Source organism: Cryptomeria japonica, chromosome 2, assembly GCF_030272615.1.
Source record: "Cryptomeria japonica chromosome 2, Sugi_1.0, whole genome shotgun sequence".
Classification (NCBI taxonomy): Eukaryota; Viridiplantae; Streptophyta; class Pinopsida; order Cupressales; family Cupressaceae; genus Cryptomeria; species Cryptomeria japonica.
This window is the reverse complement of record NC_081406.1, coordinates 241,146,544-241,218,632: the sequence shown is the minus strand read 5'-3', so window position 1 is coordinate 241,218,632 and position 72,089 is coordinate 241,146,544. Positions and strand designations below refer to the sequence as shown.

At 34.9% G+C, this 72,089-nt stretch overlaps 1 protein-coding gene across 1 annotated transcript; it reads right to left on the bottom strand.

The window, feature by feature from the left end:
• Positions 1 to 32,151: 32,151 nt before the first annotated feature.
• LOC131063271 (uncharacterized) lies at positions 32,152 to 61,979 on the bottom strand. Its single transcript, XM_059214102.1, has 4 exons — positions 59,228 to 61,979; positions 59,014 to 59,081; positions 38,657 to 39,255; positions 32,152 to 35,011 (listed from the first exon to the last, which is right to left on the bottom strand). The coding sequence occupies exons 1-4, from the start codon at positions 61,543 to 61,545 to the stop codon at positions 32,282 to 32,284; spliced, it is 5,715 nt and encodes a 1,904-aa protein (XP_059070085.1). The 5' UTR covers positions 61,546 to 61,979; the 3' UTR covers positions 32,152 to 32,281.
• Positions 61,980 to 72,089: the final 10,110 nt, after the last annotated feature.

Genomic DNA, 72,089 nt, shown 5'->3' with positions numbered 1-72,089 from the left:
ATCCAACAATTTCAAAACAACATTGGTCCTAAAATCACTTTGACTGACTTAATGCATTGTAAACAAGGTGTTAAAGAAAAAGTGACTGATTTCATTGGTAGATATAAGCATTTGTGTGCTCAAATTTCTTTTCATGTACTTGATAATGATATTCAAAGAATTTTCATTTCTAATTTACAAAAATATATCAGGGAAAAACTTCTTTTGTTTGAGTTTACTAGTTGTGATTCAAATGGAGCAATCCACTCCTATGGCTCCGAGTGATAAGGGGGAGAGTGTTCAACAACCGTTTGCGAAGTTCAAACCAACAAAAAGCTTCATCAAGTTCAATGATCCAATCAACAACAACCATGTGAATGCTACAATAGGTGTGCCATCTGTTTCTAATTTTTTCAAAAGAGAAAGATAGTTTACTTCCTTGAATGAATCTTTACATAGTATTATGTCTCAGTTGTTGCAAATAAATGTTATCAAACTTCCTCCTATAAAACCAATTGATCCTTCCAAATGTGCATCTCCTTATTTTGATAACAAATACTTTTTCCAATTTCATTGTCACCCTGGTCATGATACTGAAAATCTTTTACATTGAAGAATAAGATTCAAGACTTGATTGATAATAATACTATATCTTTGGTAGGTGTGAATGATAAAGAGAATAAATCAATAGCTCGTCCTAATTAAAATCTTAAGATTTTCACTGGTCTCTTGCCATCTTATACCTCTAATGTTATTGAGATCATGCCTAATCCCATCTCTTTTGAAGAATTCACCTCTATGGCTCCAAACTTGGTTAATATGGTAGAAACACAAGATAAGCATAAGGATCCTTGTATTATATTTGACCCTAGTGAGACCATTAGAGCACCTGACGACCCTTTATACATAGTTGCAAAGGTTAAGGACATCCCTTGTCATGGTGCTCTGATTGATCCCTCTTGCATAGTTAATGTCATAACTGAAGAGTATCTTTTCACTTTACGATTGTATAAACCAGTCTATGATGCTTGTAATGTGGTTGTGAAGTTATTTGATGTCTTCTCTTGTCCTACCATTGGTTCTATCACCCTTCCTATTGAACTTCATACTAAATTCATGGATGTTGACTTTGTGATCATACCATCTTCTAAGCAATTGCATGTGAAGTTGGGCTATCCTTGTGTAATGCCCGCCAAAATACCCTAAAGAAACTAAACAAGAATATGCAAATGGAGATTAAAAAAATTCCTAATTAACATCTAATAACAAGTAATGCAACACATAACATCTCCATCTATTTACATTCATTAAGTCAATTAACCAATGTGAACATACATCATTGCTCATTTCATCAAATAACACAAGCATAAATAACACAACATCACTAATATTTCCCTAGGGTACTTCAACATCATTACTTAATTCATTACCACAATAACATACTACACACATGATAGGTATATTTCACCTTCATTAATGCATCACATTCTAATTCTCTAACCATGAGATATGCAACCTACAACATTACTTATTCCTCATGATATGTATAATTTCCTTTCTACTAATGCATCTATATGAATCATTCATCTTTACTAGATCCAATTCACATCTTCTAACATATTCACTTACTAATCTATGAATATTCCTCTTTCAAGATTATTTAGCATTCTAACTAGCGTCTAAACATTCCATGAAATAATACAATTGATCCATAATGCAAATCCATTCGATTCCAACTATAATCCACTTATTTCCATGATTCATAAGATCACATCTCCATAATAGTACAATTACAAATATGCCTTAATTCCAATATTCCAGCTATAATTCATCTTATAAATATAAGTACATCAAATACATCATGAGCATAGCTCTTTCTACTACAAGAATCCATCTACTATATACAAGAATATTACATTACATACATTCTATCTTATTCATTACATAAATCTACTACAAGGTACATCCATAGTACATCATGAAGAAGAATCCATATCCATGCAAGAAGAATCCAAGAGAACATCCCAATGGCTAAAAAGCACCAACCTCCTGACCATGTGAAACCAAAGGAACCACCCCCATGCTAGGAGATGACACAAGGTCCCAACGCATACTCTAAACCTAAGCTGATACCTATAACCAAGGAGACTAACCACACAAGGACTCTAAAGCAAGAACTCACACAATACAACAAGAATGAACCCCTAGAGGCATAAAACTCATCAAGACATAAATGCATCCAATAAGCATAATCATAGATCATAAAGGGGAAACTCATGTTGGAGTGGAGTGTCATCACATGCCATCCTCAAAACATAATAACATAATAGCACAAGGCACTAGCCTGATGGACATGTGGAGCCATCTCAACCTATGAGAGACTAAGGGAGATTAGCTTACAGTAGATTCACGTCCTTCTCATGCTTATCCTAAAACATCCTCCCTATGACTAAGTCATGAGGCACAAATCAATTTATCATCTTATTAATTAATCTAACTACCCAACCCATCAATTATTAGGTTATCACTTATTTACAATAATGGAAAAATCCAATGTGCCCTGGTGGTCTAGAATTCTTGCATCCTTACAAGGAACCTCATGCACGCCTATCTCTCATGACCCCAGTCATCACAAGGAAGCTAATGTATTGAGAGGGGAGGGGTGAATCAGTACTCCAAAACTTTTCTTGAATAATAACCTTACTGTTATGCATAACTAGAATAGTGCAGTAACATAAAATAAAGTTAAAACAAATAGATAACAATCATACATGATTCACTCCATAACACATATATTTTGGTTACGCAGAAACTCTTGGTTAGAGAGAAAAACTGCGGTGGGGATGGCACCCACAACTTCACTACTGCAATAATAAAGAATGCTCGGTTAGAGCTACATTTAGCTATTTCTGATAGCATACCCTATTAGGAGTAACAAGATCTGTTAGATGTACCTTGCTAAAAGATTTTACAACATTTATTTTGAATGCTACACCTGGTTAGAGGCTTTACAATTTATAGACTTGATTAGAGTCTTTTACCTTGTTAAAGGTTTCTCTTTCAATCTTCACAATATTACAATAAAATCATTACAAATATCTGCAACTTTACATCTGAAATGTTATAGCTGATTCTATGTGCTCAGAATAAGATTACCTTGCTTATAGCATACCTTGGTAACCCATATAGTAACTCGATAAACCCTTCTGTTTACTCTGTTCTTTGACTATTCTCTGAAAACCTTCTCGGTGACCTTTGTGTCTCTGTAACAGTCTTCTTACATTCATGCATGCACACACCTTGCTCTTAACTCATGCTGTATAAATAGATCTCTTAAAATGGTGATCCAATTCATTGCTTCGATCTTACAAACAAGATTTATCAAATGAATATCTATACAAAATATTTCATTGGTTAGATTGTCCTTGTAATCATACAAAACCTTCTGGTGCAATTTCCAATGTAATAACGGTTAGATGTGCCTCAATCTTGTAACACATTTTCATATGCATGTCCAGGTTCAATGTATCTGGTAACATGTTTCACTCGATGTATGTCAACTTGGTGTGTCATCTTTACTGCTCGGTAGTCTCAAAATGATATTCGGTAGACAACTCAGTGTATACTGCGTTCTGTGACTGCTTTCCTCTGTAACCGACTAGACTATGCATACCGACTTCTCTGTGTATATACCGACTGCATGATTCGGTAGTGCTAACCAACTAGAATATATAGTATGACTTTGAATATAAAAACTAATGGCAATTTGATAAGTAGTAACAATCTCCCCTTTTGACATTAGTTGAGATGTTTGACAAAAATTACTTTCAAAGTCATAACAAAAATCTATATACTTTGTAAAATGACTATACTTGACAATATATACAATAGTCAATGAAATAGTATATTTAGATATACTCCCCTTATCATTATTCTATACATAACTTCAATTTTGCATGCTCGGTTCTGTGCTTGTGTGCGTTCTATGCTTGCTGTCCTTGGATACTCTGCATACTCTGCTCAGTATATTCCCCTTATATACAATACTCAAGACTGTATTATCAAAACTGTATCACTCCCTAAATATAGTATATTACTCCCCTTGTGTAGTATTATTCCCCTTTTTTGACAAACATAAAAACTTAATTTCCATCCGGGGGCGGTAACTGATCAAAAATAGATTTATACTTTTTCCGGGCATCGGTGAGTGCAACTGAGAGTGCATCCTTTACACTTTCCATTAAAGAATTTTGTACTTGAATATCAGCCAATAGTGATATTAAGCCATCAAGAGTGCTTCCCTCTTGTGTAGTAGATAGGCGTGTAGCTCGGTTAATCTGTTCCTGAACTGATGAAAGATGAGGAAGGAATAATGTCTGGAGGGTCATTATATCCATCCTGATCTTATGCTCTTGATTTCTCAGTTCTAATTGTTGAGCCATGAGCTGTTGAAGCTTGGTGTAAAAATTCTGAACTGAATTTGGCTTTGTGGTCAACTTAGTGGAGAGATCGGTGATCTCTTTCTCAATTGCATCAGTTTTATTCTTGACATCTTTAGTGAATAAGGAAAATGTACAAAGTTTCTAAAATAAATAAAGAATATGCTTGAGTTGAGGGGACAACTCAGCAATGAATTTGACAAGCTTGACTTTTCCAATAGCTAGAGCTTTTTGTACCTCTTCAATCATTTTTGTAGTAAGCTCTTTATCTTTTAGCTTGCTCAGGTACTCAGATGCATCAACTCTTGATGTTTCTATTTGAGTAAGAAGTTCATCTAGTTGAATGTGGATGGCTGCATCGGTTGACACTGTAGCTGATGGTAGCATTTTTGTTAGTAGTGTCTTCACCTTCTATAGTACTTTATTCTTCTTTTGAATGGCCATTTGTTTTTCCTGTTCGGCCTTTGCTTTGCATAGTTCACCGAAATCAATAAGTTCTTGCCCCTTTAATTTTGAGATATCCACATTGGGAAACACTCTCGGTTTACTCAAATCAACTTTAAAACTATGATTTTTCACCTTCTTCTCTTTACCTTTGGTCGGTTGTACCAAGACCAGTGCTTGTGAGGCTTGCTGACCCTCGATAGGTTGCTTGGTAGAGGCAATACTTTGGTCGGTTCCTGTAGCCATTGTGGTGTCCTTGGGTGTCTCGGTACTGGGGGTCTCAGCTGTAACATTTTTAGTGCTTGACAGTGCTTGAGAGGTCTGATCTTTAGTTGTACCTTCTGCTGCTTCAAACTTGTGACCTTCGGTGCCTTGTACTATATCCTTAGGTGCTTCAGTAGAGACAGGTGGCTTGACAGGTGGATAAGGCTGAACTTGTACTATCACAGATTCACTAGATACAAGTTTTGCATAGGTAGTGGCTTCTATCATTTCCTACTCCGGTGCTTCTGCATCCATGACATCTTCATCAATTTGAATAGTGTTAGCCAGGTCTTGCTTGGTAGCATCAGGACCGCGCTCGATGACATCAGGATCTTGTTCGGTGACATCAACAATTTCAACATGAGATTGTTTACTGACATCGTTTAGTTTGAAGATTTCCTACCATTTGGATTTTGTCTCATTTTCTACATCAATATATAGCCCATTCATCAATTTTAAGGCTCTTTGTTTGACAAGAAATTTAGAATTGTAGGTTGTCAAATGCTCCTTAATTTCTGCTACAGACATATCAGGAAATAGATGGACTAGACTTCTTTCTCTAATTTGTTTCTCTGAGTCCATTGCATATTTCCACCTGTTATCAATATGTAAGTACAATTCACTCGAAAGTGACTTTACTAGTTCTAATGGAGCTAGCCGAAACTTTAGAAGTGTGCAAATGACAGTTTCTTCAATTTGTCGCTTCTCATCATTATTCCTAGTCTCATACTTGACATATCTAAATCCTGCAAATCCACCATATTCTTTAATATTGGCACAAAAGTTTTCAACACTGAATATTTACCTTCTTGTTTTTTACAATCTGAAATTTGTTTGCATCATCGGATTCTGTATCACTAAACTCTTTTGCCAAAATGAGTCTTCGAGTAGATTTCTTGTAGGTCTTGGTTACCTTGGGAACAATAACACTCTTTTGTTTCTTACTCGGTGATGTAGCTGATGCTCTAGTGTTAGGTCTCTTTGTTGGTGGAATCGGTAGGGGCTTTGTAGTGTCTAGTTTCTTTCTTTTCAAAACTTTACCCTTAGGCAACTCGGTACTCAATGTTAAAACTATAAAATAAAGGCAACTCGGTACTCAATGTTAAAACTATAAAATAACTTAATGCTTCAACCCCAACCCAAAACCAAAAAGAAAAGTGAAAGAACTGCAACCTGCAACCTAAAGTAATGGAAATGAAGCTGAAGAAGAGCTCCCACAAAGCCAAACCAAAATCCAACCAAGCTCCAACCAAGATCAAGAGTGAAGAAAATCCAAGGAAGAAAGCTTGCTGGAAAAATTTCGAGAGAAAAGCCAACCCCAAAAACCTCACGGGAATGAAAATAAAAAGCAATAATAATCCAAAAACCCTAGCCTCAATCTCGGCCAATCAAAATATTCCATTTTAGAATATATTTTACCAACCCACTATATAATATAATTTATTCACCCATTTTGAATTTAACCAATGAGAGTAAAGGGTAGGTAAAGTAAATATAAAATATGCTTATCCAACTAAGTGGGAATGTTTTATTTTTATTTAATTTAATATGTTCATACACCCCTCCTAAAAATAAAAGTCAAACTATTAAATAAACATAAGTTGTAAAATAAATAATCCAAATGAGGATTAAAAATTAAATAAACCAAAAGATAATAAAATAATTTAAAGAACCAAATAAATATAAGATATCAAATAAATATCAAACCATAGAAAGTCAAATAAATAATTAAATAATAAAAAACCATTAAAGATTAAATCACAAATATAAAATAAATATTAAACAACAATAAAGCTTATCAAATATTAAATAATCATAAAATCAATAAACGTGAATTATCACATAAATATAAATACCAAATAATTAAATATTTAAAATATATAAATTAAATACATTAAAATAAACATTACTAAATATAAAACCACACATCAAGAGCCACATTACTACTCTAAAAAAATCAAGCGAATCAACCGACATAAACGAAACTCACAATACCAAAAGACCAAGCTTACTAACTGACATGGTGAATTATGCCAAGACCCTAACTACTCACGGTGAACAACTTAGACCTAGATTATGTGAGGGGAACTCATGCCATCTCCAAACCACATAAGCCATTGGAACTAAAGACACGCTCAGACCTGTGAAGCCACGTGGAACCGATGTCTAGTACTTGCAAAGTCCTGCAACCACAAAATGACAATACCACACATACATATACATATATAGAACAAGCAAGTGATAGAGAATCGCGACCACACATCCTGCTCGCAATGAGTGATGTGGAATCATCTCTATCATGAAGACAGTCAAACAAAAGTCAAACACATCTCATCAACATCTCATCACATGTAATCATGAAGTAGGGTTAGCGTAATTGTAATCATCATCATAACCTTGATAAATCTAATCTATCAATAATCCATCACATATTGAGCATATAGAATCCATCAAGTACATATATCATCAAATCACACGATCAAACATGATAGTACCAACATCCTTATAGATAATCAAAATAGCAAATGTCCAATAGTGTCTAACATCAATAATAAGTCACTGAAGCACACGAGTAATCATAATCCAAATCATCAAATATAGTCTAGATAAGTCTATCAAGCATAATATAAAAGTCATTTCTAGTCAAAATAAGTCAAATCAAGGGTGGACACTACACTTTGGCTATCTTCCATGAAAGCTATTGCTTCTCCAATCCACAAGTGTCTTAAATTTCCTCACAATGGAGAAATCATAACCACGAACCGGGTTAGTGCAGGATCATGGGGGGCCAAAAAGTGACTATGTGAAAAAATAGCCTTTTCCACTCGCCTAAAAACGCAAAAATCCGTGTTGACTTTTTTCTTGGCTTGGGTGTCAATACACCTTGGCATGGTAAACAACTAGGCAAATTAGATATCTGATAAAATCGGGTATCCGATTTTAATAAGTAATTTTAAATTAAAAAATAAATTCTATATTATCTAATATATTATATAGTATATAATAATATATTATATAATATATAATAAAGTACATTATATATTATATAATATATAATATAATATATTATATAATACGTATTATATAATATATTATTATATTATATTATATTATATATTATATTATATAATATACTAATATATTGTAATATAATATTATATTATATAATATATTATTATATTATATAATATATTATTATATTATATAATATATTATTATATTATATAATATATTATTATATTATATAATATATTGTTATTTTAAAATAATTTAACTATAAAAATCGGATATCCGATTTTATGACCCAAATTTGCAAAAAAATCGAATAAAAGGTAGGATTTTTATTGTTTTTCATCATTTTCATTCAAATTTTTGCATTTTTTTTAATGTTTATTTGTTTTTTCATTCAAAATATGTTTTTTTCATGAAAACTAGGTTTTTTTAAATCAAATACAAAATTGTTCAAATTTGTTAACTAAATTCAATTGTTTACATTCAATTAGGTTAAAAATGGGGGATAACAGTGAAAACATTGATCAACCACAACCGCAACAACCAAACCCTCCTTTACCAAACCCCCCCTTAATTCAAGATTTAAAACCACCAAATTTGAACCAATTGAGGGGGATTGCAGATGTCTATCGTAGCATTCCTCGCCTGAACCAATGTTTGATACCCTCACATCCATCATAAAGAGTATAGAAACTATCACTGAGGAGCACAATGTCGCTCTTTTGTGGCGAGATTCTATGAGGGAACAATATGCGGATGGCTTGTCCTATAAGGAGATCAAGGATCTTGAGATATCCAAAGTCGCTATCGTTGCATTGTTTGTGAATCCCCGCATTGGTCAACCCGTAGACCCACAAAAAACAAAACTTTATATTAAATGGTGCACAAATGATGATACTGTGAATTGTTTTTGGGATCATTGGTGGATGGTTTTCGATAAACCACCCAACAACAATCTTGATGTCCCCTTCTACTTCATAAAAAAATTGTATGCTGAGTTTGTTTTAGGAAAACATGTGAACTAATTTGACATCCAACCTTTCCAGGGTGTGGGTTTAGGTATGTCCCAAAATAGACCTAGGGCAGTCAGATTAGTCCAAGCCCATATGTCCCCCCTCCTCCTGTTGATCCCCCACCTCCAGTGCAACATCTAGATATCATCTGTGAGGCGATGTCACAGACCATATAGGCTATTCACTCTTTGAGTAGCCTTTTAGTTTCTCGGGTTGGGGCAGTAGCTCAACCTTCTTTTGATGGTAGCAGTGCATCTGGTGGCACTAGCACGACCTCCTCGGCTCCACACATTTGTGTGCCCCATGTTGTGTCATGTGTGGGCACCTATGCTTGGATCCAGTTGGATAGCCTATTGATCGTCTTGTGCACACTATAGATTATGAGGTGCATGAGATGCACGATGCACCAGATGTTATGACAGGGACTAAAGGATACCCTGGAGAGTCCTCGCATGCTAGAGGCGAAGAGGCACCTTCATCATACATTGATGATGTAGTGGTAAGATTTGTATTTTCACAATTCATTCTATATTTTAAATGAATATTTATAATCTGGATAATATTAAGTACTAATTTTTATTTACATGGTGTTTTTAACAGTTGATGACAGAGGAGGAGTTGACACAGATCCAGGAGGGCACCTTGACGACCATTTCATTTGGCCTTGATAGATTTATGGTATATATATTATTATACCTATTAGTTTTTTTTTATTGTACATACATGCTCATCATTTATATTTGTATTAATTAGATTATGTAGTAACTTGCATGTATATCTTATTTTACTCTTGTAGGGCACAAGTAGCGTGAGTGTGGGGCTATGCGATTCGGGATCTAGTAGTGCAGCTGGAGATAAGGGAAAGGTAATTGAATGCAAATATGATTGAATGAATAGTTTAAATAACTTATAATGATTATACACGTCTAGACATATATTGATATTTTCATATACTTGTTGTGTATGTGTACAGAAAATTCTTGGCTTCACATCCTCGTTGACTACACCCACTATACCTGAAGATGAAGAAGAAGAAGAAGAAGAGATGCCTCGAGTACATGTGTGTTGTCCTTAGGGGTCATATGGTATCCCATGACCCCTTAGGACACCATATGAACCCTAACGACACCATATGGTGTCATAATGGGTCATAGTGTGTCATCAGGTGGCAAGATGAACCATTATTACAATATAAAAAGCAGTGCCAATATTGTTAACAAAAATTTGACACCTAAGGGGTCATATGGTGTCCTAAGGGGTCATAGGACACAATATAACCCCTTAGGACACAATATGACCCCTTCCCCCTCCCTCTCTCTCTCTCTCTCTCTCTCTCTCTCTCTCTCTCTCTCTCCCCTAATCTTTCTATATTCCCCCCCCTCTCTCTCTCTCTCCCTCTCCCCTAATCTTTTTATCTCTCTCTCCCTTTCCTCTCTCTCTCTCTCTCTCTCTCTCTCTCTCTCTCTCTCTCTCTCTCTCTCTCTCTCCCTCCCTCTCTCTCTCTCTCTCTCTCTCTCCCTAATATCATATACTAATATATTTATAAATTAATATATTTTATATTAATATATTATATATTAATATATTAATAAATAATAGATTAATTATGTGCAGATTTAGTTATTGAATTTACTTGTTAAAATCGGATATCCGATTTTTGTTGTACAAATTTCAAATTTCAAATTTTGGCTCGAGTTTGCTTTGGGATTTGGCTTGGAAGTGACAAGCCTAGAAAGTCAACTGAAAAAACATGTTTTTCAGTATTCCTTGATTTTCCGGACTTTACATTTGTGGCTGATGACTTTTTTAATAGCCAAAAATGATAAAACAAAAAGGGTTTTTTAAGGACGTTCTCAGCTTTCCAACAATATAAGGCCTGTCTTATTTCAAATTTAATAAATAATTAATATTTAATTTCTAATTGAATTTTGACAAAAGTCCTGGTTGGTAGACTGATTGAAAAACACTCATAACTTTCAAATGGTATAACATTTTTTGAATCCGAAACATGCGTCACATTCTATGCTTCATCTACTATAGGGAAAAATTTTTAAAAATAAATTTCATAAGGTTTTGATCAAGTTCTGATTAATTAGAAAAGAAGGTTTTCAGGACCCGAAACCTTTAACATAGGTATTAAGAAATGTAATCATAGAGTTCCAGAACATAAAAACCAGATACAAAACAACTAGCAACAAGCCAGTAAACATAAAAGACAACAAAAGATAGGAACAACAAAACAACAGAAACCAAGAAAACATTGCACAATTAAAGAGTCTTCAAAAGGTCCTCCGCCTTAATCAACAGCTGGTCATAGGAAGCCACAACAACTTTGAGTTCATCTAGGTCCTTATTAGGCTTCTTCTCTTTCTTTTTTCCTCTGGTTCTGGTTCTGGGTCCTTGAACATCTCTTGTGCCTTCAGTGTCAGGGTCAATGTCCAGGGTATCCTTCTCCTCATCCAATTTGTTGATGAGAGTTTTAGTATTGCCAGCAGAGACCTTTAGAATGTTCAAGCTTTTCTCTGCGATACTTTTGAGACATTCCACAATTTTGTTGACTTTACTAACAATTCCCGACATAGTTTGATCCATAGCATTAGCTTTTGCTTTCCTCTCCAGTAGGTCTTTCTCGATTTTCTCAAATCTTGGGTTGAAGAAGTCTCTTATATTTTCAGCTTTAGCAACAGTTTTTGTCAAATCCTCTATATAATCAGCCATAGTCATCCCTTCCCTAGTGTTAATAGTTTCCAGAATCTGGATTCTGTGGCTGAGCTTTTTGTTGTCATCCACAACTTTCTTGCAACTGGTGATTAACCATTCCATTGTGTCCATAAAACCTTTCATACCTTGAGGAGGTGGGTTTGAGGAGAGATCAATCTTGCCGGAGTTGTCCTATTCCTTATTTGGGGTGTCACCAACAGTAGCTTTGTCATCAGCCCTAAGAATTTCTCTAGTGGTCACCTCTTCCAAGTTCTGGTCAGCTTCCAGAATCTTTTTCTGCTTATGATCCTCCAGCTCCTTCACATTCTCATCCTTTCTCTTTTGTTTGTTTCTGGTCTGTGTATGGACTTTAGTTTTCTTTTTCTGGGAACCCTGGGGTTTCTCCTTCTCTAAATCTTCTGGGACCTCCTACTCCTCCGAGGAGCTAATCTGGAGAATTTTGCCTTTGGGTTTCTTTCCCTTTGAGGAGGAAGGCCTGGTTTTCAGATATTTCCTCTTCTTACCTACTTTGACTTCCGAGTCATCCATACTCCCCTCAGACTCACTCGTTGGATCACTATCAAAACCCTCGTCCAAGGAAAAATAGAGTCTGGCCCATCTTCCTCAGACTCTGCAATAGAGGGCTATAGGCAGGCTATTTGGTTAGCTGTGAGATGGTCATAAATAAGAACCATTAAACTATGATGCATGACACTGTCCCCCATAGGGTTCTCTTTATAGGTTTTTATGGTGGCATTCATAGAACATAACATAAAATATGGAATATTAACCTTCTCATCATGCCTTAAATGATTTAGCAAAACAAAATGGTAGCCGTATACTTTAGTGAATCTACCATCTAAAGTAATATAGTGCATTATAACAAAAAGGACCTCCCTCCATGGTTTGAAAAAAGCCCTAGGGGGATAGTAAGTTTTACTTAGCTTTACCAAGCATTTTTTTCCTTTTCAGTTTCCAGATATCTTTCAATGGCCTCCTTGCTCACTTTTCTATCCCTATAGTAGTTGCTTCCTTCCCTTCGGAGCCCTGTGGCCTGGTGGTTAGACGTAGGAGTTTTTGAATTTTTGAAAAGTTGTAGTAAAAAATTCATAAATAATTATTTACTCTGATTTTTTGAAATTTCATTATCACTTAAGGGCCTATTTTGGCACACCATGATCCTACACATACCCAACCATAGCTTATTTCATCCATCCCAAAGAAGCCTTGGTGTTCCTATTGATCTCTTTTGACCTAAACAATTTCAATCTCTTCCATCAAGGAGCGATGCTCTTTTTCAACCTTATCAAAAATGGAAGAACGATATGATTTTATATTTAAGTCAACCTAGATCGCCAGTTTCACTTGACATTCCTATTATTCTTCAAGATGAGGTTCTTAACCTCTTGGATAGAACTAATCTCCCTCCTATGGAAGATTGTCCACCTACTCCTATGGATGTGACTTTACCTTCTCTTAAGGAGAACAACAATATTCTTCCTAGAGTTAGACCTATACCTCCTCCTCATGATGGACTTGCTCTCCTTCTTACACCTAATATTCCTCCTTTCTACGGCGCAGTTCCACCTCCTTCCTCTTATTGAGAGAGGAGACATGTTTCTCCTATTGTTCAACCAAAAAGACCTCAACCTAAATCTTCAACTATGAAGTAGAGAAACATTCCTACTCTTTCAAATGTTCCTCCTCCTTCTCAGCCTTCCACTAAGACTCAACAGAATCATTGTGCGAGAGAACACACATGAAGACGCTGCGTTCAAACTCATGAAGTTATCCCTAAAAATATTCAATCTCCTCAAACTCTGATAGTTGACATGATTCCCTTTTCTCCTAAGCAAGATGTTCAACCAACATCTCCAAATCATAAGTTGCATAAAACATGTGATGGTTTTACTCCTATTCATGTTCTTGCCCCTCTTTTAGTAAACTCTAATGAAGAAATGGGTAAAAATGCTATTCATAATGTTAATACAACTCCTAATGCTTCTGAGAGTGAGTATGAATATGTTGATGTGGACAAGCATTTATCAGATAAGTTTTCACAAACCCTAATCCTAGCTCCTCAAATCGAACAAAGTGACTTACAACATGAGCATAGTCCTTTTTTGGATCTTGTGATGGATCCATTTGTTGTGCTCAATATCGCTCCTCTAGCATGTTGCTCGCCTTCCCGAAATAGTGATCAACAAGATTGGGAGGCAGATGTCATGCTAGATTAGAAATATTAGCACTGTCGATCATCTCTCTCTCTCTCTCTCTCTCCTTTCTTTCTCTTTGTGACCATTCTTCTATGTGTATCTCTGTTCTTCTATTATTCCCTTAATGTCTACTTGGGGATGATGCAAAGCATTGTGATATTTTCTTGGTCTCTTTCATGTTGACTCAAAAGACATCCTCTCTTCCCTTTCTTCTAAGGCAGTTTCCTTCTTCAGGGAATGAAGATTATTATATGCATATACATACATGATATACATGAGCTATCATACAACATATTGACCCCAAAGAAAGCGACACTACCTCATGTGTTGTGTTCACTATCCTTGCGTTTATACCTTGATTGGGGGCTAAATCCTTGTGATAACCTGCTCCTTTCCTCTATCTTGTGTGTATCCCACCTTAAAGCCATCACTCCTGATAAGGCATGTGCGATCGCTTTAACGTGGGGGCATACACTTCACTCATACTTTCCTTCTTGTGATACTTAGAATTACTTAGTGAACTTTTTTTTTCTTTGTAATATTTTTTATCCTTTCTTTCATGACTCATGGTGAATGAAACTTTGCTACTTGTAGTCATGGTTCTCCCCTTCTTGATCTTCCCTTTTACTTTGTCAATCGAAGTCATAAGATCCTAAGTCCATTGGTGTCTTGGCGCATCTTGCCTCCTTCACTTGGTAGAAGTCTTTCAATCTTATTTACTTATACTTTACCAACAGTATTGGTGTATGCTCATACTCCTACTAAAGTGGGGGATAAATGTAGTGTCATAAAATTGTGACCCTAGCAATTTTTGGCTGCATTAAGGTCCTCATGCATGAGAATTGGAATCCTCTAGCCTGATCGAAGACTGGAGATTTCTCATCTTATGGAAATAGCTTCTTCCTTGGCCTTTACATCATCCCGTCTGCACTCTTCCCTAGAGAAAGGAATAGGACAGGGGCGTGGTGCCACTATCCCCCCTTGGATAGGGGTCTGACGCCCTTGTCCCTCGAGGACAAGAACATGGCACCCCTATCCCTGCCCTATTTTAGGGTAGGACCCTTCCTAGGGTTGCATTGTTGATTGTGCCTCGGGTGGGAAACTCCCCCAATGTCAGCCCGTGATGAAATTCAAATCCACTAACATGTATTCAAGGGGAATTCATCCTCTCGTTTGCATAAGTTCAATAAGTTTGATGAGTGGGAAATTCACAAGTGATCAAGCATTCAAGAGAATTGAAGCATTCTTTTCTAGCATTGAGCATTCTCAAGTCTCCCTTCAAGGCTAGGTGTTGCATTCAAGTCAAGGATTCAACCATTGAAGAGGAGATTGATTTCAACATTCAATTCCACACAAGCACTTCCATCAACATTGCTACTACAACATCCCTTGAGGTGATTTACAATTCAGTATTTCATTTACATCTACTTGCAAGTACTTTCTTTCATTACCTAGTTAATTCCAAAACTGGGGTTTGACCTGAAGGCAAACCCCCAATCCCAACCCATCTTTCTCTCTTTTTTGTGTGTAGGTTTCAGGTGCACAACTGTACTTTTGGATTTGGGCTACATTTGCAAAGGTGGAAAAACCCTTTTCGTTTCGTGGATTTTTTGGAGGACCGTGTACATTCCCACCACGGTCCAAACAAACTTTCCTCAAATTCGCAAGGCGATTTCGTCTCGACATTTTACTGCTAGATCCAGGTGCACAACTTCATCCCATATTCCGATCTCAAATTATAATCAATTCTTTGTCACTTTTGAACTACATAATTCAGTCAATTCCTTTCCATTTCAAACAAGGAAGAGGGGATCAGCTTAGCATTCCCAATTCATTCAGAATTCAATCTACCATCTTCATGTGGAGAGATTGAATCTAGTGAATTATCCTCTCCTCTTCCTAATGTAACATGGTGAAAAGTGCTTGAATGGTAATCGATAGAAAGACTCTCATTTCTCTTTGAGGGAAAGGGTGGTTTCCTTCTTGATTTATCATTCACCATTTTCCCACCATTACAGATATTTTTCAGATTTTTTTTGAATTAGTTTACTATTTTTCCCAATGCGTTGGACAAAGAAGTTCATCTTTGGTGAAAACCCTATATTTAGTAATTTTTTTTTAAAAAGATCATAATAAACTCACAATGTAATAAAATTATAGTTGTTGGAAAGTTTTCTTCGAGCACTACCATCCTATATTTTTGGGTTGTCAAAATTATTTCATTTGAGCCTTGAACCAGAGGTTTCAAGGCTAAAATTGTGCAGAAAGTTCAAGAGTTTGGGGTGGAGAAGCATAGAAAGGGGCTTCAAATGAACACCCCTTCAAATGAAAGAGGGTTGAATGAACCCCCCTACATTCATTTTGTAATGATTAAAAAAATAGTTAAAAAGGGGGTTCGCTCGCAGGGGGGGTTCAAGCGAACCCCATTAAATATTAATAAAAGGGGATTCGAGTAAACCCCAGTGATGTCACATGTATGATTGAACTAGGGGGTTTGCTCAAACCCCAAAGGGTAGTTCACTCGAACATCCCCAGTTCATTCGAACCGCCTCCCCAATTTTTTTTTCCCACCTAGGAATTTCATTCATGGGCAAAAATGGTCCAACCATTATTATGAGTTCACCCCTAAGCAATCCCAAGTCTTCACATTCAAGCAATCAAGCATTCAAGTGCTCATCATCAAGCATTTACAAAGGTCTTCAAGGCTGCATATCCTTCATTCAATCATTGTGGAGCAAACTACAACATTCATATGCAAGCATGTGTGTGTGATTAGGGTTTTGTCATGTTAATGCCATTTCATACAACATATACATCCAAGAAGAAAAATATCATTATCAGTCATTGCAGATCTAAGGTATATCCTTCCATTTTTTATTTCAGTATTTGCAACATTTCATTCAAGGTTAAATCCTAAACTAGGGTTTGACTTAGGCAAACCCCTTATTTCCAACCTATTTCACCTTCTTTTTGTGCTTAGGAAGCCGATACAAAGTTGTGATCCTCAAGATAAAATTTATTTGCAGAGACAAATTATTCCCCCATTGGAGTATGGAAAGTTTCGAGGACCATAGAGACTGTCACACTGGTCTCGACAAATCAGGAGCTCCTCCTGGAAATAGGCCTGAATCCTCTTACAATGCTTAGATCTAGGTTTATACTTTGATCAGACGCCTGGGTAAGTGCACAAAGATGGTGGTTAGGAAAGTGGACACACCCAAAAAAAACGTGAAAAACAACAAAACGTGCACGGGGTATTTTAAATTTAAAGAACCCCGTACGTGTTTAGGCTCGTTTTTCTGAGCCTAACCAAATCTAAACCGCATACGAGGTTTAAAGTATACTAACCACGTACGTGGTTTAGAAACTAAGAACCCCATACGCGGTTTAAAAACTAAAACCGCGTACGCGGTTTAGAAACTAAAAACCTCATACTCGATTTTAGTTTTTAAATCGCGTATGTGTTTGTTTGTCAATAAAACACAATTCATTTAGCATTCCATTAGGTTTTTTGGTAGGATATATACATAAAATATAACATTTAAGTATAAGTGCATTTCTCTTTTTCTTTTATCTTTCTTATACTTTAAGTTATATTTAATGTATATATTGTCAAGATGTTTGAGAGTGGTTCCCAATCTCTAAGAGTTATAATGCAGATTCTATTTTTTTGAGTATTCTTATAAATTTCAGACTTAGTCAAATTTGAGTAATCAACATGCTTATATCAGCATTATCTCTCTCCTCTCTTCCCTACATTCTCCCTCTCTCTTCCTTAACCCCTACTTTTTTGTCTCTTACGCATCTCCCTCTCTACTTTCTTCCCTCTCTCAGGAATCTCTCCCTCTCTACTTTCTTCCCTCTCTTGGCTATCTCTCCCTCTCTTTCTCATCTCCCTCGCCCTCTTTCTCTCTTTCATCTATCCCTCTCTTTCTCTCCCACTCTCAAATATCTCTATCTCTCACTCTCTCCCCCTCTCTTCAGTCTCTCTCTCTCTCTCTCTCTCTCACACACACACACACACATTCTATCCCTCTCCCTCCCCCTCCCTTTCTCTTCCTTTGTCAAGTATTTCTTTCCCTCTAACTCTCTTTCTCTCTCCCCTCTCATTCCATTTCTATTTCTCTCAAGTCTCTCTCCTTCTCTCTATCAACCTTTATCTCTCTCTCTCTCTCTCCTCTTCTATCAAGTCTCTCTCTCTCTCTCTCTCTCAAGTCTCTCTCCCTCTCTGCCTCTATCTCTCTATCACACTCTCCTCCTTTGTCAAGTGTATCTCTTCCCCAATCTCTCCCTACCTCCCCCGCTCCATTAATTTTTTTCACTTAAGTCTCTCTCTCTCTCTCTGAAGTCTCTCCCTCTCATCCTCTTTCTCTGTATCTCACTCTCTCCTTCTCTCAGGTGTATCTCTCTCTCATTCTATCCCTCTCTCCTCCCCCTCCCTCTCTCTCTTTCTCATTACCTCTCTTTCTCACTCTCTCCCTCTCTTCACACCTCTCTCTCTCTAGTCTCTTGTACTCTCCTTCCATCCCTTCCTCTCTCTAGCTCAAAATCTTTCTATCTCTCACCCTCTCTTTCTCTCTCTCTCACCTACCCTCCCTCCACCTCTTAGGTCTCTCTTTCTCTCCCAATCCCTCTATCGATCTCTTATATCTCTCTATATCTCCCCCCCCTCTCTCTCTCTCCATCTCGCTCTCCCCCTCCCTTTCCCTTTCTCCATCTTTGTCTCCCCCCCTCTCTCCCTCTCTCCCTCTTAGGGGTCATATGGTATCCTAGGGATCCATGCATGTGTCCTAAGGGGTTAAAGGACACCATATGACCCATAACGACACATAAGAGGTCATATGGAGTCCTAAGGGGTCATAGGATACCATATGACCCCTTAGCACACCATACAACCCATAATGACACCAAATGGTGTCCTAAGGGGTTATAGAACACTCTATGACCTCTTAGGACACCATACGACCCATAATGACACTATATGGAGTCTTAAGGGGTCAAATGGTTTCCTAAGGGGTCGTAGGAGAACCTAAACTTGGAGGACACCATTTTGTGTTTTTTCATGTCATATGGTATTCTTAGGGGTCATATGGTATTCTTCGAGGTCATATGGTATCCTTTTTCTATTTTTTCATGTCATATGGTATTCTTAGGGGTCATATGGTATCCTAGGGATCCATGCATGTGTCCTAAGGGGTTAAAGGACACCATATGACCCATAACGACACATAAGAGGTCATATGGAGTCCTAAGGGGTCATAGGATACCATATGACCCCTTAGCACACCATACAACCCATAATGACACCAAATGGTGTCCTAAGGGGTTATAGAACACTCTATGACCTCTTAGGACACCATACAACCCATAATGACACTATATGGAGTCTTAAGGGGTCAAATGGTTTCCTAAGGGGTCGTAGGAGAACCTAAACTTGGAGGACACCATTTTGTGTTTTTTCATGTCATATGGTATTCTTAGGGGTCATATGGTATTCTTCGAGGTCATATGGTATCCTTTTTCTATTTTTTTATGTCATATGGTAATCTTAGGGGTCATATGGTATCCTAGGGATCCATGCATGTGTCCTAAGGGGTTAAAGGACACCATATGACCCATAACGACACATAAGAGGTCATATGGAGTCCTAAGGGGTCATAGGATACCATATGACCCCTTAGCACACCATACAACCCTTAATGACACCAAATGGTGTCCTAAGGGGTTATAGAACACTCTATGACCTCTTAGGACACCATACAACCCATAATGACACTATATGGAGTCTTAAGGGGTCAAATGGTTTCCTAAGGGGTCGTAGGAGAACCTAAACTTGGAGGACACCATTTTGTGTTTTTTCATGTCATATGGTATTCTTAGGGGTCATATGGTATTCTTTGAGGTCATATGGTATCCTTTTTGTGTTTTTTCATGTCATATGGTATTCTTAGGGGTCATATGGTATCCTAGGGATCCATGCATGTGTCCTAACAGGTCATAGGACACCATATGACTCCTTAGGACACCATATGACCCATAACGACACATAAGAGGTCATATGGAGTCCTAAGGGGTAATAGGACACCATACGACCCCTTAACACACCATACAACCCACAATGACACCAAATGGTGTCCTAAGGGGTCATAGAACACTATATGACCTCTTAGGACACCATACAACCCATAGTGACACCATATGGAGTCCTAAGGGGTCAAATGGTGTCCTAAGGGGTCGTAGGAGACCATATGACCCCTAACGACACCATATGGTGTCCTCAAGGGTCATAAGATGTCCTAGGGGTCATAGGATACCATAAGGCACATAACTACACCATATGGTGTCCTAAGGGGTCATAGGACACCATATGACCCTTAGATCATGATATAACCCCTAACAACATCTAAGAGGTCATAGGACACTATATGATCCCTTAGCACACCATAGGACCTATAATGACACCAAATAGTGTCCTAAGGGGTCATAGAACACCATATGACACTTTAGGACACCATATGGTGTCGTTATGGGTCGTATGGTGTCTTGAGGGGTCATATGGCATCCTATGACCCCTTAGTACACCATATGGTGTCATTATGGGTCGTATGGTGTCTTAAGGGGTCATATGGTGTCCTAAGGGGTCATAGGACACCATATGACCTTTTAGGAAACAATATGACCTCTAATGACACCTAAGCAATCATATGGTGTCCTAAGGGGTCATAAAACACCATATGACCCTTTAGGACACCATACAACCCATAACGACACCATATGGAGTCCTAAGGGGTCATATGGTGTCCTAAGGGATCATTGAATACCATATGACCCATAACAACACCTAAGGGGTCATATAGAGTCCTAAGGGGTCATAAGACACCATATGACCCCTTAGTACACCATACAACCCATAAAGATTATCCAACCAATACATCCACGTTATCCAAAGAAACCAATACGTTCATCTTCTTTAAATGTTCTACTTTATATCTGATCTTCTTTTAAAAAAAAACAAAACTAACCACCTTGTCAATCTTCTTATCACCTCATCTATATGCAAACAAAAAGAAGATATATTGGAGAGAGAGAGAGAGAGAGAGAGAGAGAGAGAGAGAGAGAGAGAGAGAGAGAGAGAGAGGGTATGGAGGAAGGGGAGAGAGGGTGAGGGAGTGAGAGAGAGAGGGGGAGAGAGAGGGGGAGAGGGGGAGAGAGGGAGATAATATACATACATACACACATATGTGTGTATATATATACTTAATTTATTATATATACATAAATATTATATATTATATATTTTCATATTATATATAAATTATATATTATATGTATATACACATATTATATATACAATATCATACTATACACACTCCCAAAATTTAAACATAAAAAGCGCGTATGCCCTATTTATAGTAAAAATAGCGCGTACGCACTCTTTATAGTTAAGATAGAGTGTACGCGCTTCTTACACCATAACTACCCCGTACACACTTTTTATACTATAGGTACCTCGTACGCGCTTTTGACTATTTAGGCTTGGAAATAGGCCTGGATGACAAAGCTACGGTTTGGAAGTTTGATTTCACTCCATTTCCCTCCTTTTTGACGTGTTTTATTTTATCAACTTGGTTTCTCGACTTTGTCATCATCAGGTTTACACTCCATCAAGTGGGTATTTCTAAAATTGCCACCATATTTTCACCCATCTTCTGAGCTTTCTAACCATATAATTTTTTTAAAATTTGAACAACAATAACATATTATTATTGAATTTCTTTTACCAGTGTCTCCATAGTTCTCATAGACACGCATGCACCATTTTTTCAATCTTATCAAATTTTGAAAACGTTTAGTATTTTGGAAACTAGATTTAGAGTACTACAATATTTGTTCTTTGATTATCTTCATATCTTTAGTTGATGACTTTAAAATTTTGCCTCCAAGTTTAGGTTCACCTGATTTCAAAAAAAAAGTGTCCACTTATACCCCCCTTTTTGACCACCATCTTTGTGCACTTACCCGACTGTAGCTCACTATTTGCACATAATTACTCAACATTAAGCCTGTTTACCCTACTTCCAACATCTTCAACAAATCAATTCAAATCAAGGGAAAGAAGAGGGCACATTCAACACCCCTTAGAATTAGATCAGAATCTAGATGTACTGGATTTAGATCTATCTAATTCCTATCTTTCCCTAATGTAATGGTCCCCAAGTAAAAATCAGAGTTTTTCATCCTTCTTGTGGTGGAAACCCTAATTTTTCACCAACACAATACAACATGTATACATATCTATATATGCATATATATATGTACTTATCTCTCAATGTCTTGAGTACATAAATATAATCACTTATATATATATGTATACATATAACACACACACACACACACACACACACACACACACACACATGCATTAATTGACTTTTTTTATTTTTTTAATAATTAATAAACAATTAACACCAAGGAGTTCCATAACTATAGGAACATAAAGAGTAAAGATTAGAATCTCAAAATGGTTTGATCAAAAGAAAAGTATACCAACTCGAAGACTAGGATGGTAAAACCCTAATCATCTACACTGACCAAAATAGGATTACATGACACATATTGGTTAATGGTAACAATATTAATGCAAATCAACATGACTAAACTTATGGATATGATTACAGATGGCATTGATTTCTTCTTTTGTTATCTCTAGACTGATGATACTTCCACTCCGTTCTCAGAGGATGATGATCTCTTGCACACACTAAGCCAAATTCAATTAGTTAGTCTAAAATCCCGAGATATCTCTCTCATTGCATTTATTAATAACAAAAGAGAAAATATCATATTTCACCATGATTTAAACTAAATCATCAACATATGTTTTGTAAAACATCATTCCATAGTACTGAACAAGTATCAATGCATAAAATAACATCTTAATATCTAGGGCACAAGTGGGCTGTAACAATATTGTATTCTCATCTATTTACTGATAATACATATTTAGCCTTTCTTCTTGGTGTATTTCCCCCCCACAAGGGTTTCGCCACATAAATCCTATGTTATATGATTCTCTTATGTTGTTGATTTGTGTCTCTTTGTTTCTAACTTATGATGATGTTATACATGATTTATTATTGTTATAATTTCACATAAGGTAGTGTTGATAAGTATTATATGTAGGTTGATTTTAGCATCATAAAGAAAATAGTTCTAATCATAGTAACTCTATAATAAGTGCAACTTAGTTTTTGGATTTGCATATGAGTTTTAAATGTTCATATTGTAGCAACTATCTAAGCCTTGTATCTCACACGTTAAAGTCATGAATTGATTATTTGGATAGAGATTAAAATTTTCTAACCTTTGGTATTAGATCTTACATATATTTCTCAACATTTGGTATCAAAGATGAAGATTAACTTGATTATATGTATTCCTCTACTTTATATTCTTATCTTGACAAGCTTATGAAAAATTGATAGAAGGAATTAAAGGATGTTAGAGGCTTATGGAGCTACAATGAACATTTATGGGTCAACTTTATTTTTCACTTCTGTGAGATTGAAAGTCATGGTTATTATAAATGTGATCTAGTTAGGGCATTAGAAGCTCATGATTATGGATCTTCATGGAGTTGGTTATATTTTGGTTACTTGGAGCTCTTGTTTGGTGGTTTTGTTCCATTACCTTGTGGTCATGTGCAGTGAGAAGATGTTCATGTTAGATGGGTACTTGTGACATCAAAGTAACATGGATAAACACCCTCTATTTGGACTATGAAAAGGAGTGCTTATGTTGGCTTCATGAATTTATCTATTGGTTACATGAAGACACTAACTATCTTCCCCACTAAGAAATGGCAATATCTCGATATCTTATTAAACAAACAAACACAACTAAAGCATATAAAAGAGTATGATATCAAATGTGAAAAATAATGTTGAGAAATGTCCTCAATATTCTACCCTATGTCACTATCCATAGAATATTGGTCCCACTAGATCTTATACTACACAATTTCCCTATTACACAAGATGATTGTGCACCTATCAATAACTTGAGTGGGCTCCACTAGCAACACTCCTAGATCCTACACTTGTAAAGCATGTTAATGAAGTGTGTGAGAAGAATTGGGGTGAGATGGATTAAGAAAATAAACATGAAATACATTGTGGATAAGAGAGAGAGAAAGCAGTAGAGAAAACCTATAGGCAATTGGGTTGATCACTTCCAATACATCAAATGGCACCACATATCTAGGTGCAAGCTTAGAAGACTTGCCAAAGGAGATCAAACTCTTATGAGGCTTAATCCTAAAGAATAGCTCGTCTTTGAGTGAAAATTGTCTGAATGACTTATTCTTGTCTATGGATGATTGGTTGTGTTAAATTTCAACCTCATTCCTAAGGTAGAATTGATTGTAACTTAAGGCCAGAAAATCATCCTTGTGTCTCTACCTGAAATGTTCATTTTGAGCATGCCATGAAACCTAAAAATCTCTTAGACAAGTTTTCTCACTAGGGGCAAGAAACCATGCTATTTTTTTTTGGAATTAAACTGTGCTACATTTGTGATCTTATTCATAACCATCGAGATAATTTTGTATCCATTCTTACGCATAGGTAACCACTGAATGAAGTCCATATTTATAACATGCCACTTGTAGTCTAGTACATTGTGTGATTACACTAGCTCTGAAGGATGAGTATAACTCAGCCTTGAATCTTTGGCATTCATAACATTGTGCCAAATATGCTATTAAGTCCTTCTTGATCCCTAGCAAAAAAAATAGTGGCCTTATATCTGCTACCATTTTTCTCATTGCAAGTGCCCTAAGTATGGTGTATTATGCATTTACTCCATGATCAATTTCCTAAACCCCCCATGGTTAAGAATGAACATCCTTCCCTAATACCATAGGGTTCCATCATTGATCTAAAGTGTATTAATTAAAATGGAAATCAGATGGATCCTCCTCCAGAGTTGTCTTGACCAATGAATAATGGTCATTCCCCTATAGATTCTATAATATTTGTTGCCACAAATAAATTATCTCAATTGGGAATAGATCTCAATATTAATTTAGGATAGGGTAGTCATCAAAATAGGGTTTCTCATTATTAAGATCATTGACTTAGTTGATGTAGATTGAAGTACCCTTCCTTGTGGCCTTCTTAAGTTGGATGGGCAAAATCTGCCTAAGCTCAAGGGGTTTCTAGGATCCATGAATCTCCACATGATTCCCATTATCATCTAAACTTTGGATAACCTTATCCTCACAATTTATAATGGATTTATGGTTTGTTCAACCAATTAATTCTTGAAATTACATCATAAGAACCTTGAGGGCCACATATAAATTGACTAAAGTTTGGAAACTTAGAAGTTCCATGTCACTACACACCGAACCCTGGTCTACCCTTCTCTCTACCTTTAATATAGCCCATTAATTCAAACATATAACTAGTTGCAATAGATAGCTTAGTTACTACTCTGTGACAATGAAAAAATTAGTAGCTCCTATATCAATTAAAATAGAAACTTGCTAGCCATAAAGCTTACCAAAACCCTAGATTGGTGAAGCGTGGAATTCTACTTGATTGTTGTCAATTGTGACATGAATGTAATGTTAAGCTTGATTTTGTTGGTTCTTCCTATTCTTCCTAGATGAGTGAGGAGACCACAAGAAGGTTGTACATAATAGTATCATTATTTCAATCATCTAATGAACATAATTTAGTTTAGATCTCTTTCTGATTCCAGTGTAACTCTTATGCAATATAGTTATAATACTCAATTAAGATCCATACAAGAATCATACAAGTCAAATTATATAGACATCTCAATCATCCAAACAGGAATCGCAATCACATGAATACATATGGGACCACTCAAAATCTGGTAGCATACATGTACTAACCAAGGTTCAAACATTGAGGAGACCTCCTTCCTAGAGGTACTTTCTAACCAATCCTTTACAAATAATAACCTCTCAAGTGTATCATGCTATACCCATAAGGCAAAGAACAAGGAGAAGAATGCATCTTCTTTTGAAAGGAAGTAGAGAGTGACTTTTCGTACACACACTAGCAAAAATGTAAAATTTTGTAGCATGATATTTATAAGATGGTATCTTTTAATACATAGAACAAGAAATTATCACAAATACTATTATTAATTCTTTCTAGACTATGAGCACACATCTTCATGAAATTCGTAGGAAGTATTCATTTGTTAAAGAATATGAACTATATTTAATTTTTGTTGTAGATAAATTTGGAAAGGTGTGTTTTCTTATACTATCTTGAAATAGTACATGCAACTAATTTTTGGTACTTTTTAATTGTTCTTCTTATTATATGTCATATGTTTATTTAAAAACTTTAGGAAATAATTAGGCTACATTAAAAGGGAAAATACATATAGGGCTAAATAGATTAATATAATTGTATCTATAAAAAAAATTCAAGCTAAATGGTTAATATAACCTTTGTGTACCTCGTAATGGTCTATAATAGGATGCATCTTAAAAAAAATTGTGTGTGTGTTGTGGTTGGTTGGGGAAAGGAGATAGAGTTTCTTACCTCTTAGTAATATTGATGTTGTGATGAGAAAATCGTAAGGATACAAGAAAATATGGAATAATTAAAAAAAATAAATAGAAAAACACGATACACACACACTCGTAGGTGTGTGTGGGTGTAAAAGAGGTTGAATTATTTCAAGTAAGTAAAAAGAAAGACAATATTAATATGATATTCAAAATAAACGTTATATTGGGAATAAGGTTGGTTTTACTTATTGAAGAAAAAACTTGATTTGACACTAAAACAATTAGGTATGGTTCATTTGAAATTCATGAATAAATTGGTGTAAGTAATAAGTTAAGCTTCGATGTTCATTTATATATAAAGTTATTTTTATAATATATTCATGTTGAAAGGATGTGTCTTAAGTGATAAAAAAATTATTTTTCTAAATTTTATTTGGAAATCTTGCACTTAATTTTATAGAGAAGATACATTGGATATCTTTTTAAGAGAAGGACAATTTAGAAGTGGAATTTGAAATAAAGTAGTTTAATTTAAATAAAAATAAAAATCCAAGAGTTATTCTATAGATAAAATGGGGCACCTACCCTTCAAAAACATGTGTCCTTAAAATTTTAGAAAACAAAATCCTTCTGATTATGATGTTCAATCAGTAAAATTGATTTCAAATCTATCTATTAGTAATTATTTTAATAATTATATATTCAAATTTTGTTTTCAAATGTTAAGACACATTTTATTTTTAATAATATACCATAAATTGGATATAGATATAATTTTTTTTAACAATTTGTCCAAAATCATATTTTTATATAATACATTTATCTTAGAGTTTTTCACTATATTATATGAATATTTAAATACAATCATATGACTATTAAATTTAAACCTTAATAATAGAACAATATAATATAAGAGACAGTGTAATAACATTACATCTAATAAACCACAGAATATGGTAAGCAATGGAACAAAACCTTTAGTGCTGTCCCCATGTGGTCCGAACTCCTTATCATGACGATGTTGCCTTGGGGCGAGAGAGAATATTCCCTAGAATTGAGGAAAGCCTTTAGTTTCCACTTTCCACAACATCAGCACTTATACTCTCCCCACGCCCATGCTTATCATTTTCTTCTTCCGCCGCAGGCTTCGAATATTCTCTGCGAGCTCTCAACCGTGGTACTATTTTGTTTTAAATAATTTAAACTTAAATTTTAAAATGCGGGCAAGAAACTTTAAAGACACTTAAGAGGTTTAAAATGTGTCTCTTACTTTGGAAGTTTGTCTTGAGAAAATAGACTTTCAAAACATTCTTGTCAATGATCAAGTTTCTTTGAAGAAACACATGCAAAATGTTTAGTGATTAAGTTTTAGTATTTTATGAGTGTGCGAGGGTAATTTGTGGAGGTATGATAATACAATTACATAGGTGTCTTAATGCATTTTTATGGCTTTTTGTGTATACGCATATGAATATTTTCAAACATTAGGGATGTTGGCATTCATATATAAGGTGATCATATAAATAGAGTTAGAATGGAATTGCAAAGTTTTGGTGTTTAAAGGTTGAAAATGAAGTAGATTATACGAATAGAAACTTATCATGTGTCACATTATTATAATAGATTATTACAATTGTTTCTTAGGCTAAGGCATTTAAGGTGGGTTTAAACAAGAGGGGAAAGTCCTAAGTAGGTGTTTGGCCTCTTACATTAGGAATGTAAGAGTATCTATGACACATAAGAAGAATTATAAGTGTGAATCCGCGTGACATATTGGTGTCTTTCTCTAATCTTGCAGATGCATATTAGTGGTTTATGGCATGTTATTTTGTTTTGTGGTTGTTGGTTACCACTTGTGGATACAACTGAATTGATTTTTGATACTTGATATGTATATTTGGATATATACAAATACATGTGTATCATTCTTCACTAATTTTTACAATAATATACTAGATGATTTAATTTTGTATTATGGATCATTGTTTTAATAAAAAAGGAATCAAATTAAAAAAATCATCAAAATATGATCTATTTTATATTTGGTTGATTTTACCATTCACTTTGGCAATTATTACATATTGAGTATATGTGTGTAATGTATGATTAAGGTGTGCAAGCATAAGAGAAATCTCAATTGTGGTTAATTTGAGATGCTCACATGGTTTGTTTTTTATGTTTACTTATCTAATCCCTACCAAGATGTAAAACATGTGATGTGTGAAACTAGTCAACTCTAATTGAAGATAGGATAATTGATTCAAAACATGTCCAAAATATTGCATAGCCTTTATCCACAACCATTCCATCTACACCCACTAAGCCTAAGTGGAAAATAATATAGTTCACATTCCTATCAAAATCTATTAACATTTTTATTTTCAACTAGTCAAAGCTAATGTATTATTATTTCAACTTATACACCCTTTGATGAGAGTCAACCATCATCATACAAGGAGGATAAATGTTGCAATCAACATTGAATCAAAGATCATGCTATAGGAAATTGTATGAAATCAAAACAACACATCTAAGAACTTGTAGATAGACGTGAAATTGAAATTGAAGGGCCATCAAACACATCACCCAATTATGAATTCAACATATATTAAACAATATCCCTTGAGATATTTAATAGTACACTCAAGAAAATGAAACCCATAAAAAATTAATCTATCATTATGAAATTACTTATACCTATGACTCTATCATTGACAAATTAAGAAATATGAGGAATGAGTTCATATTTAACAAAAATATAAATAATTGATTGTGCTATTAGAACCCAACATTGAAAATTTAAAATCAAGGTCCTTCTCCATTAAATCCAAACACCAAAAAATAATATGACCTCCTAAATCACCTTCAACAAACTCTAGTCAACATTCCATCCTTAAGCTCCCATGAACATACTCCACTCATAATGATATCTTAAATGAAATCTTACAAGAATTCAAAGTGACTATCAATATGGATTCTTCATGCTTCCAATCCTTTGTTGGCAATCTTTCCATAGACTATTATATCACATTCACTACAATTTATTTTCCTCCCCTTCATCCATCGTATAATCAACCCTTTCATATTGAGGGCGCCATTTACAAACACAATAAAATGTGTAATAAACAATCACCATTATCTATCTTTTAACATAATCCTCAAGTCTTCAATCATGCAAAATCCAAACCATACATTGACCCTAGTGATTTACCTTCTACATCTTTCACTACATCCAGCAGAGGACAACCCTTATAATACACATTCAAGATCCTCAATGAAGGATGTGGAGAATCCAAATCCATGACTTTATTTATATTACTAAGTTAACCATATCATCTTGATACTTCAATAACCTACACCCAAAAGTGCAATACCCCCTTTTCCCACTATAATGGGGGCCCTCTAACTTCCTTTTCAGTGGTCATCTTGCTAATAAGGACATAGAGGATTTTTATCATACATGTCTTCACAAAGATGATCAGTACTTTGCATGCTTTAAAGAACACTATAAATATCATATTCCTGATGTATTTGTAGAAAAATAAACTATGAAGTCAACTTTTGTAAGGACCTCCATATTATTAAATTAACATAGTCCACAAAATACACATATTCAAGCAAAATTTAACGTACCACATGCTCAAATACATAAATATAGAGACACGATATTATATTTTGACATATGTTTGAGTACATAAATCAAAGATTAAGTATAACATTAGGAAATTATTTTTTTACAAGAGACCATAAGATCAAATATAATGAGTACATGATCTACATGGTTGGTGAAAATCCTATCAAGGAACTCCTCGTTCATGATCTCCACTTGAGCATGCCACAAGTGAGAACATCATCAAGGTGCGTTGGTGTCCAATTGTAAAGCACCATGCTTCCCCATAATTATTCTTAACATGAAGAATGCTTGACCATGCATGATATAGCCTATAATCTTGAAATTAGTAGGGCGACAAGATTTTTTACAACACGACATATCTACATTCTAGATACATGTTAATGAATTAATATCATGACATAACAGAGAGTGTGGGACATAATGATCAAACAACAAGCATATACTAAGTGATCAAATTTTATTTTTCCAAAGAGCCTTTTTGGGCTAACTATCAACATATATGTTAATGTAGAGATTTATTTTTCCCTAGAAACTTACCCTTCTTTTTGCTCCATAAATGAAACTCATCCAAAATACAAATAATACATATCGAAACATGATAGTGCATATTAAAACTTGCAAAAGCATACAAAGGCATACAAGGGCACATATGTGCATACAAGTGCATTGTTCTGCATCTCTATATGTCTACTTATTAGGATTTGAAAATAAAGAGGTAAATGTTTTATTCAAAGTAGAAAGATAAGTACAACAAAAGAAGGCAAATCACCCAGGAAAGAGAAAAATACTAAGACTTATCCCGATCCACTAGATGATCCAAGATGTGAGACAACTCTGGAGAAAGTTAACCCCTATCCTCAATAGACCAACCCTCCATAAAGATAGAAGCCCATTTAGCAAGACAATCAACCACCCCATTCCATTCTTTGGGACTGTGACTAAAAGTAACTGACTCAAAAGTGTTACAAAACAAAAGAGTCCACTGAATAATCAACTGTAACTGCCAACTAACACCATCCAAGTTTTGCTGATTAAGAAAAGTCACCACAAACTGGGATTCAGATTTCCTTATTGATTACATTCAAAACTTAAGCTATGAAAGATCATTTTAATCTATCATTAGTTAACATCCACATGTTAAAAAAATGAAAATGAAAATAAGAGGATTATCCTTAATTGTACATGCTCATAAGCGATATTTAAAGAAATAATAATCTCTAAGTAAAATATTTGATAATTTCATGTTCTATCATGTCATTCTCCTTGTATGTTTATCAAAAAAAAAAAAGATTATCTGACCTATAAACTTTAGCTTTTGCTCAAGACAGAATACTTATAGATAACTAATGACTAAGATACCCCTCTATAAGGCATGCATTTCTAAGATAGGTTAGAAGAATATTTAACTACATAAATCAATCCAATACTTTGCATTTCCTTAATGACTCTAAAGACAATCTTCCTATATACTCACCTTGTTCCAATGTTTATCAAATAGAGACTTCCTATTTCTTAACAATATAAGAAATCTACATCATTTAATCTTTATTAAGCAACCAGAAAAATAAGAAAATTAAGAAGTCTTTAATAGAATTTTATATGATGTTGAACTTATTACAAAGTGGTAGTTCTACTAGATCCAACTAGAAATTATGCAATACTTCAACTTACATGGCCAAATCAATGATTATTCTACAAACAATAACTATAGATATATGAATGCCTTACAAAGATTATTAACAATATCCAATTCGAAATGATACCCCAAACTTAATGAATGGGTCAATTCTCTATATCTTAATCACTTCCCAGTCATGAAAATAATTAAATTTACAAAATAAAAAATACCCACGCGTTTCAAACATTATAGTAATCCCTGCACAACACGATGGTATAATCACAATATCCAGCTTCCAGCTTTTTGCAGCATAAAGTCCTTAATTACATTATTGCACACAAGCAATACTTTGCAAAATAAACAACTTATAATTCGTACAAGCAATTACTTACTGGAAAATTTTGGGTTAAACATGATAATTTTCATGGACTTCTACGATTTCCGCGTACTTAGTATGAAGATGAATCTTCATCTCTTCATTTTTCCAGCTAATTTCATTCCACCATTCCTTCTCTGCTTTGATCTGTATCAGAGACTTGATATTATGAAGACCCAATGGCAGTACTTTAACTTTCATACAACGGAATAAAGTTAAAGTCTGCAACATGGGAAGAGCCCCTTGTTCGACGGAACTACACAGACTCTCCAGAGAAGGTAACATCCACAGTTTGAGCTTGCGCAGCTTTGGAAAGCAACCTTCCCTCCCGAATTCATCTCCCAACTGTTTGAGCTGAAGGCATTTCTCAATCTCTATTTCCTTCAAATTGGATAGTATGCCTAACCCTAATCCGGAAAGATTGAGTAGTATTTGAGAAGAGTTCAGCTTTAAGTACTTGAGATTTTTTAATCCTGAGAATAAATCAGGTGTTCCCTCATTGTGGCAATCATACAGGTGGAGTCTCTCTAGGTTGTGCATGGCCCGCATGTCAGTGGGTAGATTTGTTTGATGGACTTGGGGCATCCAAACTAGCCAAAGTTCTTGAAGCTCTACCAGGTTCCCCACTGTTTTCTCCTCAATTGGGGATTTTAGGGATAGACGCAGACGCTTGAGATTATGGAGTTTGCAGATGTCTTGCAAGGAAGCCTCCCTTAATTCCCCTCCTATTCTCACCTCCCGTGAATATGCAAACATTGTTGACTTCCACAAGTCAAGGTCTTCCAAACTAGTGAGCTGTGATATGTCGGGTGAAACTAACTCCAAATCATAACAGTGGGCTAACTTAAGAATTCGGAGAAATTTGAGCTTGTTTATCACGGATGGAATATTCTTAAGATGGGAGAAAGAAAGATCTAAAAACTGCAGTCTACTCAGCTCAAATGTTTGATGAGGGATTACCTTAATCTGGGTATTTGAAAGCTGCAGATAGAGGAGATTCTGCAGTTGCTTGATGGACTTTGGCAAGGATTTGATGGGCGTGTTGCTGAGATCAAGCACCTTCAACATATTCAGCTTCTCCAGAAATCCCTCTGGAATTTCTTCAACTGTGTTCCAGCTCAACAACAGTGTCACCAACTCCGTGCATTGAAAATTTTGAGGCAGATATCTGATATGGTTATGCATCAGTGATATCCTCACCGATGTTGCTCTTGCAGAGTCTGGAATGCCGGTTAGACTCTGTCCCGCACGGAACAGGATATTCCGGTCGACCTCAGCGATTTGTACCGCCATATCTCTTAGCACATCGTGAATTTTCACTTTCCAAATATCAAGGCCGTTTTCCTCTTTAACCTCAATCTCAACCAAACATCGGTCGGCCAAGATCTTGAGAAAAGAATGGCGACCCTGCTCTCTGCTTTTCACTAGGCCTTCGGCCAACCACAATTGTATCAATTGATCTGCGTCGATTTCCTCATCTTCTCTGTAAGCGGCCACATACAGGAAACAAAGCTTCAGCTCATCTGTTTCCAGAGCATCGTAGCTGCGCTTCAGCGGGCTGAATAATTCCCTCAGAATCTCCTCATGAATGCGATAAAACTGGGGGTCAATCGCCTTTAGCTCGTCCAGAATGTATTTCCATTGAGATGGCGTACTCTTGTCAAGCTTCGGCATTGTCCGGGCAAGTGTCTTAATGGCGAGGGGATGCCCTTTACACTCCTTTGCAATCCCTTTTGCGAAGGGCTCAATCTCGCTATCTATATTCTGATCCGCGCTAGCTCGGAAGGCTCCTCTGCAGAAAAGTACCCAACCATCTTCCTCCGAGAGTTTCTTCATTAGAATCATTTTGTCTACATCCATGCTGTTGCACACCTCTCTATCCCTGGAAGTCAGCACAACTTTTGATTTGTTCTCCAAAAGTGAAATCCCCAATTTGGAAACATCGATTCTTCTCCACACATCGTCCAAAATGAGCAGCAGTGGCTTCTCCTTGAAAACTGAATGCAACTTCCCTGCAGCCTCGTCAATGCTATAATTGCATTGCCAAGGCAATTCAATTCTCTCAAAAATGCGCCTCTGGAGATCAGATTCATTGGAGTCTCTGGACACAGTAAGCCAGATCACAAGCTTAAAGAAATCCACTACCTTTTCATTGTTGTTGATGTGTTTGAGCAAGGCCGTCTTTCCCACGCCGGGCATTCCATAGATACCAACAACACGAACAGATTGATCGTCCAGTAGCCACGTCTTCAACTCCAACAGCTTCTCCTGAGCATATGTGCCCACCAGCTCGTTCTCCATGGGCTGCGCCAGCGTCTTCAGAGGCTCTCCCAGATCTCCATTCTTGGGAAAATCTGACTCCTTTGTCTTCAGAAGCCCATCTATCTCCTTAATAGACTTCAGGATTTTTCCACTGGATCTTCGGAGAAAGCAACAGTTAGGGCAGCAGCAACACAAGCGATGGTGCTTGTTTTCTTCGTACTGGCGAAACACCTCTTCAGCGGATTTAACGATTGGCTCTTGTGTGTTGAGCCAATTCTTCACGACTGACAAAGGCTGTCGACCTTGCGTCCTTAGCTGATTGTTGATATCATCTACTATGCTCTTCACACGATCAAGCTTTTCGCGGAGGTATTTGGCATCGTTGGGCAAATTGATTAGGTGCTTAATCTCTTTCACAAATGTTTTGATGAAACTGGGTATAGCCTCGCTAACTAGTTGAATAATGGCGGCTTCCATCTGCCAAACGCAAACAGTCTCCTAACGAAAAGGAAATTATTGAGTACCAACTCTCGATCAATTGTGTCAAAATAATGATCTCACAAAAGCACTCGATAGGTGCACGGTTTTTTAAATGTGCTTATAGCATCTCTCCCATTCTCTTTCTATTGGTGAAGATATCTTGAGCATGCCGTGCTGTGCGGGTCTACACATGGCCCAGATCTTTCTTCTTTAACATCATTTTCCACAGATGCCTGACGTTCTTATCTTTCTGGCACTGTGGCATCTATACTATGCCCAATTTCCCATTTCTCGTAAAATTGTATGCGTAGAGAGATAATCTAAGCATGTTCCACAAGTTGGGCCCATTGAAAAAGGCCATTTAATGCCACTGAGATTTCTTTACGAGTGGGATTTTCGTCGAAGCTAATTTGCTTCTTGCTGCTTTGACAAGTTTTCGCATTCTATTTTGGCATGCGACATTTCTAGCCGTTGCAGCTCCATGGGTTCGAGCCTGGCCGCGACGTAGAGAAGGAAATTTACTCGTTGTTTTATTTGAAATATTATATTTTTAATTAGAGTAACTTTATTTCTTACTTATAATAAAATAAATAAATTTTAACTGGTTAAGTTTTTTTAATATTAAATTAGATATATTAAAGAATAATAATCTAAAAACTGACTTAATGTTCATAATCTGACAAGGGAGAGGGTCCCATGGTGGTGCAGGGCCTTTTACTTGGGATATTAATTAGGCAAAATTATTTTACTAGTGGGTTACAATTAGTCTATTAGTGGGGCACAAAAAAGTGTCATGTGAGTACTTATCCCTTAAAAGATTGCAACAAATTTTAAAAAGCAATGAATCATGTGACACCACATCAACACACCAATAAACATGACTTAGTATACAACTATGAGTCTTATTTCCTTTTGGGACCATTTTGGACACCTTGGCAAAAGAGGCATGTGATGTGGCATCATATTTGACCATGTGAACTTAAAACCCATTTTTAAAAGTAAGGTAATTGACAAACAAGATATACAAAATTCAAACTTTTTTAAATATTTGAGATAGATTTCGGGAGGTGTGAACATAGCCCTCACCACCATAGGGCTCTCTCCCTTAGTAAACTTTTAAACATATAATAACATTGATACAGGAGCATTCCTGGTCAATGAGCAATCTTGCATCAACAAAAAAAAATGTTTCCTTTTAGTTTTGTTCTTGTTCAATTCAATGTTGTAGTTTTTGTGTTCTTTTAGTGTTTTCTGGTAGCAATTTCTTTTTCATTGTGGATCGAATATCTAGCTTCCACCCTTGTTCTTGTTCATCATTCCAGATTTCCATTTCATTTGAATTCTTTTCTAGCAAGTTATTCCTTCCAGAGCGTTTGTTTCTTGGTTCTGGAGTAGTTTTGAGCTTATCGTTTATGTTGGAAATTTCTTCTTGTGCGGAGCGATTTATTGGCTTGTGGATCTATTTGGGACAACACACGATGTTCTTAGGCCCTTGGTCGACCTTCCTATGTGGTCCACAATTCTTGATTGTTCTTGGCGGATGAGATCTTCATGTCTTGGGGCTAACCTATTTTACACGTTTCATTTTCCTTCCTTGGTTAATGTAATCTTTTGTCGCCGACTTGGATGTGTTATGGATGGTATATATATTATTGTATGTGATCCTTTGGGGGGATATCGAAGAAATATGATGATCTAGATTCATAGCTTGTAATTTGGATACCTCTTGGATTTCTAGATAGATTGTATTCTGTAATGTCTGATGTAACTAGGCATGTTAGCCTGCATGTAGCGCGGATGTTATTGGATGTTTTGTGATGAATATATGATGATGCAGATATATGATTTTGTATTTGTTAGGATGAAGAAACGAATTTAAACAACAAATATTACAGAATTATAAACACACAACACATATAAATGAGACACACAGATTTATCATGGTTCGGCAATTGCCTACATCCACACTTGAAGCAGGGGAATCAATAGATTAATAACTAATCTGGTTTACACACATACACAACTGCAAGCAGCTCAAGAAAACCACTCTACAAATGAAATACAATCAACTCTTAAAGAGCTTGCAAGAAGAAGATGAAGAGCCAAGAGTTTTGGCGGCAAGATGAAGGAGTCCGTTGGACTTCACTTCCAACAATCTCCCATTGAAGGCCAACGACTGCTGCAACAAGTAGATTCCCATACTCAATCTTGCTATCAGTTATTGGAAAGGCCGAGAGAAGCTCGGCAGAAATTGAACTTCTCCCACTTAACTACATTAGTGAGCACATCAGCCGAATTCTTGTCGGTATGAATTTTATCTACATGAAACTTGCCTTCTTTGACCATATGGCAAACATAATGACTGTGAACATCAACATGTTTTGACCGAGGCTGAGATGTCTGATGTTTAGTCATAAAGATGGCACTTCTATTATCACAAAACAAAGCAAAATCTGATTGCTTCAAACACAACTCGTTGAATAAGAGTTGCAACCATACCATCTCTTTTGCTCCCTCTGAAAGAGCTATGTATTCAGCCTCTGCAGTTGATTGAGCTACTGTATGTTGCAATTTTGAAGCCCAACTAATCACTTCCCTAGCGAATGTGAAAGAATAACTTGAAGTAGACTTTCTTTTGTCTAAATCTCCAGCAAAATCAGAATCAATAAACCCTTGCAAAACTACCTTGTCCTTTCCAAACCATAAACAAAAATCAGAAGTACCATTGAGATACCACAAGATATACTTGACCACCTCCCAATGTGATTTTCCCGGATTAGCCATAAATCTGCTCACCACTCCCACGACATGAGAAATGTCCGGACGAGTAGACACCATAGCGTACATAAGGCTACCAATTGTAGATTTGTATGGAATTTTGTCCATAAACTCCTTATTTTCTTGTGTTTTTGGAGACAATTGAGAAGACAATTGAAAAATGAGAGGCTAAGGGTATGCAAACAGACTTAGCATCTTCCATACCAAATCTGTCCAATAATTTTTTAATGTAATCTTGCTGAGATAGTTTGAGTTCTCTCTTTTTCCTATCCCGAAAAATAGTCATTCCTAGAATCTTCTTTGCTGCCCCTAAATCTTTCATGGCAAATTCCTTTGCTAAGTGAGTTTTAAGTTCACTCACAATCTTCATGCTTGTTCCGGTCACTAGCATATCATCCACGTAAAGGAGAAGTGTGACAAATTCGCCATAGGAAGCTTTTTAAAGTAGATACAAGGATCAGACTCGCTACGAGTAAACTTGTGATCAATCATGAATTTGTCAAATTTAAGATACCATTGGCAAGAGGCTTTCTTAAGCCCATACAAACTATGTTTCAATCTACAACAGAGGTGTTCCTACCCCTTTTTAATGAACCCTTTCGGTTGATGCATAAATAGTTCCTCATCAAGATAACCATGAAGAAATGTCGTCTTCACATCTAGTTGTTCAAGTTCAGGATCCCAGGCTGCAACTAAGCCCAATACTGCTCGGATGGTAGTCATTTTGACTATTGGCGAGAAAATTTCTTTGAAGTCGAGGTCTTGCTGCTGAGCATATCCCTTTACAACTAGTCTTGCTCAAAATCTTTTGCAACCACCGACTTCATCTTTGAGTTTATACACCCATTTATTTCTTAATGCCTTTCTGTTAGGTGGAAGTGGCACCAAATCCCATGTCTCATTTTGCAATAGTGCATCCATTTCTTCGCACATTGCAGCGTGCCAGTTATCACAATCTGCATTTTTACAAGCTTCTTTGTATGTTGTAGGCTTTGTTTGATCAGAGATTAGCAAGGTAGGTTCATCTTCTTCACAAAACAATAAATCATAGTTGGAGAACTTTGCAGGAGGTCGCCTCTGTCTGGTTGATTTCCTCAATTGACTCTCTGCTGCAGTAGTAGAATTATTCAATTTAAGTGATCTTTGTTTATGCGAGTAGATATCATGCCCAGTGTTAATTCGCCCGGTAGTTTCATTGCTAATTTCCCTGTCTACAGGGGCAATCAACGACCTGTGGATTTTTGTCCACATTGGGTTCAGGCAAGTCGTGGGAGATAGGGTCCGCAGAGACGTCTTTCTCTGCCTGCGTTGGATGAGTGAGCAGGGGTCTACGAGAGGGGACTGCCACATCACTGATGGCAGGGAAGCCATGCGGTGGTGGCACAAGCCCCGTGGATACATGTGAGCATAGGGGAAAGAGTAGGGAGGGCCCATGGGGTGGGGAGCCCGTGGAGAGAGCGCCAGTGGGGAGCTTGTGGGAAGGACTGCAAGGAGCTCACGGAGAAGGATTGCATGGAGCTCGTAGAGAAGAACATACTACTGGGTGTGGAGACAGAGATGTAGGGCACCGTGAGGTGTGCAAACTATGTCGTGCAAGTAAAGTGGATTGCGATGCAGGCCGTGGCACAAAAGGATTCTTCTTGCAAACCTTTGAAGACTGTGAAATCGTGTCCAGTTCTTCACAAGGTGCTGTTTCAAACGACAGTGGGCTTTCATAAAGGATACTGTCTTCTTCATCATTCTCAGTCTAAGAACTATATTCAACTAAGGTAGATGTCATAGGGGCTCCCACTGAATGAGAGACCAGAGGTAGAGTGCTGGTAGTCAAATTTTGAAACAAAGACATAGGGACATATTTTTTCTCTGATTTATTTGAATCTTGTAGCGCGGGGAAGGTCTCATGGAAAATTACATCCTTGCTACGAACAATATTTTTGTGAACTGGATCCCACAATCTGAAACCAAATTGCTCTTCGCCATACCCCACAAAAATACATTTAAGTGACTTTGGATCCAATTTGGTTCGCTTCTCCTTGGGTATATGTGAGAAGGCTTCACAGCCAAACACATGAAGATGTGAGTATGAAATCCTCTTCCCTTTCCATTCCTCTTTCGGAATACCAAAGTACAATTTAGATGAGGGACTTCGGTTGATTAAATGCACTGTTGTGTTACACGCTTCTACCCAAAATTTGTTGCATAGACCTACATTAGACAACATACATCATGCCTTTTCAAGAATTGTTCTATTCATCCTCTCGACTGCACCATTTTCTTGAGGAGTGAAAGGAACAACCTTGATTCTTCTAATCCCATTATCAGCACAAAAATCATCAAATTCATGTGAACAAAATTCTCCACCACTATCGGTTTGTAAACATTTAATCTTATGCCCAATCTGATTTTCAACTAAAGCTTTGAAAATTTTAAATTTTGAAAAGACTTCAGATTTCCTAGAAAGCATATAAATCCATACTTTTCTTGTACAATCATCAAGAAAGGTGACAAAATAGTTAGCTCCTCCAATGGAGGTTACCTCGGTAGGCCCAAAAACATCCGCGTATATAAGCTCCAGCGGTGTTGTCTTTGTGTCACGCCCACCTTTCAAAAAATTGACTCTCTTTTGTTTGCCATAAAGGCAATGTTCACAAAAGGCTAAGTCAACAAGTTTGAGGCCCGGTAGCTTATTTCTTGTATGCATAGCATGGAGTCCTTTCTTTCTAATATGCCCAAGTCTTTGATGCCAAAGATCCGCTTTGTTGTCCTCAATCACCATTGCAGCTCCCACTTCACCATGAGTCTTAAATATGTATAAACTACCCACTTTATTACCATTTGCAATCAACATGGTACCATGAGTTACCTTCCATGTATCCAGGAGAAAATTTACATTAAGACCTTGATCAAAGAGCTATCCAACGGATATCAAATTCTGCTTCAATTTTGGGACATGGCGAACATCTTTGAGCAGCCCTGTTTTACCAACTTCTAATGGCAACAATACATCCCCTTTGCCTGTAATTTCACAAGCTTTGTTATCTTCTAAGAAAACATTTCCAAAATGACCTTCATGGTAATTAATGAATGCTTCAAGACAAGAGGTAGCATGATGGGAGGCACCAGAATCAAGCATCCATGAATCCAGAGCAGTGTCGGTTGTTGAAAGGATTAGTACACTATCATCTTTATCGTAGACTGTATTTGCTTTGCTGTCTCGCACCCTCTCTTGTGCCCTTTTCAAGTTTCTACAATCCTTCTTCACATGACCAGCTTTGCCACAAAACCAACATTCACCATTTATGTTTCTACACTTCAATCTCCTTGCTGATTTCGAATGTCTATGGTAATTATTTATGTCTCTATTATGACTTCTACCTCTATTTTTGGTGCTGACCACCGTTAAGGCTTCACCAGATGAAGGTTCATCATTCTTTCTTCTCAAATCCTCACTGAGAAGAGTAGATGCTACATCATTAAAAATTAAATTATTTTTACCGGATATAGATGTGCTAACTACTGTTACAACGCCATCCTAGCTGCTTGGCAAAGAACATAATAAAAGAATAGCCTTTCTCTCATCATCTTGTGTCATCCCCATCGAAGTTGCTTGACTAATTAATGTATTAAATTCATTGATGTGGTTTGCCATAGTACAACCTTCCTTTTTTTTCAGTTTGTACAAGCGCTTCATGATAAACACTTTATTTGTAGTCGATACCATTTCATACATGGCTGTGAGTCTATCCCATACATCTTTTATTGTTGCATCACCCGTGACATTGAAGAGAACATTGTTGGATAGCGAGAGAAAAATTGTCGCTCTTGCCTTCTTGTCTAATTTTTACCATTCTTCATCAGCCATCGCAGTTGGCTTCTTCTTTTTCCCTTCAAGCACGAATGAAAGTTCTTGCTTTATCAACAAAGACTCCATCTGCACCTTCCATAACCCGAAGCTTTGACCAGAGAACTTCTCTATCTTCGCTTCTTCCATGATTCTAGAATTTCAACCACCAAAATCTTAACAACGATCTAACCTCACTCTGATACCAATTGTTAGGATGAAGAAACAAATTTAAACAACAGATAAAACAAAATTATAAACACACAACACAGGGAAATGAGACACACAAATTTATTGTGGTTCGACAATTGCCTACGTCCACACTTGAAGCAGGGGAATCAATAGATTAATAACCAAGCTAGTTTACACACATACACAGTTGCAAGCAGCTCCAAAAAATCACTCTACAAATGAAATACAATCAACTCTTAAAGAGCTTGCAAGGAGAAGTTGAAGAGACAAGAGTTTTGGCGGCAAGATGAAGGAGTTCGTTGGACTTCACTTCCAACAATATTTTCTCTATTTGTTGTTGTTTCTTCCATTGTGTTACTCTTGCTACATGACTTGGATTGTTCTCTTTTAGGTCCCTCCAGATTATGGATGTGTCATATGGTATCAGTGTTGGTTGCGAATCTTAAGGCATTCCTTTGGGTGAATAGATCATCGAGTTGAGGCAGGCTGTGATCATTTTCAATAGAGTGCCAAGTGTGAGGCAATTGGAACTTGTAGTCATTTCGCAGAGGAGGCAGTTGCACCAGAGAAAAAGAGGAGATGTCGCTAAGAAGGATGAACGTGAGGAGGGTAGAAAAGATGATGAAGGATTTCATAAATGAGATGAGGAATGAGATCCAAAATGCATTCGCTAGTTTGTGGAGAAATCTGGAATCAATGGATGAGAATGAAGAGGCGGGTGAAGAGTTTGAGGTTGAAGAGGCTAAACGACGAGAAGATGAGAGAGAAGAAATATTCCCTAGATCAATGGCACAAGTGAGTAAAATTCATAAAGTCGAGATTTCTAACTTTTCAGGTACAATGAATCTAGAAGACTTGATAGAGTGGATCAGAGAGTTGGAGGAATATTTAGAGTTTGAGGATACTAAAGAACCACAGAGGGTTCGATCAACACAAACTAAATTGAAAGGGCATGCTTCTTTATGGTGGAAAGAGTTGCATAGAGATAGAGTGGAGAATGGAGAGATAAAGAGCATCCGGTGGAGGCAAATAGTTGCAAGATTGATTAAATTCATTTCAAGAGACTATGAGTTGGAGTTTTTCAAGAAGTTACAGAACTTGAAGCAGAGGAAAATGAGTGTGAAGGAGTATACTAACAAATTCTACAAGGTGATGATTAGATCTAGACATAGACAGATGGATAGGGAGAAAGTGGCTAGGTACATAAATGGACTTGCATTTAACATTCAAGATGAGATGAGTATACTGAAGATTTCTATAGTTGAGGAGGCTTACCAATATGCTTTGAAGGCTGAGGAGAAAGTGAAAAGAAGACAACAAAATAACCCTGAAGGAAAAGAGAGATATAAAGGGTAGATGAATTGCAGTATAGAGAAGCAGAATGTGGAAGAAGAACCAACACCTAAGTGGAATAAAGAATTGGATCATAAGACACAAAGAAAAGGCAATGGCAGCAGCATCAATTAATTTTCGGGTAGATGTTTTAGGTGTGGAGAAACCATACATATGTCTTATGAGTGTAAGCATGGAATGACAAGGAAATGTGTGGCAAATGAGGATCAGGAAGCTATAGTTATCAGAGTTGAATGGGAATCGGGGTAGGGAGAATCTCTTATGTTTAGAAGAGCCTTGGTAGAGAATAGCAGTGATGATACCAGACCTACTCAAAGGAAGAATATTTTTCGGACTATATGTAAATCAAGTGGTAAGTTTTGTAAGGTTATTGTGGATAGTGGAAGTATTGATAATTTGGTATCTGGGGAGATGATTGAGAAGCTTGCTCTGAAAAGGCTTAAACACCATTTCCCTTACAAGGTGAGTTGGTTGCAAGATGATCAGAAGGTAGAAGTGAAAGAACAGTGTTTGGTGAATTTTAATATTGGGCCTTTCAGAGATGAAGTCTTGTGTGATGTTTTGTCTATGAGTGCTTGTCATGTTTTGTTGGGTAGACCTTGGCAATTTGATAGAGGACCTATTTATGATTGTAGAAGAAACTTGATCACTATTGAGAAGGATGGGCAGAAGTTCACTTTGACTTCTTTGAGGGAGAAAGAGAAGGAAGTGAGGACTTTGAGTCTTGAGAAGATTTGCAGTGCTGAGAAGTAGGTTGCAGAGGTTGCACTGGATGGTGGCATGGATTTGCAGAAGGATCTTGTGGATAGGCCTGATAGAAAGGTGGTACTGGATGGTAGTAAGGTTAAGGTTATGGTGGCAGACCAGATGAAACCTTGTGGCAGAGTTACAGAAGAAATAGGGTAATAGTCAGAAACAGTGTGTAGGTATGAAGCAAGGAAAGAGAAATAAAGAGAAACAGTAGTTAGAGAATCTAGTTGAGGTTCTGGAAGAGTTAAGGAAGAAGTCTGCAGACCAAGAAGAAGTTTGATTAGGAGTGAGTATGTGATCTATATCTCGAATCCTTGTCAGTGTTCATGAGTTGCCTCTCATGGAACATCTTTTTCTACTTGGGGTGTCTGATGAAGGAGCATCCATGTTCGATTAGCAATCTTGCATCAACCAAAAAAAAATCCTTTTAGTTTTGTTCTTGTTCAGTTCAGTGTTGTAGTTTCTGTATTTTTTCAGTGTGTTCTAGAAGAAGTTTTTTCATTGTGGATCGGATTTGTGACTTCGAGGTTTGTTCTTATTCATCATTCCACATTTCCAGTTCGTTTGGATTCTTTTTCCAGCAAGTTATTCCTTTCGGAACATCTATTTCTTGGTTCTAGAGCAGTTTTGAGCTTATCACCTATGTTAGAGATTTCTACTCATGCAGAGCGATTTGTTGTCTTGCGGTTCTATTTGGCACCACAGAGGATGTTCTTGGGCCCTTGGCTGACCTTCCTATGTGGTCCACACTTCTTGATTGTTCTTGGTGGATGAGAACTTCACATCTTGGGGCTGACCTATTTTACACATTTCTTTTTCCTTCCTTGGTTAATGTAATCTTTTTTGGCCCACCCGAATGTGTTCTGGATGGTATATATATTATTGTATGTGATCCTTTGGGGGGATATCAAATAAGTATGATGATATAGATTCATAGCTTGTAATTTGGATACCTCTTGGAGGTCTGGATGGATTGTATGATGTAACTGGGCATGTTAGCCTACATGTAACTTGTATGTTTTTTATATAGATAAACGGGTTTTACATGGACCCAAAACCAAGAGTTTTACAGAAGCTGGCCATCATCCAACCAAAGAAAAACTAACAGAAAAATAGGGGAACACCCCTGACTGAGATCAAAAGAAAAAAGAAACAACAAAGAACAAAACAAAGCACAAACAAGCACTCAATTAAGCAAGCGCACAATCTCCTTGTTCTTCTAGATGGTAGCCTTGTTGATTTCCTCCAAGTCCTCCATAATGAACCTGGATGTTTGGATGTTACTGGATGTTGTGTAATGAATATATGATGATGCAGATATCTGATTTTGCATTTTCTCTAGTTGTTGTTGTTGTTGTTTCATGACTTGGATTGTTCTCTTTGAGGACCCTTTGGATCATGGTTGCATCAAACATTTAATTATATTAGTTAGGTCCAATTGTATCATAATAGTTTCAGATGTTTCATGATATATCAATATGCCATGTTAGTTTTGGAAGTGTTATGATTATTTTTCCTAAATGTATAAGATAGCTTTTTTTAATAATCTAGGAATAAAGAGATTTAGATAAGCACAAGATTGCATTAAAATGAGCATAGTCGACATTGTACAAATAGGTAGAGTGATTGGGGCAAATCAAAAGTCAAAACCAACACTCAATGAGTGGTGGCAAGTTGCCTCCCACAAAGGTAGCATGATGTGTCAAAAATGAGTCGACACCTCTCTAACAACTCCTAATCAACTTAACATCTTGGCATGGACAAGTGCCAAGCATAAATGCATGACTAAGTAGGATTAATAAGCCTAAGTGTAAACAATGCACTAATACACCCCTTAAGCATAGCTTAGGTAGGCATAAAGGAAATGGATCCCGACTACTAGCCTATTGAGGTACCCATGTACAATGAAAGCTCTCATAAATGGAGGAAGATAGAAAACCTAGTGGGAAAAACTATCCTTCAAAAAAGAGATAAGAAGAGAAGACCATGAAGCCCCCCCTTAAGGTAGAATCTGTTACAAAGAAGCCAATGTTTGTATCGGGTACTAATGTCGATAAATCACTCACTACAACAAATTAAATATTAGGCATGGAGACACCTGCTTTGAGCATCGATTGAATACTAGACTATTGTTTGTGTTTTACATCAATTATTTAGTTCATTCTTCATGACCTTTTTAGTTCCTGCCAAAGGAATACACATTATTATTTGAAGTACATCATTGATTGCTAAAATAGAATAGATACATCATTTAGTGGTCAAATAGTTGCATATTTATTTTTGATACGTTGTTATAATTATTTGGTCGACTAACCAAATGGTGATGTTCTGCATCCTTGTTGTGCACGCCTTAAAAAAAAACAACACAACCAACTCCATGTGATGTTTTGTAGTGGCTTATGCTCATTGTGCTCCATGTGAATCGAGCGATCTTTTCATACAATGCAATCCAAACATATCATCATATCACTATTTTTAATTTTTTTTGGTTATCAATTATGTTGGCATTTCCATATTGAGATAGTATTAGTATTGTAGACACCTAAAATTGTCCAGTCTAATTAAATAAATATTTTATTTATTTAATTATCTAAGCCTAATTCTTCTATTAATTAAATAAATCTTTATTTATTTAATTAATTCATTTATCCTCTTCTAGCCTTATTTCTCATTTAAATAAATACATTTATTTATTTAAATTATCCTTTTCCTAAATTAAATAAATATCTTATTTATTTAATTAATTCATTAACCTTTTCTACTTATGACACATGTCATTCATCTCTTAATTCATACACTACCTACCCCTTTCATTATTTTATTATTTCTTTACCTACCCTCTAATCCTAGCCGACCTCCTTTTTTACACCTCTCAATCTTATCCCTCCATTTCATATTGTGTCTTCTATTTAAGAAGATGCTTCCTTCATTATCAAACCCTAATCACTGATCCTAATCGACAATCTTGAAGACTTGGCTACACTACGATCCTACTTGCAACCACATTCCGTTCTTTGTTGAGCTCTTGTGCACATAAAAATCTGAGAGCAAATATATCAAGCAAGATCAATGGAGATAGGAAGAATGGAGATCAAAACCCTATTGGACATGTGATGGTATAATCTTTGTGATTTCATGTGATTTGCATTGTCTTAGGTAATCTTCATATGTTATGATGGATCTTTGTTGATTGTTAGGCTAGGGTTTTGTGGTTGGATTCATTTAGCCTTTCAATATTGTTATTATTGTTATCCATTTTCACCATATACAAGTATAACTTGTGATTCATTAATCTATGGGCACAATAGCACTATTACGTAAGGCTTTCCTTTAAGCCTGACAACACCTTCCTAGTCTATTTTAATATTAGGTGGAAACACTTCTAATATTTTATGTTGATTATAAGAGTTTTGAATATAGTTTTAAATGATTTATAATTAGAAAATATTTGTTGGTATATATTTTTTATTTGGTGGTTGTTTATTTTTAAAGAATAATCTTGGATTTTTAGTCTTTAAAAATCATGTTCTTGAATTCTTTTTTAAGATAACATTTATTTATTTTAATTTTAAAATTTAATTTAAAATTAACAAAAATTAAAAATAAATAATTATATGTTCTTTTGAAAGAAAATATAAAACTTCACCTAATATAAAAGAAAAAATAAGTTTGCAGAATAGATAGCATTAATTTTCACAACAAAATGATATCAAAGTTTAAAATCATATTAAATATTTCATTATTTAGTAATTCATGGTTAAGTGTTATAAGAATTGCAAAACTACACTCTTAGAATACCAAAATTTAGAATCATATTAAATTTTCCATTATTTAATAGTTCATGGTTAAATGTTTTAAGGATTGCAAAACTACATTCTTAGAATAACGAAGGATGCATCTTTTTCTAAAGAGAAGTACTTAATAGTTTTCTATATGTAGATATTAAAAAATGTAAAATGTTGCAACATCATATCTAAGGTAATAGATTTTTGTACATGTAACCAAAAACTATCATCTTAAAAAGATACCAAAATAATCAAAGTTATTATTATTATCTAAAGTACATATACATGTAAGTATAAAACAAGTTGAATCATTTTTAGGATAAGTATAAAGAAAGACAAGATTAATATGACTTGAGAATAAAGTTTATACTAGGAATAAAGTGGGTTTTGATTATCCAAGAAAATATTGAAAGTAAAATTTTTAATTATGGTTTATTTAATTTTTTTGAAAAAGTGGGTGTAATAAGATAAGATTAGATGTTTTTTCATATATAAAGTTATTTTATGTTATATTTATATTGAATGATTAGTCTCTTCAATTCTTCTACACTAAATGGTAAATAAGTAATTATCTAAATTTTAACTAGAAATCTTGCACCTAATTTTATAAATATGATAGAATTAGATTTTATTTTTTCAAAAACAACGATCAGAGTGATTCCAAGGAAAGATATTTTACAAATAGGATTTAAAATAAATTTGTCGATAAAATTCCAAAAACCCTAAGAGTTACTCTAAAGACAAAGTGGAGAGCTTATTCATTAAAATAGTATCTTTATGATTTTATAAGAACAAAATTCTTCTAATTATGATGGTTGGGTTGTAAAATTGACTATCTAGTCTAGATATTAAATAATTTGTTTTGTACTTATCCATTTAAAATTACATTTTAAATAAAAAATGCGTTTAATTTTAAAAATCATAGCATAAATTAGATACATATACAAATAAATTCTTATAAAAAATTTGAGAACTTATCCAAAATTATTCTTTTATAAAACACAATTTTCTTAATTTTTTTATTATATTATATGACAAAAATACTTAAATCAATTGTATAACTATCAAACTTATAGAATATAATGTAAGAGTTTGAGATGAATTTAGTGAAAAAAATGGAAGGAAACCTTACCGTTGTCCCAACCTGACATAGAGTGGTTCGAACTCATCGTCATGATATTGCCTTGGTCCGGGAGAGAATATTGGCTATAATGATATTGCTTTGGTGCGAGGAAGAATATTTATTTACTATAATGGAAGAAGCTCTTTTAATTTCGAATTTTGAGAACGTCATCACTTTTGCTCAGCGTTGGCCATGCATATCATTTGCTTCTTCCGCAGGCTTCCAATATTCTGCTCCCGGGTCCCAGCCGTTGTACCATTTTGTTTTAAAGAAAAAATAAAAATTGCGGGAAAGAAACTTTAACGTTAGAGATGTACAAGCGTATCGAGGTGCTCTCGATCTTCAATTTACAAGGACAGCATTTTACGTTAGAAAAGATTCTAGATCAGTTCTAGTACGTTAATTTACAGAGATATGATAATATAGTTATTGACATTTTTTAGACGATTTTATTGTGTTTCTTATGGCTTTTTTTGTGCATGTGAATGTTTTTCAAACATTAGGGATGTTACCATTCACAATGGCATTCAAGGTGATCGTGCAACATTTATGGATATAGAAGTTATTCCTCCTACACCAGAGAGAACGAGTGAACCACATCCTTGATTAAGAATCCTTCCTCTTCTTAGAGTTTTTAGTGTGTATATTGTAGTTTTAGCTTTGCCATCCTAGAAAGAACAACAAGGCAAACACCCAACACCATTTGGACCTCCCGTTTCTTCACCTTTAGAGGTTCCTTTCGTTCCTCCTTTGGTTTCTACAGAAAAGGAATAGATATTGAGTGATACCTAATCTCCTTCTACATTAGTCTAAATTGTAACCAACAAAATTACAGGGTGAGAGAATATCGTAGAAGATGTGATACTATGGTTTGTGAGCTTGCTCTAAGAAGTGAGTCCTCCCCTAAGTACTTGAATGTTGATATGGCCCCATCTTCTCAACCTCCCTTACCTTCACCCACTACTAAAGATGATCCTTACCTTACCAAACCTAGTCAAAGTATTAAGTTGCCAATTTCAAGGGATGCTTGTTCTCTTTCTTCTATTGCACCACCTATGGTGATAAATTGGGATGATGATTATAATGGCATGGTTGAAATTATAGAGAATGATTATTAGTTGTCCTTGATGTTTTCTAAAGCATTGACTCTAGATCCTAGTGCCACACATATTTATTTTTCTTTAGATAGTGGTCCATCTTTGGAACTAGATATAGCTATTGGAGAATACAGTGGTTATGGGCAGAAGGATGGCCAAGAAGAATAACCTTGTTATACAAAAGATCATGGTGGGACTTAAGTTAAGAGGAGGAAACAAAATCCTTAGCTTCAAATGAGTTTGAGGTCCTCCAAGAAAGGGGAAAAGGTGCAAATTAATGATTTGAATTTAGCCATATGGGCTAGAAGGTATTTTTTGGTGGTGGCAAGCATTCTCGCTCGCTTATAGATTAGGATAGGTTTTGTTACTATAACTGGCAACAATAATCTTTAGATTTGACATCCCTATTAGAGTGTTGATGTGACTATCTTTTTTCATACTATTTTATATATGGGAGTGGATCCCATGTCCAGAACTTCTTATAGATCAAAAAAATAAATTAAATCATTATTATAATGTAATTAATATTAAATTCTTATTATATTACAATATTGCAATTAATATTTACAAAAGAAAAAATATTTTAGTCCCAAATTATATTATTATATTTCTATTAAACCTTGACAAAAGAAAAAATCTATTAAGACTGCATTATTATTATATCATCATATCACTACATTTTGAATTTATATTCTCATTCTTATCTTTATTCTAAGAAAAAATGGATTTTATGTAAGAACACTTTCAATCCCCCATAATTAATAATATTATATCTAATCTATTATTATACTATTATTTTAACCAAATTTATTATTATTATTATTATTATTATTATTATTATTATTATTATTATTATTATTTTATTTTATAAAAGTGGATGAGACCACTAAAATTATATTAAATCTTTAGTTTTTTTTTTACAGGTGTCTGGTTCAAAGAGCACTGAAGGGAAAGAACCAGTAAGAAAACCCTTTAGTATTGCTCAAAAGAACATAAGCCTATCTACCCATTACAAAAAACCCATAGGCATTCCAAATAAACCCCCCAGATACATCGCCAACCACATTAGATATAAAGGAAGCTGTGAGAACTAGTCTAGAAGAGATCATCTCAAAATGAAGCCAAAGATGTCCAACAAAATTCAGTGCCATCACCCGAAGAGCCAACCTGTCTATACACCACAAGAGTCCAAAGCTCTGAAGAAAACAAAACTCAAAGCAAGAATAGAACCAAGAATAAATGATCCTTCCGACACAAATATGGTGAGCAAACATAAACTAATCCAGATAAGAAGCAAAGAAGGATAATGAAGACCCTCAGGAAGCAGGATGAGACTGATCCAAAGGATAATCCCAAAGCAAAAGCCAAAGAAGTAACAACAGAATAAGAAACCCTCTGCAACACCACATTAATTGCTCTTTCCAATTCCTCAGAAAAAGCCACCATCCATCGATTTTGACAAGAACTCTCCATAGAAAACAGAGCATTTTGTTAGAAAGGAAAACAAAAAAAAGATAGAATGAATGTCATAACTGCACGCCATCAAGATTTTAACATAGAATGAGATCATCGGATCATAATTATCTTCCCATCATAAGAAACTGCGAGCAAGAAGCTGATAAAGCAATGGTGAAGCCAACTCATGCCTCACAATATCCCCACTCATTAAAATACAACTCCCTAAATCGCAGATCAACCACAGTTCCAGTAAAAACAAAGAAAGGACCAATTGCTAAGATATGAAACCCCATGGAAAGGCATCAAACAACCGACCACAAAGAAAAATAATTATAAAAAAACAAAGGATATAACAGTTATTATTATTATTATTATTTCAATCCCCAAATTAAAAATATTAAATTGAGATAATTAATTGCATGATGAGTTAGACATGAGCTAAACTTAGAGTTCCATAGACACCTACCTGACATTCTTGTCTTTATGGCATCTATACTATGCCCGATTTCCCATTTTCTTATAAAATTCCACGCTTTTTCGTATAATGCGTAGAGAGATAATATAGACATATTCCACAAGTTGGGCCCATAGAAAGAGGCCAGTTCATGCCACTCAAATTTCTTTACAAGTGGGATTTTCATCGAAGCTTATTTGCATTTGGCTGATCTGAAAAGTTCAAGTTTAGCTTCGTAAGTTATCACTCACATTCCGTTTTGGCAAGCAATGTATCTAACCGTTGCAGCTCTATGGGTTCAACCCTGGCCGGGACGTACAAAGAAAGAAAGCTAATATTCCTATGTTTTCACTTAAAATTCTTTATCTTATTTACAATCAAAAAAAAGTTAAATCTTTATTGGTTAAGTTTTTAATAATTTAAAAACATTCTAAATGTTTATAATATGATAGTAGCATTTCAATATATAATAATATATTATTGTGTTAAGGAGTTTTAATTGTATCATATTAGTTTCAGATATTTTATGATAAATTCAACTATTTCATGTTAGTTTTAGAAGTGATGATTAATTTTCCTACATGTATATGACAGTTTTATTCATGTCTAAGAAGATAAAATAAATAATCAATTGTTTGTATTTATATAAATTATTTGGTTCCTTTTTCTTGAGCTTATTCATATATATCTTTTGAGGAAGCATACTATTTGTTTATTTATTTAGTAATTAATGGTTAAGTGTTCTAAAGATTTTAAAATTACATTCTTATAAGAAAAAGAGAAGAATAACATATCTTCTTCTAAAAAGAAGTGGAGAGTAGCTTTCTATACATAGTTAAAAAATCATATTTATAAGGTAGGAGATTTTTATAAATAGAAAAAAAAATTATCATGAAAAATAGTTAGGATAACAAATATCAAATTAATAGTTCATTCTAGACCATGAGAACATGTCTCCAAGGTCTTCTATTTTCAAAGAAAGGGAATTGCATTTATTTACTTTTTAGATTAATTTAGCAAGACATGTTTTCTTATACTACATGGACGAACATAAGTTAATTTTTTTTTCTTTTATTCACATATGTATTATAGATATTTAGAAAAAAATTAGACTACATTAAAGAGAAAATAAATGTAGGATTAAATAGATTAACATAATTATATTCATAAAATAATATACAAACTAAATGGTTAGTAGAAGATTGGTGTATCTTGTAAGGGGCTATAATAAGAAACATCTTAATAATTGTTTTGCATGTCTTGGGATTGGTTGGGGAGAGGAGATGCAGTATCTTACTTCTTAATAATTTTGATGTTGTGATGAGAAAAACATAAGAATTCAAGAAAATATAGACTCAAAAATATTAAAATAAAAAATATATGAAAAAAATATACATTCACATGTAAGTCTAGAAGAGGTTGAATTATTTTCAAAATAAGTATAAAGAAACACATGATTAACATGACAATGAGACTAAACTTTATGTTTGAAATAAGGTTGGTTTTACTTATCCAAGAAAAGTTGCAAGTAAAATTGTTATGATTCATTTGAATTAAAAAAAAAGAAGATGTAATAATATAAAATAAAACATTCTTTCATATATAAAGTTATTGTATGTTATATTCATGTTGAATGATTAGTCTCTTCTATCCTTCTACACTAAGTGGTTAGAAATGAATTTTCTAAATAATTTTAACTAGAAATCTTCCACCTAATTTTATAATGAAGATAGATTAGGATTTTCTTTTTTGAAAAGCAATGATAATATTCATTCTAAAGATAGATGTTTTAGAAGTGGGATGAAATAAAGTTTCCTTAAAAAAGAATAAAAATATAAGAATCTTTAAAGACAAAGTGGAGTACTTATTCTTCAAACTAATATACCCTTAAGAAATTATAGAACTAAAATTAGATACATATATAGATATAATCTTCTAATTTTTTAATTATTTTATCTAGAATAATTATTTTATATAAGGGAAGAGTATGAGTAATGGATATAGTTCTAATAGTGGGTGGCTTTTTGTTAGCCTAACCTACCAATTACTAATTTTAAAGGAGTCAGAAAAATGATAATTAAAAGCTCATTAATAAATTTCACATGTATGAATAGTAGACAATTTTTTAGCTTTTTTGACCATAATTGGCCCATTTGTGTACAACTATTGGGACATTTGTGCACAACTATTTGGGCATTTGTCCACTAGTACTAGCTATTTGGAGTTGATGGTTATTGGAACATCTATAATTAAGTATCGAGTGACACTTTGAAATGTGTACTTTTTGACCCTTGTGTGCATAACTAATCCCACAACATGCATCATTACTATCAAAAGCCGAAAACTTAGTTATATGCAGTTAAGTCGCATACGAAGACAAACAAAACAAAATCATTGAAAACTAATATACGATTTAAGAGTTCTAAGTACGCAAAGTTAGTTATATCCAATATTGATACATTTCTCCCTAACGCAATATTCTTAAAAAAAAAATTATATTATATCACAAAAATATTTAAATCAATTGTTTAACCATCAAACTTAAACAATATAAAGTAAAGAGATCGAGATGAATATAGTAACGAATGGAACGAAACCTTACCGTTGTACGAAGCTAACATAGAGTGGTTCGAACTCACGGTCATGATTTTGCTTTGGTGCGAGGAAGAATAATTGCCTATATTAATTTCGAATTTTGAGAACGTCATCACTTTTTCTCTACGTTGGCCATGCTCATCATTTCTTCTTCCGCGGGCTTCGAATATTCTATTCCGGGGTCCCAGCCATTGTACTATTTTGTTTTAAATAATTTTAAAATATAAAAAATGTGGGCAAAAAACTAACGATCGTATCAAGTCGCTTTCGATCTTCAGTTCACAAGAACATTTACTGCCATTCAAAGGTTTTCTGTATTTTTCCTTTTAATTCTTCTCCCTAAGAATATGGTCTCATCCTTGCCCTCTATACGTAATTAAAATTTCGATATTTAGATAATGGCGTCATAGTTACTTTGGAAGTTTGTCTTGAGGAAGTCGAGTTTCCAAACATCTTTCCCAATGATCAAGCCTTATAGATAGTTTGAAATATTATAATGGATTTAAAAAAATATATACAAAATTGTTTAATTGATCAGTTCTAGTATCTTTATGAGAGTATGAAGCAATTTATGGAGATATGATAATATAGTTATTGAAATTTTTTAGGCAAGTCTATCGTACATATTATGATCTTTTTTGCGCATGTCAATGTTTTAAAACATTAGGGATGTTACCATTGACAAATGGCATTCAAGGTGATCCTAGGACATCTATGGATATAGAGTTTCATGATTGTATATTAATGTTCTACCTCTGCCATCCTAAAAAGAAGAATGAGGCAAACACCCAACACCATCTGAATCTCCTTCTATTTCTTGAACTTTAGAGTTTCCTTCTATTCCTCCTTTTTCTTCTAGCTTGAAAAAGAATAGATGTTGAGAAATACCTAATCTCCTTCTATATTACTCTAAATTGTAACTAACAAAATTATAGGGTGAGAGAATGACGTAGAAGATGTCGCACTATGGTTTGTGAGCTTGCTGCAAGAAGTGAGTCCTCTTCTAAGTATCTAAATGTTGATATAACCCCACCTTCTCAACCTCCCTTACCCTCATGCACTGCTAAAGATGATCCTTACCTTACCAAACCTAGCCAAAATATTAAGTTGTCAATTTCAAGGGATGCTTATCTCATTCTTCTATTACACTTCCTATGGTGATAAATTTGGACGATGATTTGAATGAGATGGTTGAAATTATAGAGAATGATTATGAGTTGTCCTTGATGTTTTCTAAAGCATTAAATTTATCTCCTAGTGCCACAATTATTAATATTTCTTTAGATAATGGTCCATGCTTGGAATTGGATATAGATCATTATACTATACTAGTGCCACAAATATTAATTTTTCTTTAGACAATAGTTCCAACTAAGATGCTTCTTTAGCAACTTACTCATAATATCTTTACGATGAACGAGATTGAGAGACAAGAAATTTTCTATAGATTGGATGGTAAGTATAATACCTTGTTGTTTTTGTGTATTTTCTTACATGTAATGCGAGTCATGTGATGTGTTTCTTGGCTTGTATTTTGTTTGTTAGGTTCTCTTTGGATGAACCTCGATGCTCCATTAGCACAAGGATACAAAGGGACCAACCCTATTATGATATTCTTATGTTTGTATCTTAATTATTTTTTATGTTATATATATGTTTTATTGTAAATGTGGTTTTGTTGTAAACATACTTTTGTGTTCTCTTTTGTGATGATGCAAAGAGTTGAGGCATTTTTGGTATCTTCCATGTTGGCCCAAAAGCCTCGTGTTTCTTCTTATGTGCTCTTATTCTTTATACTCATAGTTTCATTATATATGAGGGATGAGGTACATTCAAAATAATCATATTGATATACGTTATTTATCTTATATATGCATACTAACTCAAGATGTTTGGTTCCCTAATGTACTCTTACACAATCTTGTTTTTATGTGGCACTATCTGGATTTTCTTAAGTTGGGGTTATTTCATTGTTTCCACATGCTTGACTTTAAATTTATAGCACCTTAAATGAAATTACTCCAGGTTGGTGTGCTTAGTTGATTCAAGGTGAGAGTACAATTCCTCAATGCGTTCTAATTTGTACATACACCATGAGATTGTTTGTACACTTTGACCACACAACACAATTCTTTTTGGTACCAAAACACCCTTTGTTTCATTTTATCAAGATTACTCAACAAATAGAGAGTTTTTATTGGCCTTGTCATCTCTATTAGCATGAAAATTACCTAACATAACACAACTTGCTAGCTAGTGAGTCGTTCACTTTTTTATGAGCCACCTAGCATAACACAACATTCAAGCCTTGTGAATTCTTGTGGACATGGATCCTACTAAGTATCCAAAAATATTACTAGTCCTACATGCCATGCTTAGTGTGTTTGTAACATGACTAGATGAGTATGAATATGAGGATTTTATTAGTCTTAGAAGTCACCCCTCTTTACAAATATGGCTCCTAGTGAGAGTTTATAGATCTTAGTAGTCCTAGATACCATGTACCTTGCGTAGTGCGTGCTCCAGGTGTGTTACCAATATTTATCATAATGACCATTTTGTTCTTGCATTTTACCTAAGTGATATTGTAGATTGATGAGATCCTAAGTCTTGGCAATTATTGCCTTCCACGTTCGGAGTTATCTTGTTTCTTCATTGTCTTGATGAAAGAATCTTTGGCTTCTCTGTAACTTATCAAGGTAAGAGGATAAGTTCTTATTCTCACTAAAGTGGGCGCTAAATTTAGTATTATAAATTGTATACCTTTACAATTCCACACTACGTTTGGACCCACTTTGGTAGATGTTCCTAGTTTACAATAGATTATGCTTAGTTTTAGGACAATTTTGTAAACTTTGTGTATTCCCCTATTCATTAAAATTTTCATGGATCAATTTGCCAAAACTAGGGTGTTGGGTGCCCTTGTCTAGGCAATTTGAGCTCAACTTTCAACTTAGAATGAAAGTCATCTTTGTAAATAGCATAAATTTACCTTTCATTGTTGGTCTTCCCTAAAAAATAGATTCAAAAAGGTGTAAATTGCATGTAAATACTACTTTGTCTCTCATATCAATGGTATGTGTAGGATCACGATGGACCAAAACAGCCCCTTAAGTGGCAATGAAATTTTAGAAAAAGAAAGTTATGCAACTTGATGTGAAAATTTGAATATCTTTGAACATTATTTCAAAAATATGTAAGAATATAATTTGTAGAAAGTAGAATTTAGTTTCTAAGCTACTAGTTGTTTTCTAAAAAGAAAAATTTATTTGAAGAAAATTTAAAATTTTAATGCAGTAGTACTAAAATTTCCGGAAAATGATAAGAAGTAGATGTATGTTTGACCACCCTAACTATAATCAAATCATAATATTTTTTTATAAGATTTTAAATATAATTAGTAGACTCATGTCTAGATGTGACACATATTTCTTTGTAATTTTTTAAAAGTAAATAATTAATTATGAATTTTTTACTACAACTTTTTGGGAAATATAAAAAATTGTGTGTTTGACCACCTTAACTTGGTCAAAAATTTATGAAATTAATTTTTTTTTAATCCTATAGTATGTAAAGAATAGAATGTGATGCATCTTTTGGATTCAAAAAATGTGATGCCATTTAAAAGTCATAGATGCTTTTCAATCAGCGTATTGATCAGGACTTTAGTCATAATTCAACTAGAAAATGAATAGTAATTATTTCTTAAAATCAAAATAAGTTAAAATTTATATTGTTGGAAAGCTGAGAATGCCCTTAAAAAACCTTTTTCATTTTATCAATTTCGGCTAAAAAAAAGTCGTTAGACACTAGGGCGAAGTCTGGAAAAATAAGGAAAACTCAAAAACACATTTTTTGTGTTGACTTTCCAAACTTGGCATGTCCTAGCCAAATCCCAAAGCAATCTTGAGCAAAAAATGGAGGGAAAAAATTATGTATTTTCAAATCGGATATCTATTAAGAAAAAAAATTAAAAAAATATATTTTAGTAAAATGGGCGTAATTTTTGTGTTTCGTATTGAAATTTTGATTATTTATAAGCGTTGGAAAGGTGAGTCAAAGTTCTGCGATATGGAATAGGTAGTGTTTCTATATTTTAAAAACAATTAAAAAATTATAATTAATTTAAATTGTTGCTTCATTTTTAAAACATCAAAAGCTCACAACTTTTTCATATGAATTCCTTTCATGAATTTTTTGTAACAATCATCTTAAAATACTTGTAACACTAAATAAATAATTAACAATAGAAAATTTAGAAATTTTACTGAATTTAATAAATTTTGGTAAACCATGTTAATAAATTTTATGTAATTACAAACTGAAACATAATACTTAAACATAATTACATAGTTATACACAAAAGAATAGAGAAAAATAAAAATAACAGAAACAGAGAAGAACGTAGAACGTATGCCATAGCATACAAGACTAATTTTTTATTAATTCTGGGAGATCACTGATGCATACAAGACAGATTACAATACCTCTATATATAAAAGATTTGAGATCACCGATGCAGGAGATCACATGCAAGACTAATTGTCTAACAAACAGTTTTTATGCATGGTAGGAGATCAAATATTAAACTAACTGTCTAACAGCTTATACATGCGTGGACAGCAATTAGAGGGAATGAGAGAACTGCTTGTATTTATCAAACTGTCCGTTTTATTAGAAAACGTGACTTAGATTAACAGACTGTAAACGTAGGAGAAATTATTCCTTCCAACAACAATGCTATGCAAAATTAATTCGTGCTTCTTTAACTACAAGAAAACTTTCGTGTTAAACATGATAACCATCACGGGTTTTCCAGGATTTCCACGTACCTTGCCTGAAGATGTTTCTTCATTTCTTCATTTTCCCAGCGTATTTCATTCCACCATTCCTTATCTCCTCTGATCTGTCTCAGAGAGTTGAGTTTATCAAAACCCAATGGCAGTGCTTTAACTTTCATGCAGCGAAACATAGCCAAAGCCTGCAACATAGGGAGAGCCCCTTCTTCGACAGAAGTACACAGCCTCTCCACAGAAGGTAACGTCCACAGTTTGAGCTTGCGCAGATTTGGAAAGCAGCCTTTCCTTGCAAAATCTTCTCCCAACTCCTTGAGCTGAAGGCATTTCTCAACCTCTATTTCCTTCAAACATGATAACCCGCCTAACCCTAATCCGGAAAGAGTGAGCAGTATTTGTGAAGAGTTCAGCTTTATGTACTTGAGATTTTTTAATCCTGAGAATAAATCAGGGGTTTCCTCAATGTCACAGTCATACAGGTGGAGCCTCTCCAGGTTGTGCATGGCCAGCATGTCAGTGGGTAAATGTGTTTGACGGACTTCAGGTCTCCAAAGTAGCCAAAGTTCTTGAAGCTCCACAAGGTTGCCCACTGTTCTCTCCTTAATTGGGGATTTTAGGGTTAGGCGCAAACGCTTCAGACGATGGAGTTTGCATACGTCTTGCAAGGAAGCCTCCCTTAATTCTCCTCCTTTTCTCTCCTCCTCTGAATATGCAAATGTTGTCGATTGCCACATGTCAAGCTCTTCCAAACCAGTGAGCTTTGAAATTTCGCATGAAACAAACTCCAAATCATAACAGTGGGCTAACTTAAGAATTTGGAGACTTTTCAACTTGTTTATCATGGACGGAATACTCTTAAGAGGGGAGAAAGACAGATCTAAGACCTGCACTGTACTCAGCTCAAATATTTGACGAGGGATTACCTTAATCTGGGTATTTGAAAGCTGCAGATAGAGGAGATGCTTCATTCTGTCGATGGACTTTGGCAAGGATTTGATGGGCGTGTTGCTGAGATCAAGCACCTTTAACATATTCAGCTTCTCCAGAAAGCCCTCTGGAACCTCCTCAACTGTGTTCCAGCTCAAAAACAGAGTCAACAAGTTCGCGCAATCAAAAGTTTCAGGCAGGAATCTGATACGGTTATGCATCAGAGATATCCTCACCGATGTTGCGCTTGCAGACTTTGGAAACTCCGTTAGACTCTGACCTGCACGGAACAGGGTATTCTGGTCGATCTCAGCGATGTGTACCGCCATATCTCTGAGCACATCGTGGATTTTCACTTCACAAATTTCAAGGCCGCTTTCCTCTTTAACCTCAATCTCAACCAAACATCGGCTCGCCAAGGTCTTGAGAAAACCGTGGCGCCCGTCCTCTCTGCTTTTCACCAGGCCCTCTGCCAACCACAATTCTATCAATTGATCCGCATCGATTGCCTCGTCTTCTCTGTAAGCGGCCAAGTACAGGAAACAAAGCTTGAGCTCATCTGTTTGCAGAGCATCGTAGCTGTGCTTCAGCGGATTGAATAAGTCCCTCAGAATCTCTTGATGAATGCGATAAAACAGGGGATCAATCGCCTTTAGCTGATTCAGAATATATTTCCATTCAGACGCTCTACTGTCTTGAAGCTGCGGCATTGTCCGAGCAAGCGTCTTAATGGCCAGAGGATGCCCTTTACACTCCTTTGCAATACTTCTCGCAAAGTGCTCTATCTCGATATCCATATTCTGATCCTTGCCAGCTACAAAGGCTCCTCTGCAGAAAAGCTCCCAACCTTCTTCGTCCGACAGATGTTTCATTCCAATCATCCTGTCTGCTTTCATGCCCTTGCACACCTCTTTATCCCTGGAAGTCAGTACCACTTCTGTTTTATTATCAGAAAGAGAAATTCCCAAATTGGAAACATCTATACTTTTCCACACATCGTCCAAAATGAGCAGCAGTCGCCTCTCCTTGAAAACCGAATGCAGCATCCCTGCGGCCTCGTCAATGCTGCAACCGGATTGCCAAGGCAATTCAATTCTCTCACAAATGCGCCTCTGCAGAGCAGATATATCCGAGTCTCCGGACACAGTAACCCAAATCACTGGCTTAAAGAATTTGACTACTTTCTCATTGTTGTTGATTTGCTTGAGCACAGCCGTCTTTCCAACGCCAGGCATTCCATAGACACCAACGACACGAACAGAGTTATCTTCCAGCAGCCATGTCTGGAGCTCCAACAGCTTCTCGTGAACGAATTTTCCGACCAATTCGCTATCCGTGGGATGCACCAGCGTCACGAGAGGCTCTCCCAGCTCCCCATTCTTGGGAAAATCTAAATCTTTCATCTTCAGAAGATCATCTATCTCCGCTAGAGATTTACGGGTTTTTCGACTGGATTTTGGGATAAGGATACAGTGAGGGCAGCACCAACACAAGCGACGCTGCTTATTTTGTTCGTACTGGCCAAACACCTCTTGAGCAGATTTGAGGATTCGTTCTTGTGTGTTAAGCCAATTCCTCACGGCTGGCAAAGGCTCTCAAGCTTGCCTCTTTAACCGACTGTTGATATCATTGACTATGCCCTTCACACGATCTATCTGCTGGTGGAGACGTTCGGAATCATCACCCAAACTGGTTAGGTGCTTAATCTCTTCAAAAGCTGGTTTCCAGAGGGTGTTTATAATCCCACTCCCTATTCCACTAAGGAACTCCATCAGCCAAACGCAAACAGACTCCTAGCGATAAAGAAATGATGAATACGTACCAAATCTCGATTAGTGTGAAAACACTGACCTCACAAAAGCACTCGATAAGTGCACGGTTTTATAAGTGGTCTCTCTATCTCTCTTCGTATTGGTGAAGATATCTCGAGGATGCCGTGCTGCGCTGGTCTAAAGATGGCCCAGCTCTTTCTTCCTTTAACACTATTTCCACAGACGCCTGACATTCTTGTCTCTGTGGCATCTATACTATGCCCGATTTTCCATTTTCTCGTGACATTCTATGCTATTTCGTAGAATGCGTAGACAGATAATCTAAACATATTCCACAAGTTGGGCCCATAGAAAGAGGCCAGTTCATGCCACTCAGATTTCTTTGCAAGCGGGATTTTCATCGAAGCTAATTTGCGTTTGGCTGCTCTGAAAAGTATAAGTTTACCTTGGTAAGTTATCACTCACATTCCGATTTGGCAAGCAACGTTTCCAATCGTTACAGTTCCATGGGTCCGACCCTGGCTGGGACTTGAGAGAGAAAGAAAGTTATTCCTTATGTTTTACTTAAAATTTTATATCTTATTTACAATAAAAAACCTAAATCTTTATTGGTTATTTTTTTTTTTAAATATTAAATTGCATGGTCTTTAATAATAATAATCTAAAAACATTCTACTTTCAATAATAATAATATATAATTATGTTAAATAGTTATAATTGTATCATAGTAGTTTTAGATATTTCATGATAGACTCAATTGTATCATATTAGTTTTAGAGGTGATAGATTATTTTTCCTACATGTATATAATAGTTTTATTCATGTCTAAGAAGATAAAATAAATAAATAGTTGTTTGTATTTATCTTAATTGTTTGGTTCCTCCTTCTTGAACTTATTCATATATATCTTTTGAGGAATCATAATAATTGTTTCTTTAGTTAGTAATTAATGGTTAAGTGTTCTAAAGATTTCAAAATTACATTCTTATGAGAACAAAGTGAAGAATACATCTTCTTCTAAAAGGAAGTGGAGAGTAGCTTTGTATACATATATGAAAAAGATGTAAAATGTTGCAAAATCATATTTAGAAGGTTGTAGATTTTTATAAGTAGAACAAGAAATTATCATGAAAAATAGTTAGGGTAACACATATCAAATTAAGAGTTCATTCTAAACCATGATAACACATCACCATGACTTTTGTAGAAGGTCTTATATTGCCAAAGAAAAGGGATTGCATTTATTTATTTTTTAGATTAATTTAGCAAGACATATTTTTTTATACTATGGAAGAAGTCTCTTGAAGTATTTTGTAACTATTTTTCTCCACTAAACTTCAATTTCAATTTTTTTTCATAAATAAATTTTGGACTACATTAAAAGAAAATAAAAAATGTAGGATTAAATACATTAAAATAATTGTATCCATAAAATAATATACAAACTAAATGATTAATATAAGATTGGTGTACCTTGCAAGGGGCTATAATAGGAAGAATCTTAATAATTTTTGTGCATGTCTTGGGATTGGCTGGAGAGAGGAGATGTGGTTCTTACTTCTTAATAATTTTGATGGTGTTACGAAAAAATAGTAAGAATTCAAGAAAGACTCAAAAATACTAAAATTAAAAATATATGAAAAAAATATACATACATGTATAATTTTAGAAAAGGTTGAATTATTTTCAAAATAAGCATAAAGAAAGACATGATTAACATGACATTGAGACTAATTCTTATGTTTGGAATAAGGTTGGTTTTACTTATCCAAGAAAAAATTAATATTAAATTATATTTCATTTGATTTTTTTTAAAAGGATGTAATAATATAAGATAAGGTGTTCTTTCATATATAAAGTTATTGTATATTATATTCATGTTGAATGATTAGTCTTTTCAATCGTTCTACACTAAGGGCACGTCCCCATGCGGCTGCTTAAGAAAAATTTAATATTAAATTATATTTCATTTGATTTTTTTTAAAAGGATGTAATAATATAAGATAAGGTGTTCTTTCATATATAAAGTTATTGTATATTATATTCATGTTGAATGATTAGTCTTTTCAATCCTTCTACACTAAGGGCACGTCCCCATGCTGCTCCACTTTTTGTGCAACAATTTGTGGAGCTGGTGACCCCATGCATAAAAAAATTATGCTTATTTTTAAGCAGCCCTCTTAAATGACACTTTTAAATAATATTTTTTATATATAAAATTTAAAAGCAAAATTTAAGGCAAATAAAAAGGAAAGGAAAATTTTTTGGTGAAGCCATGTGTCATTTTTTTAATAAGCAGTTGCTGCTTATTTCCAACCCCTCCTTTTTTTTCCAGCTTATTATTTATTATTAAGTAGCCGCTGCTCCACAAAACTAGGAAAAGATTCCAAATTATCCTTTCCCTCTAATTAAAAAATTCCATGGTAACACTTTCAGTGCTTATTTTTAAGCAGAAAATAAACTTAAGCAGCCGCATGGGGACATGGGGTAAGTGGTAGGAAATGAATTTTCTAAATTTTAATCAGGAATCATGCACCTAATTTTATAGAGAAGACGACTTAGGATTTTATTTTTTCAAAAGCAATGGTAATAATGATTCTAAAGATAGATGTTTTAGAAGTGGGATTTGAAATAAAGTTTCTTTAAAAATTCATAAAAATATAAGAACTACACTAAAGATAAAATGTAGCACTTATTCTTCAAACTGATGTATCTTTAAGATATTGCAGAACTAAAATTAAATACATATATAAATAAAATCTAATAATTTTAAAATTTTTTATCTAAAATTATTCTTTTATGTAACACAATATTTAAAAAAAAAATTATTATATTATATGACAAAAATAATTAAATCAATTATTTAATTAGCAAACTTAAATAATATCATGTAAAGAGATCGAGATGAATATAGTAAAGAATGGAATGAAACCTTACCGTTGTCGCAAGCTAACATAGTGGTTCGAACTCATCATCATGATATTGCCTTGGTTCGGGAGAGAATATTGGCTATAATGATATTGCTTTGGTGAGAGGAAAAATATTTCCTATAATGGAAGAAACTAACATAGTGGTTCAAACTCATCGCATGATATTGCCTTGGTCCGGGAAAGAATATTGCCTATAATGATATTGCTTTAGTGAGAGGAAGAATATTTCCTATAATGGAATGCCCGACGTGGGAAAGACGTCCCCACTCAAAGAAATCAGTGACAATGAAAAGGTAGTCAATTTATTTCATCTTGTGATTTGGCTTACTGTGTCCAGAGACTTCGATATATCTACTCTAGAGGCAAATTTTTGAGAGAATTGAGTTTCCTGGGGGATCCAATTTCATGAGTATTGATGAGGCCACAGGGATGTTGCATTAGGTTTTCAAAGAGAGGCGACTGCTGCTCATTTTGGACGATGTGTGGAGAAGAATAGATGTTTCCAATTTGGGAATTTCTCTTTCTGAGAATAAAGTAAAAGTTGTACTGACTTCCAGGGATAGAGATGTGTGCGAGAAGATGAGAGATGACAGAATGATTGCAATGAAGCATCTGTCAGAGGAAGATGGTTGGGAGATTTTCTGCAGAGGAGGCTTCCGACATGGCGATGACCAGAATATGGATAGAGAGATTGAGCACTTGGCCAGAAGTATTGCAAAGGAGTATAAAGGGCATCCTCTACCCATTAAGACGCTTGCTCGGGCAATGCCACAGCTTCACACCAGTACCGCATATGAATGGGAATATGTTCTCAAGGAGCTAAAGGCGATCAATCCTGAATTTTATTGCATTCATGAAGAGATTCTGAGAGACTTATTCAAGCCGCTGAAGCACAGCTATGATGCTCTTGAAACAGATAAGCACAGGCTTTGTTTCTTGTACTTGGTTGGTTATAGAGAAGATAAGGAAATTGACGCAGATCAATTGATACAATTGTGGTTGGCAGAGGGCCTAGTGAAAAGCAAAGAAGAGGGTTGCCACGATTTTCTCAAGATCTTTGAGAAACGATGTTTGCTCGACATTGAGATCAAAGAGGAAAACGAGCTTCACATATGGAAAGTAAAAATCCACGATGTGCTCAGAGATATGGTTGTACACGTAGCTAAGGCTGACCAGAATACCCTGTTCCATTTAGGTCAGAGTTTCCAGAGTCTGCAAGTGCAACCTGGGTGAGGATATCACTGATGCATAACCATATCAAATTTCTGCCTAAAAATTTTGATTGCTCGAAGTTGGTGACTGATGTTGAGCTGGAACACAGTTGAGGCGGTTCCAGATGGCTTTCTGCAGAAGTTGAATATGTTGAAGCTGCTTGATCTCAGCAACACACGCATCAAATTCTTGCCAAAGTCCATCAACCAACTAAAGAATCTCCTCTATCTTCAACTCTCCAATACCTAGATTAAGGTAATTCCTGATCAAACATTTGAGTTGAGTAGAGTGCAGTTTTTAGATCTTTCTTTCTTCCCTCTAAAGATTATTCCGTCCATGATAAAGGAGCTAAAACGTCTCCAAATTCTAAAGTTAGCCAACGGTTATTATTTGGAGTTCGTTTCACCTGACATATCACAACTCGCTAGTTTGGAAGAGCTTGACATGTGGAACACATTGTTTGCATTTTCTTGGGAGGTGAAAGAAGGTAAAGAGTTAATGGAGGCTTCTTTGCAAGATGTATGTAAACGCCATCATATTAAACGCTTGCGTCTAACCCTAAAATCCCCAATTGAGGAGAGAACAATGGGGAAACTTGTGGAGTTTCAAGAACTTTGGCTACTTTGGATGCCTGAAGTACGTCAAACAAATCTACCCACTGACATGCGGGCGATGCACAACTTGGAGAGGCTCCACCTGTATGATTGTGACATTGAGGGAACCCCTGATTTATTCTCTGAATTACAAAATCTCAAGTACTTAAAGTTGAAGTCTTCTCAATTACTGCTCACACTTTCCGGATTAGGGTTGGGCAGATTATCCAATTTGAAGGAGATAGACATTGAGGACTACCTTCTGCTCATGGAGTTGGGAGAAGAATTTGGGAGGAAAGGGTGCTTTGCAAGGCTGTGCAAGCTCAAACTATGGATGTTACCTTCTCTGGAGAGTCTGTCTAATTCTATCGAAGAAGGGAGTCTCCCCATGTTGCAGACTTTGGTTATATTCCGTTGTATGAAAGTTAAAGGACTGCCCATGGGGTCTTAATAATCTCAAGTCTCTAGAATAGAGCAGAGGAGATAAGGAATGGTGGAATGAAATTAGCTGGGAAGATGAAGAGATGAAGAAGCATCTTGATGCTAAGTACGTGGAAATCATTGAAATTTATTATAATTATCATGTTTAGGTAAGAAGCACGAAATAATGACTTTTATGTATGCTAGGCTATTTATTTTGTAAAGTATTGCTGATGTGTAATATGCTGCAAAAAGTTGGTGATTGTAGCATCATGTACATACAGGGATTACTATAGGTAATGTTTTAAACGTGTTAAAAGTGGGAGAATTTCTATTTTGCAAATTTAATTATATGTCTACATGTTTGATTTCTAAATAGTTTGGCTGATATGGAGAAATTTTATATTCAGTTATTAAAATTATTATTATTATTTTTTTCTATTTAATGTAAATGTATAGGGATCTCATTTCCATTATAATATTCAATAATAGTATCTTCATTTAAACATTCAAAGTGACATCTCAATAGGATGGAACAAACAACACCACAATTTAATGATCACATCATGTCAAAATGAATACAAATGATTTTAATATTAAGATTAATGAATACTTTTGTTCATTAAATTTGTTAATTATATTTGATTATGTATATTGATTTTTCTATTTTTTATTTTTTAAATCTAAATATTTTCATCTATAAATTAATATTATTTAATGTATATTTATTTATCTTTGTGATGAAAGTTGTCGTATATATATTAAACTCAAATATTAATAAATTACAACAAATAATTATATTATAAATATTTGATTTTAAACGTGTATGTTTTTTAAATATTTTTTTAGAAATTTATGTATATAGATTATATTAGTTTTGTACTATGATTCTATAATATTTCAAACGAGCGGACATTTTTTTCATTTGTAAATTTAATTAATTTAATTATATATCTTAATGAGTTTTGAACAATTTAGATGATATAGAGTGATTTTATGTCAAATTTTCAAAGAGTTATTTTTAAACTCTAAATTAAAGCTTGTAATATAAATGATTGCAGTAAAGTACATTAAACACACTTTAATTTTTTTGAAGTGATTTTATTAAAAATTTAAAAATATTTTTATTTTATCAAATTTATTGATTATATTCAATTATGTATCTTAAATTTTGTTAAAAAAAATTAATTAAATATTTTTACTTATAAATTAATAATTATGGAATGTATATTGAATTATCTTTATGTTTATTTTAATAATATTGATTTTTTATATTATATTTTTAAATTAATTTTTTTTTCACAATCTAAATAATTAAGGTACTATATAAAAATATGTTTTCAAATCAAATGTTAATAAATTATTAATTCTTTACAATATTGTGTTTAAAAAGAGACATATAATATAAATAATTTCTTTAATTTTATAGGTATGTACACACACACACACACACACACACACACACACACACACACACACATAATATCTACAATTTTACATTTTTAAGATACATCTTAAGGATACTATAAAGGAGGGGATTCAATACTCTCAAGATGATGGTGTCTCAAGGAGCAAATTATCTCTGGTTACCTCAATGTTAACTACTCAAGTAAACAAATATAGAAATAGTAAAAAAATGAATCTTATGATAGGTTTTTCAAAGAGTATGACAATTAAATTGTTAAATAATATATGGTAAAAGTACAAACCTATGTCACACTTTTATAAAGGAGCTGGCCCACACAACAAAAATTGTTCAACTTCGATCGCATAAATGTGATATTTTTGTTTTGAATATCAAAATTAAGTAAATTGATGAAATGTAGAAATATTCATTGAGTTTATGTCTGTTATTTTAAAAAATATTTTAAAGAATTTTTGAATTTTTTATTTTAATAGTTAAAGGCAGATTTTTTAATATTGAAAAATTCAAAAAAAAAGAGTGTTTTAGTTGGCCCACCCAAAATAAATCGAAACAAGCTTATTTTTCTCTAATTTGTATTTTCCAAAGAGATAGAATCAATATCTAGTGCATGGAAAAAATAAAAATAAAAATTAATGTATATTTTCTTTGTAATAACATTTTAGAATTCAACATACTTGAATTTGGTATTTTTCCCCTCCTTTTGTCTAATAATTTATCATTATAAAAAAACCAATTAGACCCTTTTGGAGAAGATTCTCTCCTCTAGAGCACCATATTTTTTTCTAAATTTTATAATATGGTTTAATATTTTTCCTCTAATTTCTAATCAGCCCCTTTTTTAGTTTCAAAAAACTACTTACAATATTTTAGAGAAAAAAACATATTAAACATAATAAAAAAGTAATAAAAATCATGTGTCTAGATTGTTTACTCTGAGATCTACAAAAGAGTACTTTTATATTTTTTTAAAAAACTCATGTTGTATGTAGGAAAAATGAACAGAAGTGAAAAGTTTCAAAAAATTCTAAAAAATGATGAGGTCGCTACCAAGTAGGTAGCTACATAGATAATTCCAGCCAAAACCTGTTCAGTCGAAAACCTTTCGACTGAAACTATATAATAAAATTTTAAACCAACCAAAACTCAACAAAGAAAATAAATAAATTTGGGTTTCGGTCAAAAGGCTCTCGGCATGAACGCTTTTAGCCAAAAGGGTTCTATTGAATCTATAGTACTTTGGGTCCTAAAAAATTAGGCTAACTTTTGGTAACTGGTTCTAAATCTCTGGTTTTACCTGTTGGATATTGTTACTACTAGGATATGTTGTTGTCATTGATGTCAGCATATTCATGTGTTTGGTGTTCTTGTGTTTGCAGTGAGTTGATCTGGTTGGTTTATCTAATTGGGATGCTAAATCAACTAGAGATACCTCATTCTTTATTGATTCCATGATGCTATGTGGTGATTTCATTGAGTTGTGTATTCTAGTATGAAAATTGTTCTTCAGTGTTCAGTAGTTTGTAGTGTTTTGGTATTTGATCCATTGTGCTCCGGTATGATCATATCTTTGGTTGTGGAATTGAGAGAATGTTTTTGATATTCATGTGTATATTCATTTAAGATGGTTCATGACTTGGTACTCTGCAAGCTATCTTTCTATTCTGAATTGTTGTTGTTAAGTGTTCTTGAGTATTAGTGTGTTGGTCGATGGAGATTTGAATAAGTGGTGTTGGTACAACAATTGCAGATGGTTCTAACATTCTTGTTGGTGTTTCCTGATTGTGTCCTATTTATTTTGGTGATCCGCATTGATCCTTGTGCATGATATTGGTGATTTTGTTGATCTGATGATATTCATCGTGTTATGTAGTATTTCTGGTGGTGAAGCATGTTGCGGTTGATTGTGGTGAGATTTCTAGTGGTGATGTGTGTTTTGAGATTTGGTTTAGGTCCATGCTATATCCTATATGGTACTGTACTAGTTTGGTGATTGATTGATGTATCGTGTGATGTAATTTTGTAACTAAGGGTTGAGGGTTTGACCGACCTTGTAGTCAAGGTTGATGAATTATATAAATAGGTGTTAGATTCATGTAATTTGGGTGTTGATGAGGTGTATGCATTATCAGAGAGTGGTGTATGTGCGCATAAGAGAATTTATCTTTCAGTATGGTGTATTGAGAAAAGATTGTTGCAAGATAGACAAATGAGCTTAACCGCAACTGTCATCAGGCATTAGTAGATGCTATTTTTGTAGTTCATGTAATTCAGAATGTAGTTTGATCATTATTATAAGGTAGTGAACCTTCCCTGAGGGTTAGATAATTTTGGGTCATTATATCTTGAGTAGTGAGCTCTAGGCAGTGTGTCTGAATACAAGTGCATTCCCCATTGTAATATTTACACATACTACTATAGAGTATCATCTTATTGTGGGTAGGTTCCCACTGTGGTTTTTCCCTTAACCCGATTTTCCACATCAAAATCTTTGTGTTATGTGTGTTGTTGTTATTGTGTTTATCTTTATACTTGCTGCAGTGGATTGAAATATAAGATTGTGCTTAATTGGTTTAATCTAGTGAAAACTGATTCACGCCTACCCCGCCCTCTCTTAGTTATCCTTCATTGTTGTTGCCAACAATTGGTATCAAAGCTAGATCCTCCGGAAGAAGCATAATCGCTTGAGGAGATCCAAGATGGTAGCTTATGTGCTCAAAAAGGAAATTCTAAGATTTGATGGAAGTAATTATACTATTTGGAAGGATTAGATGGAAGTACATTTGAAGTTTCTTGGAGATGGGTATTGGAAGATTACAAAGAATGTCTACAATGTTCTTCAGAATGGACCAGTTACTACTGCTGAGATCAAGGATGTTGTACGTAACATAAGAGCTAAGGAAACATTGCTGAGTGCCTTGACCAATTTAGAGATGACTAATGTGATGGGTTTGAAGACTACACATGAGATCTGGAAGAAGCTAGAGACCTTGTATGAAGGAGATGTGTAAGTCAAAGCTACTAAGTTGTTGAGTTTGAAAGGAAAGCATGAAGCATTGAAGATGGGAGGATGAAAATATAACATCCTTTATGGATAAAGTAAATGAGCTTTTCATGAACATTAGATGTGCTGGTGGAACCCTTGAAGAAGATGATATTGTTGCTAAGGTGTTGAGATCATTTCCTCCTGCTTACAAACATAAAGCAGCTGCTATTGATGAAATCCGGAGTGTGGCTATAGTGACTAGAGACATGTTGGTTGGAAAGCTTGCTGCATTTGAATTGAGCGAATTTGGAGAATCGTGCGTGCTAAATCTGACACTACATTCAAAGCCTATGTATTCAGGAAGAAGAAGTATGATCTAGAAGAAATTTCATGTTGGGTATCCAAATATGGAAGAGAAAAAAGAGAGATGGAAAGGAAAGGAAGATAATTGGATGAGCTTGAAGCCCTTATTGCTCGGAGATTGCCTAAGGGAGTCGGTAATGTTAAATTCTGTGAGAAGAAAGAATTGAGCCAGGATCTGATGTCGGTCATAGATCACATGCAACTCCAAGCAACGGATGATCGAAGATCAAAATAGCTGAATGAAGATA

What these genes read in the sequence shown, in the direction of transcription:
- LOC131063271 (XM_059214102.1), bottom strand. Translation starts at nt 61,545, where the DNA reads ATGAAAGATTTAGATTTTCCCAAGAATGGGGAGCTGGGAGAGCCTCTC. An exon ending in CATGTATAAGCTGTTAGACA is followed by an intron (nt 39,256 to 59,013) that starts GTTAGTTTAATA and finishes AGCTCCTTGCAG; the next exon opens with TCCTTCCCACAAGCTCCCCA. An exon ending in AAAATGAGACATGGGATTTG is followed by an intron (nt 35,012 to 38,656) that starts GTGCCACTTCCA and finishes CCTTTTCGTTAG; the next exon opens with GAGACTGTTTGCGTTTGGCA.